Consider the following 59,225-nt stretch of genomic DNA (forward strand, 5'->3'; position numbering starts at 1 on the left):
ATGAGCACAAAAATGAGTGGAATGATGCAATGAAAGATGAGATGGAGTCTTTACATGCAAACCACCATTTTGAGCTTGTTAAGTTGCCCAAAGGAAAAACTGCATTGAAAAATAAGTGGGTTTACAAAATTAAACATGAAGAACATACCTCAAAGCCACGTTACAAAGCAAGATTGGTTGTCAAAGGGTTCAGTCAGAAGAAAGGTATCAACTTTGATGAAATTTTTGCTCAAGTTGTCAAGATGTCCTCCATACGTGTTGTTCTGGGTTTGACAGCTAGTCTTGACTTAGAGGTTGAGCAGATGGATGATGTTAAGACTGCATTTCTTCATGGGGATTTAAATAAAGAAATCTATATGGAACAACCAGAGGGTTTTGAGCAAAAAGGAAAAGAGCATCTGGTGTGTAAATTGAAGAAAAGTCTCTATGGGTTGAAACAGGCACTGAGACAGTGGTACAAGAAGTTTGAGTCAGTTATGGGGGAGCAAGGCTACAGAAAAACTACTTCTGATCAATGTGTTTTAGAAATTTTCTGATGATGATTTTGTTATACTATTACTCTATATTGATGATATTTTGATTGTTGGTAGGAATGTTTCGAGAATTGATAACTTGAAGAAATAGTTAAGCAAATCCTTTGCCTTGAAGGATTTGGGGCCAGCAAACAAAGTTCTTAGAATTTGAATAGTTCGAAACAGAGCATCCAAGAAGTTATACATGTCACAAGAGCAATACATAGAGAAAGTACTTGAACGTTTCAAGATGAGTCAAGCAAAATCAGTTAGTTCTCCTTTACCTAGTTACTTCAAACTAATTAGTAAAAAGAGCCCTTCTATAGATAAAGAGAAGGAGGATATGAGTAATGCCTCGTATGCTTCAGCAGTTGGAAGCCTAATGTATGTCATGATATGTACTAGACCTGATATTGCTCATGTTGTTGGAGTTGTTAGTCGTTTTATGTTTAATCCAGGAAAACAACATTGGGAGGCAGTCAAGTGCATCATGAGATATTTGAGAGATACTTCTAGTTTGAAGCTCACATTTGGGGATGGAAAGCCAGTACTTGCTGGGTATACTAATTCAGATATGTCAAGGGTCTTAGGCAGCAGAAAGTCTACTTCTGGTTACTTGATGACATTTGCAGGTGATGCAATGTCCTGGCAGTCAAGGTTGCAGAAATGTGTTGCCCTTTCTACAACTGAAGCAAAGTATATTGCAGGAGCAAAAGCATGTAAAGAGATGTTGTGGATGAAGCGCTTTGTTCAAGAGCTTGGCTTCAAGCAACAACGATATGTGATATAATTGGTATTTGAATTGGAAATTAATAATAATAATTATTATTTATTTTATTTTATAATTTTAATCATTATTCTTTGTATATATATATATCTCGTAAAGAAAAAATTAATGGCTTAAGTTATTTTTCTGGCCAAAAACCCTAATCCCTCTAAGCATTTCTTTCCCTTTTGATTCCATTCTTAACTACTACGTGCATTTCTTTCCCTTTTGATTTCATTCTTAACTATGACGAATACGTATGAGTTGGACTGTAACTATGATCGACCTTTGTTTTTTTGAACTATGTGAAAGCAAGATTTTAATCAATTTATTCTCCTTTTCCAAGCGTTCATCAATTCCCAAAATCACTGTCAATTCTCCAAATCACCGCTTGGTGAACCTAAAACCCACTCGCATTAGACGGTAACCCGCCCCTGCTCTCCGATTCACTCAATTTCCACCATCACGTTGATTTTCAATTTCACCCCTCTGATCATTCTCATATCGATAAGATCGATGGAGTTTGTGTCAATCCTCACGATTCACCAAACAGAAAATTTCAATTTCCATCTACATACAACACATTCTACATGGAGAAAAATATTGTTTTGAAGTTGGTGATTGAGAAAATGGATTATTACCGATTAATGAAGCCAAACGGGTAAGATTTTCTACTCATTCAATGAATTATGTAAACCATTCAATTGGGTTTAAATTGCTTTAATGAAGTCACATCAATTTGTTTTGATTTTCTCTGTTCTAACAAGAGAACTATAACAAAGGAGGATTATAATCCACCCACACTACAAGAAAAGTGGCCTATTATGACAGTTATGTATACATCTCAAATTGAAATGAGGGAAGAAAAAACTGTCATAAATGCCAAAATCCGCGTTTTTGGCTTTAAAAGACGAAACATTTTCGAATTTCAAGAATTTATAACTGTTTTTTTGTGTCATAAATATTTGATAACTTTTAACTGTCATGAAATATAAATATTAAAAAAATAATTATTTATTTTAAATTAAAAGAAAACGAGGAAAGAAAAGAGGGGAACTTTATTTTCCATTTCCCCAAATTTCACGAAGAAACCCCTTCTTTCTTTTTCTTCCTCTTCCAATCGCACGATTCCCCTTCTCCATCGCATGTCGTCAATTCCCCATAGTGCTCTCACACAGGTCGTCGATTCCCCTCCTCCACTAGGCTCCTCCGCTCGGTGATAACTCAAGATGGTTATTGCGGTGAAGGCTTCTCCGTGAAGTTCCACCCACAGTGAAGGCTTCTCTGTCTGATGCTTCTTTGCAACGTTCTTTTCTTCACAATCATCTCACTCATATCAAAACTCTCCTTCATCCGCCATCATCGTGCCCTCTCTCAGCCACTGCCCTCTCACTCTCCAAATCGCCGGCCATCTCCTACCTTTGTTGTCAATGGCGGTCTTTTAGGTATTTATGGATCTAATCTTTACTCTTTGTACTTTTCTCTGAGTAAGTCATCCCAAAAAAGATAGTTTTATGGTATTTGAGTAAAGCTTTAGGCTATTTGCTAAATTGCAAAGTGGTTTCTAGACACAAAATCTCATGGTCGAAATTTAATAAGAATCGAGTTCTTGCTCCTGCCGATTTTTTCAATTAAACTTGAAACTCAATTCTCAACATTGCATCTATGATATGTTCTTCACAAATTTTTGTATTTATTCCTTAATTTTTCTAGTTTTCTGGCTGCCACTAAGTAAATGAATATTCTTTCTTTTGTGTTGCCCACCAATTGTTTGATGAAATGTCCATAATTTGGCTCATGAAGTTTTCAGATTCAAAATATGTCATTCTCATCATTTTTTTGGTTGAGTAAAATGTTTGCTTCTAGAAAGGTATGAACTCTTTTTCTATGTTCAAAATAAACTTACTTTTTATATATATCTTCTTTATTTTCATGACATTATCTATTAATCATTCAAAATAAAGTTGCTCTTTATATTTAAGGGTATGAACTCTTTGAACAATATAATATGCCATGAAATTAAATTATTAAAGTTAATGCATTGAATTGATCTATGTTTCTATTCTTTCAGGTATTACGTTTTTTTTCAATGCATATGTGTTGTTTGCTTTATTGTCAACCATGCAAACATGCTTTAATTTCACATGTTGTTAAATGATCAAAGTTTTAATTAATTGGTATCCTATGAATTTGTTTGATTCATTGCACTGTTGAGTAAAACTTGATTATTGAAAGTACATGGGAGGAAATCATTTTAGAATGTTATTATAGTGAAATCCTGGTGAACTAGATTTTATTTTAATGGTTATAATTTTATTAGTTAACTTTCTTTTGATGTAGGGGATAAGACCCTTTGAATGAAATTTTGATTAGTTAAAACATAATCTTGATTGTTTATGATTAGTTAACATGTTTTTGCTTGGAGAAGGGAGAATTGAATATGAACTTGGTTTTATAAAATATTGACTTTTTGTTGATACTTAAGTCATGTTCTTAGTGATGGTGCCAGTTCCTTTCCATTTCCTTACTCCCTCTCTCTTGTGTATGTGTTTACTTTGATCAATTAATGTGGTACATATCTGGTGGTATTTTATTTAGGTTCGTAATTTTGGGCTTTCACGCTTGAAGTCGTACACATTTCTTTCATCAAAATCAGCTGCTAGGATTGTAAGTTATTGTGTATGTGGCAGGACTGTCTTGTATACATAAAAGATAGTTTGTATTGTAATTGTTCTTGAAATAATGAACGGAGGTCACTATTCTAATTACATTTCATACTATTACTATTTCTGTTTTTTTTTCTTTTTTCTCAGCTCCATAACATAACCTCACTCAAGTCTTGTGTGTAGTGAATGGACCTAATTAAAATTAGGTGCTTGTCTTGCAATCTTTTTAAATATGCAATATTTTCTAACAACACAAATTGGGCAGATTTTCATTCGATCCTACTGAGGGTTAAATGTTGCGTTGTGCATCTATACATGGTATGCTTTTCTCTTTCCTTTTGTCCTCCACACTTCTTTTTCAATTACACCATTTGAGATATATTTTTCTTTAACTGATTTCTAAGTTAAAAGGAATGTGTTTCTTGGTTATTCATTTCGCTGTGTTGTTGTAATCACATAACTCCAATTGGACAAGGTGATGAAGGAAAAGTAAAATTGTTCAAATATTGGGATACTTCATTTAATTTTATCTATATTTGATTATAAAAAAAAAATTGTAAAGGGTTCGACATAATTATACAGACTTTATAGTTATGCTAGTTGATTATGAATTCAAAATACTTACATCCTAGGGAAGTTGAGATGTCCAACCAGTCCATTCCATGTTGTATGACACACAATATTCACAGTTCCAATCTTTATGATATTCCATTTATTTTTGCTTCCGACTTGTTCACCATCAATCTGACTCATCTACATTATGTTACTTGGTCTTCACAAAGTTATTTTATTAGCTAGTTTATATTATTTTATGTTTTTGAAACATCAAGATGAACGAGGCTCAATTAGCTAGTTTATATTATTTTATGTATGTAATGTGAACGCTTAGTATATTTGTTTTTCATTCAATTATTTTAAATTAACGATTTTTGTCCAGGTATACACCTATATCAGATCCTGATGCAAGGGGATACTTTGATTTCCTAATTAAGGTATATTTTTCTTCACCATCTTTTAGAATTTTCAAATCAAGAGAAAAAATAATTAATTTGATCATGGCATTCGAGAAGGCTAAAGAGATTGTGGCTTCTAATCTCGTCACCATCTTCAGGTTTCTCTTTTGTTCTTTCTCTTATAAGTACATTTTTTCCTAATAATTTTTCCTGATTGCAAAAGTGGTTGGTGTTTTTGTGTTCTTTACAACAAGAGTTATCGTCCATTCTGCCGTCCAAGTGAAGAGATTGTTGACTAAACTAGGAGTCAGTTTGAAGGCTATTGAATTGGACACTGAGAGTATGTAATATATGTTTCTGTGTTCTATTGCTTGCGGATTTAGGTTACGTAACAATTTCATTGTTTTTCTTTTGTAGCCAATTGGTGAAATCCTGATTACTTTGTGGTTTTCAGATTTTGTAATTTAACTTGTTTGTGTTTGTTTACGAAAATATTTATTTTTCGATGCATGTTCTTGTTCTAATTCTTTAAGATAAATGAAAACTTTCAAAAGGAGAACTCTAAGCATTACTTTATGATCAATATTTGGAATTTCACGAGAGTAATTTATTCTAACATCTTTTACTATTTCGTTTCATTCATATGGTATGACCTGTAAGTTTTATCTAATTATGACATATGATTAACTAATAAAAAAGACTTGTTAACATATCCACGTCCTAATCTTCGCCCTCCCTCTCTCAACAAGTTTATATAGTGAGGTTTGTTTATATTGTTATTAACACCATTGTAGAATATGAGTTTTAGGCTAAACATTTAGTCATCAGAAAAAGGTTGGGCTTAGATATTTAACTCCTTACGCTAGTTTCCAAGTGTTTATTTTTTATGCAAGATATAACTACTTAGGATAAGTAATACATGATGAAGTCTGTTACTGCTATACTAAAGTCTGGTGCCTATTTTTGTAGAAAAGTTCAACACAAAAATGTTGTTCAATTCATTGGTGCTTGTACTAAACCTCCAAACCTCTGTATTGTAACAAGTAAGTTATGATAAGTGATAAGTAAATGACTTCATATGTAACGTTTCACTTCTAGAAACTTTGTTTCTTTCCTTCATAAAAAGTCCTCTATGATTTGAAATGTCCTCTCGTCGTGGTTAGAATGTTTGAGTTAAATCATATTGTGTAAGTATGTTACTGTTCTTTAGTCATATTCTAAAATAAGATTTTATTTTCTTACTAGGTTTGGAAGAATCTATTGGAGCAGTGAAGCTAACTTGGAGCAAGTGATTGATATAAGATTTTTTGTATGATTGGTAGCAAAATCTTGATTCCAATGTACTGATTTTAGGCTTGTTGGTAGATAAAGATGTCAATGTTTATTCTTTTTTATTGTAAACTACATTTTAACACAAAATGATTATTAGTCGATGGGTATATGAATATTACAAAGTGATTTTAGGTGTGTAATGGCGGAGCGACAAGAAGAACAGAGAAAAACTATAGTAATCAAAGAATTTGCAACAGAAAAAAATGTCATAATATATGAATTCGTGACATTCCTTAATTGTCGTTAATATTAAAACAACGACAATTTGGTTGAGAATAAATGCATCAAATTTTTGGAGCATTAAAGAGGTGTGACAAAAACTTATTCATTTCTTTTCTTTTCTCTAAAATTATTTCTTTTCCTCGCTAAACTTCAATAAAATAACACTCAATAAAATTAAAATCCTAAAAAATAAGGTAATTTGGTTGAGAATAAATGCATCAATTTTTAGAAGCGTTACGTATAATTTTTCATGTAATTACATTATATAAATTCTTGAATTTCATGTAGGTAGGATTTTGTTGAATCCCTAATTTTTCTTGTATCACTAATTAAATTCATTTCTCAGTTTCAATCTTTCTTGACAATTTAATTCTTGATTTTGATTTTGATTTCAATTTTTGCAAGATATATTAGGTATGAAAATTAATGCAAGATTAACTAGAAGATTAACTAGATTATGTTTGTCTCACAAAAACTCACTTTAATTTTTTATTGTTTCATATCAAATGTTGAAATTGATTAATTTCTTTCCATTTAATTGCATCATTCATTTTTGTAGTGCACAATTTCAATTAAATATTTGATGGTAAATTTGTGAAGAAAACTTTACTTTTTTTTAAGGAAGAAAACTTTACTTTTTTTTTAAGGAACAAGATTTGGATTTAATTAATATGGCAGGAATACAAACTAATTTGGGAAAATTTTCAAAATAGCAAAATAAATTAAAATATTTACAAGCTATAACAAAATTTTGGATTCTATCAATAGTCTTGTATTACTATAGCATATCAAAAATTATCAATGATAGAATTTGCTACAAGTTGTAAATATTTAGTAGAATCTACTATTTTTAAAAATTCTCTAGTTAATTTTGTATGGACATCATCTCTTTTCTTGAAATCTTGATCAAAAAAATTTCAAGATTAAGCAAGTTGATCTTGGAAAGAATCTTGTTTAATAACCCCTCTTAATTAAATAAAAATAATTTCTTAATCAAGACAAAATCATTTCTTAATCATCGTAAGGATTGATTAGTGCTCTAAGCCAATTCCCTCAATTTTCTCATTGAGTTTCAATCTTTACTTTTTTTTTTCTTTTTGCTTGTGAATTGACTTTGCAAGTTAAATTTTCCCTTAATTCTTTGGTTCCAATTGATTCCCCAAACTCTTTTCAATGCTTTTTTTTTTGTTACTAACATCACTTCTTTCAAGCTTTTATTCAAGAAAATTACTTAGCCTCGTTCTCTTCGGTTCTACGGTCGTACTTCCATCAACAACAGTAATGGTAAAATTAAATACAAATTACTTTTGTTGCGAATATAGGTAAGTACCCTTTTGCAACAAATTCATTTTCAAAATTCTTCACTTATTCAAATTTTCTTGCCACAAAATTAAATAAATTTTTGTCATATTTGCAATTTGAAAAAATGAGGTGACATTCGCTATTTTTTTGGAAATTTTCTTAAAAAATTTACACTCTGTAGAACAATTTTAGAAACGAAAAAAGACAACATATCCACAATGAAAAATATAAAAAATACCCTAGTCAATACGCAATTAATCGGCCACACACATGCGAGTAGTTTTCTTCTAAACAAGCGTGTACTACAGTCTAAAAGAATAACGTACGATCGTTTAGAACATGATACACGATCTTGTAATTCTTTTTTAACGATGAAAATAAAAGCTTCAAATTTAAACGATCGTGTTAACCATGACAGTGTTGATCATAGAACATGATCGAAATATGGTAAGCTATTTTGTAGTCCAATATAAACTATCGTTAAAAACTTCAAATCTAACAATCGTGTTGACCATAGCAAACGATCGTATTTACCATGCTGAACAATCATGCTGATTATGGTAAGCGGTCGTTTAGATCTGGATACACGACCATATACTTTCTTTTTAACGATGAAAAAATGTTTCAAATGTAAATGATTGGATTGATCATTTAAAATGAAATTTAAACAATCTTGATATTCTCGAATATGAGGAAGATGAAGAAAAATATTGAAACATTCATGAAATAATTCCAAAGAATGTCGCCGAAAATGATGAAGATGAAATAAGAGATTTAAACACAAGAATAAATCTTTGAAAAATATAGAAGAAAAAGAAATTAAAAGAGAGGATGAAGAGCAAAAGAAAAACAAAAAAAAAAAAGAATGTTCCAACATTAAAAGGTAAATCTTGAATTTATGAAAATACAATGATAACTTGACGAGCTATTATTTTTTGTTACATGAACCATAAATATTTTTCAATTTTGTTATAAGTAAATTATGCTTAAATTATTGTTATTATTTTGGAGAAAGATATTAATTGAAATTAGCCTTTGTTCAATATTTGTAACATATATGTATTTGAGTAATCTAGTGTTGCTTAAAAAGGAGGGGAATGCCCTCAGAATTACTCAAACAAAGTGTCACTTTTTGGAAAATTGCTTTGGGATCTCAACACCATTACACTTTTTTCTGCTTAAATTAAGCTGACTTATTTATTTAATGTTGAGTGTATCCACTTCTCAATCCAATGCAATCATTCATCATCTCAACGTGCCATCAACTTCTATCATCATTTTCTTAATATATTTTTTTCTTCCATTCCATTGGGTTTAATTAATTCAAAACTAAACTTCAAATGCATGGAAAATATTGTCAACTTAATTAATGAAACTTGGTATAATAAATGGATGGATATTATTATAATTACTTAATCAAACTTTGGTTATAATGTAATTGAACTATAAACTTTTTATTTTTAATTTAATCACCATTTACTTCAAATAATACAACATTTAAATATATATATATATATTGTAAATGTCACAACAAATGTCAATGCAAGAACATACATTTAAATCAGAAATAGAAAACAAGTACAAAAAACTATAAGTTTAGTATTTCTTTGAGATGATGAAAACATGTGAATATGGAGTTTTGAATGATAAATGAAAAATGCTCACAACATTTCAAAGATGTGAAACAGTGAAAGAACGAAGAGAAAATGTAACAAAAAAAAAAGTTTGAATGAGATTAAAGTTAAATATGAGTTTGGTTTTTCTTTCTTTCTTTTTTTTTTTCAAATTAAGTTTCATCATTGATGAAAATTCACAATTGAAAGTAAATTAAAAGTTAAGAAGAGATGGAAGGAAGAAAAGTGGCAAAGGGAATTTTTTTTTATTCATGGTCAATAATAACAATGACGTGTCAAATTATATATAATTGTGGACTAATTGAAAAAAAGTACCCAAATTTTTTAGATTTATCAAAATTTGATCGAAATAGGAAGAAAACATAATCAAAAGGGTTTCAAATCTCATCTTTGATTTGTATTTAAACTAAATTAAACTTTTTTTTCAAAAAAATCCAGAGAGCCTGATGGAAATTCTCAACACTCTTTTTCATTTCATTATTTAGTGCAAGATAAAATTTTATGGTTAAAAATGAAGACAATGGTTCGATTAAACTATGGTTTAATTGTAATGAAAATCAATAAAAAAGAAAATGAATGCTACTATCAATTACCAAAGAATTGCAAATTAAACGTAATTAAAAATGAAGTGCTATTAGTGTTTATCTTTCATAGGAAAAGAACATGAAATATAATAACTACGTGTACTTTTTATATTTCTAATTAATTAAAAGTAGTAATAAAATTACTATCATATTCATTGTTTTAGGAATTTGCAATGGCTGTGCTCTACATGTTTGAGAAGAAAACTTTTTTCAAAGTCTTACAAATCCTCTCAACCCCATCTATATGTTGGAGCCATCTACCTACACTAAAATCACAAAAGAAAAAAAAAAAATGGAAGACTGGAAGAAGGTGTACCTCTATATTTTCTTTATTGCATGGTATTGACAGTAAATGAATTAGTTTGCATTGATTTTTATGTAACCTAAATGTATAGACAATAATCTCATGAGTGATCTATGATCACCTCATCTAGATTTAACACAAAGGGTTAAATCTCAAGCGAGATGTTTACATTAACACTCTGAGATATATTCGTAAATCTCCCTGGGATTTTCACATTTTTATTGACTTTTTTAATATGTATTTAGCTTCTTTTTTTTTTTTTTTGCTTGTTTAGGATACCTCTGTGTATTTGTTTGTTTATGTGCTGTGAATAATGGAAGGAGAATGAGAAAGAATATGTTGGAAACCAACTGAAAGACTTGATTGTAGTAATAACGCAAGAAGTAACGTTCCGTCATTTTCAATTCCAATGACCCAAATTGTCCTCTCAGTTCCAATATCTTACCTTCATTTTATTTCTGAATACAATACAAGTGTGAATGATGTGCAACACCGTTGAGTCTTTTGAATGATAATGTAGTCTTAGTAGAATTGGGAGATGCATGTTTGATTCTATGCAATGAGTTTTGAGCTATCGGGATATTGAATTCTGGTTCTAATTGTGTGACAAGACTAGGCGACTAAGCTAGAGTCGTGCGATAAAAGGGGTTGGCGTGTACTTATGCATTGCTTACGTTTAAGGATCTGTCAATTGCGTACAATTTTTTCTCTTTTTTGTCCAAGTGTACGCAAAATGAAAGGTTTCTTGGATAATTCAGGGTAAAACACAAAGAGTCTATACTACTCATGGTTATAACACATACATTAATTTCACGTGGTAACTGTAGAGTACTATATTAATGTATTCATAGTATAAAGTATTCTAAGTATAACGTTGCACAACATGCAAGGAAAACAAGATGGATGTGGATGCGGCAGTTATACGTGATATGAAGTCAGTTCTATTTAGACGAGATAGAGGAAGGAATGTTTTTGCAATTTCGACGCGTTACAAAGTTAAAAAGTTGACTGAGGCGATAAAAATCATTTGTTAATAACTTTAAATTTAGTATAAGCCTCCTCTCGGCTCCTTCACCATATTTGCTCGGCTTTCAAGATGCAAATACTCGAAATTACCAAATGATTTACATACAATCTATTTGATCTTATTATCTACAACTCATCCTCTATTTAGGCGAGCAACCTTGGACCTTATCGCCACACATGCTCGGATGTTAAGTATGTGTGAACTTAGTTTGGCCACGTGTTTCCATATGGATATGGATCACGTGTGAGCTATTTCGGGTCGTGTATTTGGTACGCTATCATGGGTGGATTGGATGGAGGTTGTTACTGTGGTAGGTGCTAAGTATGCGTGAACTCCGTTTGACCGTATGTTTCCTTATGGATATAGATCACATGTGAGTTATTCTGGACTGTGTATTTAGTATGCTATCATGGTCAGATTGGATGGAGGTTACTTTCGTAGTGGGTACTAAATATGCGTGAGCTAGTTATGGTTGCATGATACTTTGATCACGTGCGAGCTATTCTTGACCGTATATTTAGGTACCTTATCATGGTCGGATTGGCTACAGGTTTGTTGGTATTACTTATGAATTATGGCAATATATGATTTTAACGTTTTAACTATCATTTCGTTATGGACGACACTTTTAGAGAGTTTGAAAGTATTGTTTTACGAGCTTTTACTTTTAAAAGCTTGTCACTCATTAAGTTTTTAGCTCACGTTTTTAAATGTTTCTCCTCCCAGGTAGCGGTCAAGGACCAAACTATAGTTGAACTCCCCGTCATATACTGATTGTGAACTCATTCCTTTTGAATGTATATACTAAGTTTATTATTACTTCATGAGATAGTTAGATGTAGCAAAAGTGACGTTAAAGAATTGTGTTTTGAGAGGTTCTTCGTTAGACTATGATTATCGTGTTATGTAATGTCTAGTTTGAATTTTAACTCTGCTTGAAATTTTGGGATAGTCTAGATGTGTGTGTGGTGAGACACATGTTTTGTGTTGTGGAGTTGAAGTCTGTTTAAATTTAAAATTGCCTTATTTTTTGACAATACAATTTTATAAAAATAAACAATTCAAATCTTAAATTAAATGTAACAAAAAGGAAAAGAGAAATAAGAAAATCCACCTTGAACTTGAATAATAACCACCCAAAAATTGAAAAAGAGAAAAACAAAAACCCTTAGTTTCTTTCCAACAACTTACAAATATTTATTAGAAAGGAAAAACTATATTATAATAAATCATTTGAAAAGTTACCGTTTTACTTCCAAAGAAAGGATTTATATATACACACATATTTTGAAAACTTTGTCACACCTCTTTAACAACAACAAAACGATAATAATACAACCTAAACCAGTTTTTTTACTTGAAGTCACAAAAGACATTGCATCATTTTTCTAGTCTCCTACGTGTATATCTTGATCAAGTAGTCTTTCTCTCAAATCATCAAGTATATTTAACATATAATAACACACCAAATAAATATTCCAATTGACTCCAGTAATAGTTAGAGAAAAATCCACTTATTTTTTAATATGTTGATCAATGTCCTAAACCTCTTTAGCTGTGTGCAGTTTCACCTACATAAAGAGATTGTGGATTTGTACCAACATTTCATATGTATTATTATATTGCTATGTAGACTCTGATAATAATAAAAGTATGGAATATAATAAAGAGTGAAGATATGTATATATATATATATATATAAAATAGCCATGCAATGCAAGATGAGGGTGGTCTCTCAAAACATGTAGTTAAGTATAGAAAAAAGAATAGGAATTGTGGAAGGGTGTACCATTTTTATTCCCCAAATAATTTGTATGCTAAATAGAAATTAAAAGGATTTTACAATGTAATTAATTGAGAAAAAGAGGATATAAAAACAGTCAATTGAGAATAATATTCAATTACACGTGTAGACTACATGTGAACTCCACTTCACATTTACACAACAACTACCAATATAATTAACATATTCTTTTTGCAAGATCTTAAAAAGATTTTCTCTTTTCTTTTTCTTCTTTCTCTATACTACAAGCAACTATTTCCACTTTTCATTATATATTTGTATCTAAAGCTTTGGTGAACTTTAAAAAGTTATATAATATATTTCTAAAAATCACTATGATAATTGGATTCATTTTCTAAACGGTAAAAGTAGCAACTTAAAAACCAATAACCCTCTAATAATTTTCTAATAGTCTTCTGATAGTCTTCTGATAGTCATTTGATATCATTAATTACTTGTCATATTCGCAATATGCAAAAAAGAGGTGTTATGAGCTGTTTTTTTCTAATGTTTTTGCCATCTGATTTAACTTTCCTACATATTATCCTTTCTTGTAGACTTGATGTTCTTTCTATTGGAATTTATGTCCTAAAACTCGTAGTTAATTTGTAGTTTAAATTATATTTTATTCAATAAAGTGGTTATTGAGAATTTATTAGTGAAAATTGAATACTATAATCTTGAATCCAATAAACTAAGGTTTCGAGGCTATCTTTTGTAGACTTGAACTTTATGTATAGACATAGACATGAATCAAGTTCGAGTATATAGCTCTAACGGTCTATAGTATATGAATAAGATTAGACGTCTTGTTCTGGAAACACTATGAATTCAACATGTTTTATAGTCAGTACAAACGATGTGATCCTAAATCATTCATGTAGAGACATGGAAGTGGAGACATCCTATGTAAAGAGTTTACATAAGACTAGAATCATGAAATATTCACTTTTAAGTTATAACACCGTTGACTATATAAAACTAACTATTTCGATTATTGTTGACGTAGGTAACTTAATCTTAGTCGTGAGCTAACTATATGAACTTCTGTTCAAACAAAATTACTCTTAAATTTGCATAAGTGAGAACAACTTAATAACGCTGGTCCAATAAACCTTTCATTTTGCGGGTAAGATCAAGTGGATGACTATGGACATAGGATGCAAGATGAAATTCACTCTTACGTTCCACTTTAGGGTTAGTAGATATGGTGTTTCCTTAAGGATTGAATCCAAGCCTTGAACAATAATAATTTGTGCATTGTTGAATGAGAAATTTTGTGCATTGAATTAAATTGTTCAATAATAATTTGACATTGTTGAATGAGAAATTTTAGATCAATCACAAATTATTATGTATATATCATCTCTCAAATTAACAATGAAATTACAAATCATCACATTTGAGACCAATTAAAGCTAAGGTTGACATGTGTTCCAAAATGAAATTCAAACATATTGATTAATTTTGATGATGTGAAGTGTTTTTAGAATGACTGCTAGATTGAATGAAATAATTTGGTCTAATATTTGATATTATATATTATTTGAAGTTGAATGGAGACAAAAAAAAAAGAAAAAAAAGACTTCATTTACTCCAAACACTAAATAAAGTTCAAATCCAATTAGTTAGGCCACTCAACATCACAACCCACAAAACCCACAAGAGAACTTTATAATTTGATTAGTCCTTCGTTTGAACAATTAGAAGGTTTATAATTAGGGGGTTTAGAGAGAGTTCTCCATGATTAGGAAGAATCCTTAATTTCGAAAGATTACCACACTCGAAAATTGAAGTTCCTTTGAGGTTTCAAACACTCTTCCAAAACTTCACCTTCAAGTTCTAAAGATCGAATAGTCTCACATCAAAATCAACATACATAAGCACAAATTCAACTTCATCAAACATGTTTCTAAAAAAATCTTGTGCTAACATATACATAATAATATACAAATCGTTTTGCTTATTTTTAGAAAACACATTTAACATATTACTTGTATTTATTATGAAAGTGAGATACACAAACACACATATGTATATTAGAATGCATTAGGTGTTAGGCTTCAATTTAAAGTTGAAAAAAGCTTAGGTGGTATGTAAGCTACACATATTTATTGTTTCTTTTTCTTTATTATTATTATTTACAATATGTACCGTTGATCAATTAAATTTTCGCTGCAACTTTTCTTAATCGAATAATTTATATTTTCTTTAACCATCTATTAAGGAGAGATAAATGAGATCTCTCGATCATATCTATCTTCAATCACAATTTCATGGTTTTGGTAAGTCACAAAGTTGAAATTCTTCCCACCTTTTTCAATAAAGTAGTGGAAAGAGAGAGAAGAAAGAAAAGCACAAAAGCTCATCAAAACCCCAAATGTGACCCATTATACATCCCATTATCATTTTTGTTCCAAAAATTTCCTTCTCTTTCCCAATTCATTGAAAGAAGAAAACATCATGGTTAAAGCTTTGCAACAATCAAAATCGCAATCAAGAACAACAAAAACAACCAATAATCTTGTTTCTCCAAAGCTTTTCCTCTATCTCCTCTCCATCTCAGCTCTCCTTTTCATCCTCTTCCACATCCACTCCCTCCACCACCATGTCCCTCCACCACCTTCCTCCATCGTTGCTGCGAAGCTCCGCCGTTCCGTTACGTTTCTTCCCCTCAAGGACTTGCGTTACTCCAACAAAGCCCTTGTAGGCCATACATGGTTCATGAGCTCCTTGTATGACATCCAGGAGGAAGGTGAGGTTCAATACCAGCAGTTTCCATCACCGGTGGTGGACGGCGACGAGCGGATGCTTTGCCTGAAAGGGCGTGACACTCACGACGGGTCTTGGAATTACTATGGGTTGGCGTGGCCTGAAGGTTTGCCGGAAAATGCGAGGGTCAAGAAAGGTGTGAGCTTTGTGTCTTACAATCATTATGATTATCAAAATATTTGGCATGGCTTGTCCGCTCTCATGCCTTTCGTTGCTTGGCATCAGATTCAAGGTAACGCCATTTGTTTTTTTTTTGGATTTATTCATCTCATTACTCATTTTTTTGCTTCATTTCTGGGCTTAGCGCTACTTGGAAATTGTGTCAAGTCTTAAAACCTTCATTTTATATATATATATAACTTGATTTGGAAGTAAAAGTAATTTATTATTAATTTAAGCATTTTTTTATATAGTTTTTGTTGTCTATAAAAATACTTGTTGTATCAATACTCTATTATATATTCATTTATTCAAAACGATATATTACTATAAATTATATCAATATCTTAATAAATAATTACATTGCCTAACACTCTAATTAGGAATAATAATTGAGAGGTTTACTAAACAAAACAAAATAATAATAATGATAGACGATACGGTAATTTTTAATTTAATTATCTTAGTTTAACGTTAACATTAAACTAAAATAATTAAATTAAATTATCTTAAAAATTATACATTTTGTAATTTTATACTATTTTGGTAATCAATATGAGAAAACAAAAAGTTGTATATTTTGCTTTAATTTTGATATGAATTTATGATACAACAAAGGAAAGTGTGAAGTACCAGAGAGATGGATATTATACCACTGGGGGGAACTGAGATTGAGAATGGGAAAATGGGTTTCCACATTAATGGAGGCCACATTCGGAGCCCCGCTTCAGTTCGAAGCTTTCGAAGATATCAGCGAAGGGCAGCCAGTTTGCTTCGAGAAGGCGGTGGTGATGAGACACAACGAGGGCGGAATGTCGAGGCAGCGCCGGATGGAGACCTACGACTTTATGAGGTGCAAGGCACGGTTGTTCTGCAACTTAACCTCGCCTGAGCCGTTGTCAGCGGCGGTGGGTATGACGATGTTAATGAGAACGGGGCCCAGGTCGTTCAGGAATGAGACGACGGTGGTGGAGATTTTTGGGAAGGAATGCGCAAAAGTCGCCGGCTGTCGCCTCACGGTGGCTTATTCCAATAATCTCACCTTCTGTGAACAGGTAACCCGTCCTTTAATCTACCTTCTCTTCTTTCTTTTTTATTTATTGAGATTTGGAATATTAAATTTTGTTGTTATTCTTTTTAAATTATTGGTAAATTGAAATTATCACTTTGAAAGTTTTACACCATCAAGGTTTTAGCCTACAAATTTTAAAATTTATATAACAATCACATCACATGTGCATATTATATAATGGGAGAGTATCCTATTTATCTGATTAAGATTATTATAAAATCTTTTATTTCTCCAATTTGATCTAGCAATACATATCAACAACTTTTCTATTATCTTTCTTAAAAAAAAAATGAAAAAAAACAACTTTTCTATTAATAAATTATATGATATAATCGTATTTAGAGAATATTTATATTTGAGAATTTTCGATAAATTTAAGTGTAAATTTGAGAATTTTGAAATATTAAAATCAAAATTTAGAAAACTCTAAAAGATTTAGGATCGTTATTTATATTTCTAAACTTTCATTAAAATTAATATATTAGGAAAAATCAACTTTTTTAAATATAGAAAAATAGGTTAAATTGTATGTAATAGAAATCAATACTTAATCTTAGACGTGAATAGAAACCTATTAATGTCTTTTAATAATAGAAATTGGTAAAAATCAATAATTGATCAAGCCCATAGATATATTATATATTATGATTAGAGATTTATATAAGTTTATCATTGTCTACAAGTTTTTTTTTCTATTTCTATAAATAGTTTAACGTTTTTCTACAAAAATTTATCCAAGAAAAAACTTAAATTTGATGGTGTCGAGAGGTTGCAAATTTTACATTAAAAAAACTAAACAAACTCATACGTCTGATAAGGTAGGTTAAGCATTAATTACTATTCTTATTACCAATGACGAGATCCATAGATTTTCGTTAATGTTTTTCTTCAAAGCTTTTAATATCATGGAAGATATGTATCTATTTATATTCTAAATGCAGGTTGGGAGGTGCATGTTATGACATTAAAATTTATTATTGGGAATAGTCCAAATGACTTTATTAAAGCATATCTTATAAAATACTTGAACAACAACCCACATTATATTGGATAATAAAGTGATGAATCCAGTACTCTGGTCACCCACTCAAATTTTCATAAACAAGTTTATTTGTGTTTGGTATTTCTTTTTTCTAAGTATGACGGCCTTGGTCATAAATCCAACCTTTGATCTTTATATAGAAAAAGTCTCTCTTTTAGTTATTATTAAGCTAAACTAACTTTGATGTACTTGTTTGGTATTCATATATTTTTTATTTTGCAACCTATAATATAGAAAATTAAAATTTTAGATTCTCACTAAAATAAAATTTGATTTTATATCAAAATATCACTAAATTAGCTTTAAATTTTTAAATACAATAAAGGTATAATCGAAACAATTTTAGTTAGTTTATGAGAGTAGTTGAAGAACTTGTAAGAGTTTCTAAAAATTGTTTAAAACAAATAAACATTATAATATAATATAGAACCTTAAGGGAAGTCTAGGAAGAAAATAGGCAAAACATTTCGGGAACATTTTAACCCTTTAGAACGTAGAATTAAGTTTTAAAGTCTAAAGTCAATATGTTGAAGTTAGGAAGTCTACGTTTTGGAGTATTGTTATTTAACGTGGAGCTAAGAAACTCTGAAAAGAAAAGAGAAAAAGATCAAATTTCTTGATAAATATGGTTTAATAGTAAAGAATGTTGAAGTTAATGAAATTAAGTTATTTATTATCTATTTTTAAATTGGATCAGTCAAACACACTTGTTGTTTATTTCCTTTCACAATATACAAAACATGTATATCAAAGTTTGTATTTTGATGATTAACTAATGAAAAATGTGAATTAATTAACAGGTGAGTTTGATGGGGAAGACGGACATATTGATATCCCCACATGGAGCACAACTGACAAACATGATTCTAATGAACAGAAACAGTAGCGTAATGGAATTCTTTCCCAAAGGGTGGTTGGAACTTGCGGGCATTGGCCAATATGTGTACCATTGGCTCGCTAGCTGGTCTGGAATGAGGCATCAAGGTGCTTGGAGAGACCCTAATAGCACTCTTCCCTGTCCTTATTCTCCCGGCGATCGTCGATGCATGTCCATTTACAAAGCTGGCACTATTGGGTAGTACATTTCATATCGTTCTATTTCTGTTTTAATTTGTTTTTTCAAAAATTATCTTGTTCTTGATTGAATTTTCGACTATAGTTTATTGGAAATTAACTTTTTTAGTCCATTAGTTTTTGTACCGATTTAAATGGTTTTTTGAAGTTAATTTTGTCATTTGATATCAAATACATCCTACTTAAAAAAAAGGTAGGAGCCATTTCAATTTGTTTCTCAAAATTTAGGAGACTTGTGAAGTCTATTTCAAAATTTACTTTTTTCATATTTTTCGAATTTGCTCCTTGAGTTTGCACAGCGATTTCAAGTTTGGGGTCTTTAAACTTTTAGAGTTGTTATGTTTGATGTATTCGTAAACTTTGAATATTGTGCTCATGGATTGTTGATAGATTTCTTGTAAACTTTTGATATGATACTTAATATTTATCAAAACTTTCGTCAGACCCTGTAGATAGCTCCACTTTCAATTTTCGATCCATGACCTTGTAGACCTATTTTTGACCCATTTTCAATTTTGAATACAAAAGAGTCCATTGTATTTTGTACAAACTTATATGATTTCTTGTTGGATAGTCTAGATATGCAGAAGTAGGCTTTTCCTAATTAAAATTGAAGTTCAGATGCGTTTGGTGTGTTAGATTTCTGTTGAATATAGTATTAGACACATCCCAACGGATAACATTTCCTACCCATGCATGATGAACTAAAAGAATTATTAATCCTAATTCATACTAATAATGTTACTATTTTTTTATTATGTGTTAACAGATACAACAGAACACACTTTTCTGAGTGGGCTAAGAGTGTTCTGAATGAGGTGAAGATGAGAAAGATGGAGGAAGCAACAAAGGTCACTACAAATCAAATTCATGAGTGTTCTTGTATCTAATTTTTCCCCATCTTCTAGGCACATTTCTTTAGTAATTTATATACCCCATTGACTCTTTTTTTTTCCGGAAAAAGAGAATAATAATCATTGTATAAAAATATACTGGAATTTATTGACTTTTTTGGTAAAATGATTTACACATCCATCCAAAAATTCTATTTGTTAGGAGTAATTTCGAACCAAAAACGTATAAACAACGTCAAGAGACAAAGCAAGGGGAAGGCAACGGGATTTTGATTAGGGGTTTTATCAGTGGTAGATCCATAAATTTTATATACGGACACTAGACACTATATAATAAATAAACTAAAAAATGTGTTTAAAAAATATCTTGACGTTTTGTTGATGGTTTTGTTGTGGAGGCAGAACCACTACACCAATACAAGAATTTAGCTAAAGTAAAACATTATTTAATATATATTGTAATCTGACACTTCAAAATTAATATTAAAATACAAAAAACGATGATGTGAAGGGAGGCACGTGTTCCCTGCCACTTAATAAATCCGCCCCTGAGTTTTAGTTACATGTTGAACCTAAGAATACAGTTTAAGGAATAGCAAAATAGAAGGTTTGCTTTGGATAAATAGAATTTTTTTATTTAAATTGATAAAATAGCAAAATCGAAATATATGAAAAAAAAATTGCTGAAACAATGTCTTAAATGACCTTACCTAAGTAAAAAACTTGAATCTTACACACAATTATTCAAGAAACCAAAAATACTCTATAATTATATCAAATTCCCAACACATAATTAGCACCTATCAAAATCCTAATTTCCTCTCAAAATCCGAAAATTAACCCCTATCACCATCAAAGCTCCAAATAATCTCAGCAGATGTTTCATATTAATTCAAATCGTGTCGACATTCAAACGTTATCAATCTCTTCACATCTTTCAAACATTTCAAACATCGGCATTCAAATGTTGAGGGAAAGAGGGTGATTACCGAACAATATTCTTGAAACGGAGAAGATTCCAAATAGATTCCAACTTCGCTATCTTTCGCTCTTTCAAACCTTCAAAGTCTTCCATCAGTTGTAGAAACGACTGGAGACTCAAGCTTCGTCCCTTTCAAACTCTTACTACAAACCTCGATGGCTCACGAAAAGGGAGAGGCAACGAGAGTGCACAAACCTCACGGCTTGCAAAGAAGAATTGACTATGATTTTGCTGGACAAGGAGAACTTAGTGCGCGCATGACTCATATCTGGCTTGGACGAAGGCAAAGCGACTTGGATTTGGGCGTGCAAAATGGATGGGCTCGATCGAAGAATGAAACACATAAGCTACACCGAACTGAGCGAGGAACGACTTGATGGTCGATGGGAAGCTTGCGACAAAGAAGTCAACGACGGTGCAGAACAACAAGATGCTACATCGTTCAACTTTGGTCAAGAACGTAACGACTGAGACAACGAGTGTAATGCTCCAAAAATTAAGATAATTGTTAGAGATAATTATCTTAGTTTGTTTAATTAGTTAATTCATTGGTCGTTATTTTGAAGATTAATTTGATTTTATGGACCTAATTAAATAAAATTATGTGTTTATTTAATTAAAATTGAAGAGAGAATTTTTGGAGATTTGGTAACTATACATACATATATATACACATATATAGGGACATTTCTAAAAATAGAAAAATAAATTAAAATATTTACAAATTATGGCACAATTTTAGATTCTATTACTGATAGTCTTCTATCACTGTAGTATATCAATGAATATCAGTAATAGAATTTGCTATAGATTGTAAATATTTTGTAAAATTTGTTATTTCTGAAAATTTTCCATACATATATATAATTATTATGAAAAAAGATAATTATATTTGAAATATATAATTATTTAAAAAAAAGATATTTTATTTTGGAAAGAAGAAGATAAAGATAAATAATTGTGAATGATAGGAAATTCAAGGAAAGATATTTTGAGAGAAAACAAAACAATTATGGGTAATTATAATTGATGACCATTTTATGAATAATAATTAAAGATATAACAACATTTAAAAAAAATTGCAAATATAGCAAAACTATTGCTGATAGACTTGCCGATAGATTTGTATGATCTATCAATGATAGACCAATATTTACAACATGGTCTATCAGTGATAGATTTCTATCGTTGATAGAATTTGACAAATTTTACTATATTTGCAGTTTTTTTAACTGTTACTAACATACTTAATTACTTTGCATCTAATGGCTAAATTTGCAATTATCCCAACAATTATATTAAGAAAAATATAATTATTTTGGGAAAAATAAATGAGATGATTTGATTTGGATTAATTAATAAGAAGAGAGAAGAAGCTCTTTGGGTTATTTGGAAAAGGAAAAGGAAAAGAAAGTATTTAGGTAAAAGGAAATAATAATAATAATAATAATAATAATGATGATGATTTATTATATATTTAAAATTGTTTTCTTGATCCTCATTCATCAATGACTTCATCTTCTTCTTCCTCTTCAAGAAATTCTAGCTACCGGGATACTTCGGTCTTCTTCTCCGTTCACAGTTGTCAGCCATATCCTTCAATAAGTCGGTTGTCGTCCATCTCTGTCTATTCTTCGGTCTCGGTTCTCTCCATTGGTTTGTCACCATGAAGTGGAAGCCAACTAAAGTGTCTCTATCCAATAAAGATCTATTCGTCGTACTGTCTTTCGATCTTTGTTCAATGTTCTCCATTCAGTTTGGTCTTTTTCAATCGTAGTCCGCCCCGCACACGATCCCCGATCAAGATCTCTACTTGAGCCACTTTCCTCTTACACCCGAGCCATCCCTTTTCTAGCTACCTGAGTCGTCCCCTCAATTGAGCCACACGTTGTCACTCTCTTCTAGTTGTGAGCCGAGCCATTTGAGCTCTTTTGTTAGCCAAACCATTAGATTGAGCCAATTTCTTTTTGGATAGTGTTTGATTGATTTTGATACTCCATCATATATCTATTTATCCTAAATAATTTAAATTATGGAGTTAAGTTGAAAATTTGTTTTGAAGGTCTTTAACATGAGGAAGGATAAATTTGTTGAAATTGTCCCCAGTTAAGGTTGTTTTAGTTTTAATCTTAGTCTCGGGTAAGTTGGAAACCTAAGTTAAGTACTTGGATGTTGGCCGACAAATTTATTAATTTAGTTTCGTTATGTTTAGGATTTGTCTGCTTGGAAAGCTTTGACTGTTGCTGATAGGAATAAATATTGTTTAAATTAGGCTCGAGGTAAGAGATTCTATTACTAGAATTTTGAAACAAAATCAAGAGCTTGCATCTATTTTTTTTCATATGCATTGAGGTATCTAAGATGCATAATGTGATTGATATGAATGACTATTACAGATGGCTACCATAGATGGACTGATATATGTTATGACTGATATGTTATGATTGTGTTAAGATATGACTGAGATGTTATGACTGATATATTATGATTGATATGACTATGTTACAATGCATGAAATATTAATCACATGATAAGGACGTTATGATTGATATTCATGTCATGCTATGATGTTTATGATATGCTACATGTTATAGATTGTGGTGTTCTGTTAATTTTGTTTGTTAGGGTCGTACTCATATGGGTGTCCCTCGGGATTACCACTCTAAGGTGTTCCTACGATTCACCGAAGACCAAATGTGTTCTTACGAGATCACTAGATATTTTGTGTTTAGGAGCATGATAGTTATGGGGTATTTCCTTACGGAACCCTAACAGGAAGTTAACAAACACATAGCAAGACTAGTAGTGGATCCCTCACTGAGTATATGTTTATACTCACTCTTTCTATATTTAATATTTGAGACAAACGTAAAGATAGAGGGAAGCTGACGAGCGACATGAAGGATCAGTGACATGCCATATGGGGATCCAATTTTGCTTCCACATTTCATTGTTTGATTTTAGTGTCTTGAGCTTAAACATTTTTATTTATTATCTTTAAATTTTATAAAACCCGTTGCAGCATGTTTTTATGGTATTTTATATGAAAATTTAGGTTTGATAATCTGTTTTTAAATTTGTTACTTTTTTAAATTTGAAAATGTAAGTGACATGAACTCTATGATCATAATATTTTTTTGCTATTTTTACAAATTCTCCATAATTATTATTCTCTTCCAAACTTTAAATTTACAAACACATATTATTAACCAAACTATCAAATCTCAAATAATTAACTATTCTTCCTTCAAAATATTTTTGAACATTTATGTAAAATAACACCCAATAATTTGAACCCAATAAATAAATCCAAGATAAATAAAATTAAAATTACCTTAAAATTTAAGGTAAAATCGTAAGAGGATGTGATGAAAGTAAGAAAACATACTCCAAGGATAGATATCACATATGCTTTACCTGAAAATGGCCAAGTCATGTTCCATATGTTCTCAAACATGAAGATGGGTCCTAATTTAGGAGTAAAGGACATAAACCACACTAAGAGATAAAGAAAGGTAAGGCAAATGAGGTTTGAGCTAAAGAGGAAGTCCAAGACAGGATAGGACCTAGAAGGGGAAGATATGGCATGACCTTAATTAGCCAATGCCACCATGCTCAACCTCCGCACCTGAAGAAACCAATAGAGAAATTGTGTCCCATATTTAAGGAGCCAACCCAAAGGATGAAGGGAGAGAAAAGCATAATTCAATACTCAAACTCCTTACTCTCGGAACAAACATTTCTATACTTACTTTAACATCAAAAGCTGTGTAGCATGTACTACATCAGTTTTTCTATCTTTTTTACCTCATACATCACATTCTTCCGTAGGCATTAACATTCACATGATCAATATTTACCCGTTCAAGTTTTGACATCACCACATACTATTGATAAAAAAATATGGAATTTCAAGAAGCATACACAATAATTAAAGTTGTGATTACAATCCAAGGTAGATTACAATTATTGAAATGGGATTACAGGTGCAAACGAAAGCGATCCAGTATAGATTTCTCTTGGAGTTGGCTAGATTGCATAATTTCCATATAATCTTTGTATTTGATGCTCTTAAACATAGGAGGGTTATTGGTGTCCTCATTTACCAATTGAGGTGCAGGACCAACCACTGTTTCATGTGATGGCCCAACCGCCATGCCTATTGAAATCCTTGTGGCCTTATCATTCACCTTTGCTCTGTGCAAAACGCTCTCGTACTTCCCATTGCTCAAGATCTACCACATTCCAAATGAAAAAACAAAAATTCAAACTTCTATTACGAAAGAATAGAATAATGAATTATGAAGATAAATGATTAACAGCATTTTGAATAATCTATATTCTAAAATGTAAACAAAAAGGAATATAATATACGATGCAAGCGGGGTGCGTACCTCAAGTTGATCACCAACATTAATAATAAATGAGTTGGGAATGGGATTGACATTGAACCACTTATCATGATGTAAGATTTGAAGGCCAGCAATTTGGTTTGTAAGAAGAATAGTGAGAAGGCACAAATCAGAATGAGATGGTAAACCCCTTGCAAGCTCTGGCTGTGGACATGGTGGATACAAATTTGCTGCAAATAATATTAAGCTTGACTCTAGATCTGTTGCTTTCTCCAAAAAACACCCTTCCAATCCCAAGCTCTCTGATATTCCTCTCAATAATTCTCTCGTCATCTCTCTAACACTTGTGCAATACTCTTCCAATATCCCTCTGCAAAAATAATAATAGATCAAAAAAAAGAAAAGGCTTTCGACTTTCAGAATGATGACAGTTCACCCGTCGTTGAGGTGTCGAGGTGCAATGACATCTCGAAATTTCAACAAAGATGTTATAATTCCCTCCTTAATTCTGTTTCTATAAAATTAAGTGCAGATTCGTTTCCACATATCTTATAATTAATTTACTTTTTGGTTTTTTAAACAAGAAGCTTATTTTTTAAATTAGGAAGGAATGTTGAAAATTAATAAAATTAAATAAACTTTAAAAAAATACATTTTATTTTTCAAAACAGAAAATAAATTTAGTTATCAAACATTTTTTGTTTTTAATAAAACAAAATTGAACAAAAATTGAAATTATTACCAACAAGCTTTAATTTTTCATCCTCCCCTACTTTTTCCTTTTGTAATTTTCTTATTCTCCCATTTCATTTAATTTTTCAATTCTCTATACATTTTTTTCTATCCCAAATTTTCATAATTTAATTTTTTTTATAGCTTACTTTTCAAATTTAAAAGTTTTGTAATTAAATATTTGAACACTTTTAAATACAGAAAAATAAAACATAATTGCATATTTATCCGTAATTTGGTATGTTGTATAATTATATTTAATAATTTTGTCCTTTACCATAATTCTGTAGTGCAAATTTAGTTATTATATTCTTTCTTCACAAAATATAAAATTTTCATCATAAGTTGCATAATATCACAAAGCTTACGGTATGAAAACAATTTTAAAAAATATTTTTTAAAAACATAAGCATTTTACAAATGTTGTACTTCTATCAACTTCAACTTTGTAAATCCTAAAACTAATTTTTTCAAGCTTGAAAATATGATAAATTTCTTGGAAATTCTTAAAATTGAAAAAAAAAATAATAATTTTTTTACACGGTGCAAATAGTTGTTTTCTTAATTATTCTTGAAAAAACCCAAATGCGAAACTAATTTTAATTTTTTATTTCTAAACATGAGAAAGACTATTTTAATATAAATTGAGGGTAAAAAATTTAATCCAAATAATACATACGGGTGTCAACTATTAGAAAGACTTTTACTAATAGGCTTTGGAAACCCTAACTTTGGAGTACATCTTTCCTTCCACGTCTTTCCATTACCAATCTTTTCATTCTCTTATCCATTCCCCTCTTCTCTCTCTCTTATATCCTCAAATCCATTAGTCATCTTTCCCCTTCTCCCAACTGTTTCTTTCGTTTGTCTTCTTTTTTTCTCTTTCGTCTTACCCTTTTCTTTTCCCTTACTTTCTTTTTGCTTTCCATCTTCTCTTTTAGGCAAACACTATGGCTTTCCAAGTCTGCCGTGACACCGAGGTTAACCGGTGAGAACGGACTTCCGATTTAAGCCCAAAACCGACCTCCGTCCACCCATAATCAGCCCTTTTTGCTACATCTGTTTGTCTTTTCTTGAATAAAGAATCTTTTTGAAACTATCTCAATTCCTTATCACGACAAAATAATCTGCCATGCCTTTTTTTTATATAAATCAAGAACATGTAACTTTACTTTTTTCTTCCTCGAAAAATTTCATCCACCATATGTATAGATCTCCAAGTAGCATTTGATGAATGATAATTATTAGTCTGGTCACAATTAATTACACCCTCTAATAAAAAACGATGCATAAATAGATTCATCTTAATCTTTTGGAGTAACCTACAAATCACTGTTTTGTTGTTTTCTTTTTGTTTTAATATTTATTTTATTAGTAGAACATTTTCATATTTCAAATTCCAAATGAGAGGAATATTAAAATTATATTAAATTTATGTTCACTCATTCATTTTTGGGTTAATAAGTGATTTAAACATTCCAACAAATAATAAAACTATTTAATGTTTATCCCATCATGTTTTGTTTTCTTCCTTCTTGTTCGTATTAGATTTAAATTTTCATTATGTTGGATCTTTCTATAAAACTTTATCCTACCAAGACTGATGTAAAAAAGACCTAGTTCATGACTTCCATCTTTCTTGTACCATAGTTGTATCTTTAGTCGAATTCCATATATAAAAACCTCTTTTCTCAGTTTTTAAAATTTGGCTTAATTAATTTGTTAAATCATTGTAAAAATAAATTACAAAGAAAAAAAAATTGGATGTAAAAGCAGTTTTTATAAACATAATTATTAGGGACCTAAATTTTTTTAATTTGACTCCCCAAAATATATGTGTGGACATACTCTTACCTTCTCAAATATGTGTCACACACGGTGAAATGATTTGGGAGTTGATGAATGCTTGTTTGCCATGGAAAAAACTTGGATGGAGATATACATCCATTTCATGTGTTTCAACTCCTTCCTCACCGTATAAAAATAAAATTACAAACAATATTTAAAATATATTTTTTAAAAGGAAGAAAAACTACGTGTGTGATGAAAAATGTGAAAACATAAAATAGATATCTAGAACATAGGATAGATGTATTCATTTTTGTGATGGAAAGATAGAAAGCACATGAAATAGGTCCAAACGACGATAAGATATTATTAAATAGGTCCAAAAATTGCATTTAGGTTTCTTGTTTTTTGTGTTTTTTATAAAAAGATAATATGTATGCATGTTATGTAATTCTACTTTTATATAAAGGTAAGTTTCTCACCCCAAATAGAAAGAGAAAGAAGAAAAAAATGGAAAGCATTAGGAAAGACCTGAATCTTGTTGGTTTAGTTGGGGCATGAAACTTGGGATGAACCATGATTTTCAAATAATCTCTCCAAAAGAAGGCCTTCTCCATCTTAGGATTGAAGCTGGTGCCATATCTGATTGGGTCAAGCACATGCTTTGTTTCATACTCTCTCTTCTCTTCCTCCTTTAGTTCAAAAAATTCTACGCAAATTTCCATTAAATCCTTCATCAACTTCTCCTCCACTCCATGATTCACCACCTATACACGACATCTCTTTAACACTTTCTTTTTCTTTATTAATTAAACTACGAAAAGGTATAACGAAAAAGGTATAACATAGTATTACGAAAAAAAGAAAAAAACTCTAAATTTGCACGCACGTACCATGAAGAACCCCCAATCCTCGCAGGCCTTCCCAAGCTCATTGACGACTTTGGCTCGTTGTTGCGGAGTACCATTGATGAGAAGAGATAAATCAATGATGGGAATCGAATCTTCCGCACCTTGCAGGGAAGCATCAGCAGCGACATCGTCAAAGCTGTCATCGGTAGCAAAGATAAAAGAAGAAGGAATAGAGGTTAAGTTGGGTGAATCAGCAATGGATTTAACGCTGGCCATCGCTAATATTGGAGTACACACAAGGTTCCTTTTGAATATATATATATATATATATCTATGTTAGATTTCAACAATATTATTTTTTTCTACTTGTTATTTCACGTGACGATCCTTTATAAATTTGAGGAGGTTATTCGTTTTAAATAATTTGTTTTTAAAATAATAATATTATTTTAATAAATAATGACATAAATAGGATTGAAGCAAAATAATTGACAAAATTAGGTTGCCCAATCCTAGACGTGGTTATGCTTTATGTAACCCACAAAATTAATGTAATTTTAAATTTAATTATTGTAATCTTATTTAATTATGTTTGAGTTTGTTTAGATTTTGAATTATTTTTTAATATAATGAGAATTATTTTATTTAGTTGAAATTGAAATTAATTAAATATTTGTTTGAATGAATATTTAATTAATTAGTAGGTTGGGTGTTGGTAGAATTATGGTTAATTATATATATTTATATATTATAGTTATTGTAGCTACCTATTTTTATCCTACATTTTTTTTCTTTCTTTTAAATAATAATAGTAATAATGGGTAGAGTTTTTCTAAAAAGTAAAATTTTTTAATAACAAAAAATCTCGTAATAATCAATTTTTTAGTCTTTTATATATATAAAAAAAATCTTAATGAGCATATCTATTATTTTAGGAAAAAACAATTTCTTTTATACAAAATCACATAATATCTTATTTGATTTATTGCTATTGTTTTTTTCTAATTTGTGGATGTCACATTCCGTACTAGGTTTTCCTTTCTAACCTAGATCGTGGTGTGAAAATCTACTCTTTAAAAGCATTACTTTTCAAATGTTAGATTAATAAAACACTTTTCAATAAATTCTATAAAAATTTCGGTAGAGTCTCCCCTGAAAAACAGACTAACCCCACTTGGAAAGTGGGAGAAAATCACACTTCTATGCTTTTTAAACTGAAACATCACCAAGTATGTCTCACCACACACTCATTCAAAATAATCCAAAGTCCCAACCAAAGTCTAAATACAATCTTAAAATATAGTTACACCCAAAGACAATTTCCTCAAAAGTGGGTTCCTTAACACAATCGTCATCGCTTCTACACTAACCTCGTAATGGACACAAAACATAAATGTACGAACATATAAAGCAAAAAGAAATCCACAATCAGTGACAAGACACTCAACAAAAGTTTGGAACTTGATCGTTACCTTGTGTGTGTAGGGGGGGAGGGGGGACATTCATCCGCTAAAACTCAGTTAGTGGCAAGTTTTCAGAAGTACAAAGCACGTAAAACATGCTAAGCAAAATGTGCAAATATGCATCCGATAGTGAAATCATGATTAAAACGTCATCATCACATAATATTATAAATCACAAATCAAATAAACAAACGTGTATCCAATCCAACCATGACAAAGCGCCTAAATATACGGCCAAGAATAGCTCGCACATGATCAAGGAATCATGCAGCCAAACCTAGCTCACACATATTTAGCATCTGTCATGATAGCAACCTCCATCCAATATATAAGTTCTTATTCCATTCTTCTTTTAATTATGGTAATGGTTCTTAACTTGTGAAAATTTAAGTCGAGTATCCATGTACGTTAAATGGTTGAATTGTTTTAACAAGGAAAGTAGAACCATTTAGTTGGGATAAAACTTGAATTTTCTTTAGGTGCTTTTTAATACCATTGAGTTTCGTTTTGATTTTCACAATACCCATTACACATTTGATGCTAGATTCAAATTTTAGAGGAATTGGAGTCGCTGTTCAGCCATTCGGGAACTTAAAATTGTGTGTTTTGACACAACTTTGGTAACTTTCTAAACTACTAGAGTTGATCTTGAATACCCGTTTAATTCTAGTGCTCTCTTGGAGTAACCCATGATGGTGAGGTGATTGATTTCGAACTTAGAAGGTAACGCTAAGATATTGCCCATTGAAGTTAAGAGTACCTTGCTAAGTTCTTGTTGAGGGTTGGAATGAGTTAAGTAAGTTTTCTTCAAGTTCTCTTCAAGTTCTCAAGTGCCGATTGAGTATAAGTGCTAAGAGTAAATTATTCATAATACTCGAATTCTAAAGTTGAATGTTAGGGGTTGAAAATGAGCTTTTCTTTAAACTTGGTGTTTATTTCTATAATGTTCAGAACATAAAATGAATTTGGGTGATTTTAGGAAGTGTTTGAGTTGTTGACTCATGTTAATATATTGGGTATAAATCTCAAGCATCGTTGATCATGGAAGTAAAAGTATATCTACATAAAAGATCTGTGGAATTTTGAACTAAGGTAGATACTCATCGGGTTAAGTATCTAAATTTAAGTCTAAGGGTTATAATGTGAAAGGCTTAGTCTAATCCTAGGCCTTTTGAAAATCCAAGGACCTTAGAAGCATAAAATAGATTTAGTGGCCTTATAAATATCTTGCAAATAGTTGTATTCTTATGTTATGTGAAGACAATAATGTGACCTTGATCGTTATTTCAAGTCCAATTGAAGTGGAAAGAGCATATAATTTCGAGGGATTGAATTATTGACTATGAGTGGTTCGTTTTGAATCTTTCTTTATAATTATATATGTTATTTTATGATATCGCTTGGAAACTACCTTTGCTTAAACTTTGACTATGTTTTCATTTAAACTAAAAGAATGTATTTACTCATGGCGAATTTAAAAATGTGTATGGCTTGAATGTTATAAAATGTATTTTAAGTTCTGATTGTATTTGTTTCTTAAAATGTGATTGAACGATGTTATTGACGAACGAGAAGGTGGTTTCCATAAGGCTACGTGAATGTGTTTCCGTAGCACCACCTATGGTTGTTAGTACTGGATTTCAGGGTTGAAAGTGGTTGTGACCGAAGATCCAAGAACCTGAGCCTAGGTGAGGATTTCGATGGAGGATTATGATATGGCTTCAGGCCTATTTAACCTAGGATGGGTTGCTCTATGTGCACATAGGAGCGAAGATGGAGGTGGATATTGTGGTAGGTGCTAAATTTGCAGGAGCTTCGTTTGGCCATGTGTTTCCTTGTTGATAGAGATCATGTGCGAGCTATTTTGGACCGTGTATTTAGTATGCTATCATAGTTGGACTAGATGGAGGTTATTACTGTGGTAGGTGCTAAGTATACGTGAGCTTCGTTTGGCCACATGTTTCTTTGAGGATACGGATCATGTGTGAGCTATTCCAGGCCGTTTATTTAGTATGCTATTATGGTCGAATTGGATGGAGGTTACTATCGTGGCGGGTACTAAATATACATGAGTTAGTTATGGCCGCATGATTCTTTGATTATGTGCGAGCTACTCTTGGTCGTATATTTAGACGTCTTGCCATGATCGAATTGGATACAAGTTTGTTGGTTAATTGGGGATTATGTGACAATAATGTTGTATTTAATATTTCATTATTGATGCATATTTACTCATCTTGTTGAGCATATTTTACGAAGTTTTACATTTAATTATTTGTCACTCACTGAGTTTTCTACTTACGTTTTTAATGTTTTCTCTCCCAAGGTAGAGATCTAGGACCAAGCATTGTTTGAATCCCCATCATTTTTGTATGTGTATAGTTTAAATTTTTGTAATGCATCATGGGGTGGTTAGTTGTATCAAGAGAGACGTTGATACTTGTGTTTTGAAGAATCCTCATTAGGGGAGGATTGGAACTCTACTTGAAGCTTGGAACTGTCTAGATGTGTGTGGTGAGACACACTTGTTGTGTTGTAGTATCTGAAGTCTGGTTATATGCCTATAGAAGTAAAATTATCTGAAACACGATATTTTAGGGGAGGTACTGTCGAAATTTTTATAGATTTTTATTGAAAAAGTGTTATATCAATCTTACATTGAAAAAAATGTTTTAACGAGTAGATTAATACTATGATCTAGTTTAGAGGGAAAGTGTAGAACAAAATGTGACACAATCCGACCATGGTAGAATACCAAATACACGACCATGAATAATTCACACGTGAGCCGTATCCACTAGGAAACACACAACCAAACTAACCTCTCACATACTTAGCACCTACCACAGTAACAACCTCCATCCAATCCAACCATAATAGCATACTAAATATATGACTGAGAGTAGCTCACACATGATCCACATCCAAAAGGAAACACACAGCCAAACTGAGCTCACGCATACTTAGCATCTACCATAGTAATAACCTCCATATCCTCTCCTGTGTACACATAGAGCCACCTACCATAGGTTAAGTTAGACTCGAAGTCATATCAGAATCCTTCATCCATATCCTCACCTAGGCTCAGGTTTTCGAATCTCTGGTCACAACATCTTTCAACTACAAAATCCCTTGACAATCATACGTGGAGCTACAAAAACAGATTCACGTAGCATTTAGGGAAATCACCAACTTCTTGCATAAAAATCACATATTTCATGCTTAAAAGCTAAACATGGTCAGGAACGTACATTTTCATAAAGTAGTTTTCAGTCTTTAGTCTTTAGTCATCAACACATACTTTTAGAATAACATTTTTATAAAAATTCAAACCATAAACATTCTTAAAATCATGGTGAGTAAACACATCGTTTAAGCATAAATGAAAACGTAGTTATAACAAGTTTAAATCATGCTAGTTTCCAAGCAATATCATAAAATAACATGTATAAGTACAAAAAAAGCTTGAAAGGAACCACTCACTATCAAAACTTGATCCCTTGGGATTATACACTTTTTTCACTCCAATTTGGCCTGAAACAATGATTAAGGCCTCTAAGTTATCTACACATATCAAGATGGCACGACTATCTTTAAAACACTTCATTATAACAACCCAAGCTATTTATGGTTCGATGAGTCAAATTTCCACTTTTCTTATTAAATTTATATTATTTTCGACATGCTTTAATTAAGGTTAGAAATCCACTTTTGGACCCTTAACTTCAAATCTTAACTCTTAGTACCTTAAGCAACGTAAATCCATCTTAATGGGTCTTTTAATCCTATACGCTTTAGATTTAGATCCATTACATCGATATGGGTCAATTAACCTTAAATACTTCATAAGATCCCCTAAATCATTTATGTTTCAAACATGTAAAAACAACACCCAACGACCTCCAAAGTTAGAAGAAAGTCCCTTCTTGACCTCTAACATTCGACTTGGAACCCGAGTAATATGAGTAATTTAATTTTAACATTTAGACTCAATGGGCATTTAAAAACGTGAAGAAAACTTGCTTAAATTACTCCAACACTTACCAAGCATTTAACAAAGTAGCATTAATCCCAATGGACAATCCTCGAACAACTTTCAATTTTGAATCCTAGCATTCAGAAACCATGAGTTGTTCAATATTAGCACTAAACTTAAATGGGTACTCGAGAGCCACTCCATAAAGCTTAGAATTTTACCCAAATTTGTGTCCACCACCCAATTTCGAGTCCTCAACCAGCTAAAAATGGCTAAAATCACCCAAGAATCCAAATCTTAGAGATTTAGATCCATTTACAATCTCAATATCAATCTAATGAGTCAATAACTTATGACTTTACTCAAACTTGTCTAAAACAACCTTAAACGTGTTGATCAATGATTCCAAGTTCTCCAAACCTTCAATTTCTCATACAAAAAAAAATATTGGTAATATTAAAGTTCACAATAAGACTAAATGGGTATTCAAGAACTATAAGGGTGCGTTTGGGGGAAGGGTTGGGTTATGATAAAACTAGTGTTATGATAAGTTGTTTTTGGGGGAAGGGTTTATGAAGGTAGTATATTATGATAAAATGTGTTTGGAAGAAGGGTTATGTGGATATGGTTTTGATGGTGTTATGATAAGATGTGTTTGGGAGAAGAATTATGTGACTGGTGTTGTGAAGGTTTTTTTCTTTTTTTTTTTTTAATTCATATTCTAGATTCAATATTTTATTTTATTTTCAACATTTAGCTTACAATTTTAAAGAACATTAATTTGGGGAGAAAAATAATTTCTAACAATGAACTTTTAATTAAGAAGTAATTTTAATAAATACATTCACAATAAAACTTATTAAACAATCAAACTCTCATATCAATTAAATATTTTAATTTATTTCAAATCCAACTTTAATGACTAATTCTCAAAACTTATTTATGTATTTAATTTTTTTGTAGGCAAAGTTTATTCAGTCAACTAAATTACAAAATAATTTTTATATATTTAATTAATCTAAGACATAAATAGAATGTGGAGTGTTCATAAAATTGCAAATTGGGTTTGGATTTCTCTCACTCACAAATGACAATTGAATCTTTCTATTTCTCACCGTGAAACAAAGAGGGATGAAAGAAGAAAAAAATGTAGATTTAGAGGGAGGGATGTGAGAAGAAAAAAGATAGATTTAGAGAGAGAGGGGATGAGAGAAGAAAAAAAGGGGAGATTTTGAGAGAGAAAGAAGGAGTACGATGAATGCAAAAAAAGAGAGGATTGAAAATGGAAGATGTTGAGTTTTGAAGATTAATTTTGACAGATAGAGAGTGAGTGAGATTCTATCTTTACCTTTATCTCTCTGTATATTTTCGTAGCTATAAAGAGAAAACGGTGAGATTTGGAAAAAAATGGAGCATTTGGAGGAGAAAACGGAAGATTTGAAAGGGAGAGTGAAGAAAAAAACGATGAGAGGGGAAGAAGACGAGGTTGGACGAAGAAGGGAAGGAGGAGGGATTACACAGTTTCAAGGGTGCATAGTGAAAAGTAGTGTGAAAATGATTTGAGAGGATTATGAAAACACTAAAACCAGGGTTTTCATAAATCGGACCCCAAACAAGGGTTAGAGTCATAATCAATTGTTTTAATATGAATAAAATTCACATTAAATTAATATTTGAACTCATTCAAATGTTTTATCTCTTATAAATTACTTTTGAATTATATTCAAAATTAAGTTTATACAATAAAGTTTGATTAACATAATGTATTACTATACATTATACTAATTCCCAAATGAAATTTGAACATGTCCAATTACAACCCATATAAATAAATCTCATTACCCTTTACGAGCTAGGAAAGGGATCTAATGGACCTAGAGATCAAAAGTTACAACGATATAAGATTAATTGGCTAAATTCATTAACCACATTAATCAATATTCGTTAGGAACATTTTTTAAAATAGCAAAATAAATTAAAATATTTACAAGCTATAGCAAAATTTTGGATTCTATCACTATAGCATATCAATGACTATCAATGATAGAATTTCCTATCGGTTATACATATTTTGTAAAATATACTATTTTCAAAAAGATTCCTATTAGTTAACTGTGTTTACACTCCACTAAATACTCATAGCTGAACTCTTCTCAGTGTAGATATATTTCTGTGTCCATGGATATGGACAAATAACAATAAGTTAGTCATTTCCGAGTGTTCATAACACCAGTTGGGTCAAATGATCGTTTTACTCCTAGGTTACCTCTAGTCCTTAAATACCAGTGTTCCTCTAATGAACGACCTATTTATGGTCCAACGAATAAACCAAAATCCCTCTCGTGCCATAGATAAGGTAGGGTGCTTTGCTCAAGTTCTAGAGACATCATTTAAGGGAAAACACTCATCTACTTACCCTAAAGTAGGGAAGAATTGAATTTCATCTTATGTAATTATGTTCCCAACTTCCCACATGGTCTTGTCCCCAAAATGATAAGCATATTGAGTTTACGATCTGACCACTCTTACCTATATAAATCAAAGGACAATTCCTCGCAAACAGAAGTACATAATACACTGAGGATTAAGACTAAGTTACCTAGGTCATCCTAGTGAAATAGAAACATAACTAGTTAACGGAGTTACATTTAGTAGTTACTATTTCGTGGTCCAGCCTTAAGCAAACTCATTGCATAACATACTCTCACTCGCATGTCAAGTAAACGAAAGTATTTGATCGTTGTGTTTGTATCAAATACAAAGTGAGTCGTATCTATAGTGTTACCAATATCTCAACTTTCATTCCATCTAAGTTTAAACTAAAAAGCATTGTAAAAAACAAAAACTACAAGCTACCATAAATGTAGGATAGCCACAGCAAATCAATAAAATTTGTATGACGTATTAAAACTATTTGAACAATTTAAAAATTTTCAATTTCAACAATTCAACAATTCAACAATTTTAGTACATTTAAATGTAATTTCAACTGGGCTACCTCTATAACAGTCACAATTGTCATACATCTTTCCAATTTATATATACAATTTCAATAATTTAAACCCCAACCTATTATAAATCTCAATATTCTATTTATACATACAATTTAATTTGTAAACAATTCACATACATTTTAAATTTTAAAATTCATAAACTTCCAACAATTTCAATATACAATCTATTCATACAATTTAATGGGACGACGATGATAGTGACCCTTTTAATATACAATCTACACATACAATATATATTTTATTCATGCAAACAAATTCAATATCAATCATACATTTATTTAGAAAAAAATGTATCTTTACAAGAATGTTGGACGATGGCGTAATGTGCAACGAACGGAGGATGGTGAGCGATGGAACACGACGATGACGGGCAAGGAGAAGACAACGGCAATGGCGACGAAAAAAAGTTTAATTTCACTTATCGAGTTGCCAACTTTTGTACGGCTTTGCCTATTTTTGTTTGTATTTCCTTGTTACATTTATTGTATGTGCTTCATGTTTAACATTCATGTTTGAGTAACCATCATCTCAATGTTTTTTAAAAAACACATTATTTAAATAAGATTCATTTGGAAAGAAAAGATTTTTAAAATAATGGTCTTATTTTATCCCATAAAATAATGGGAACAATTTCAATCAATTTAACTGTATTATAATTGAAGAAAACTCCTTTTGCCTCAAAGAATATAAGAAATCATTACAAATTTTCAAAATTCATCACAGTAATAGTCTTTCGTTTTCTTTTGAAAAGTCATAAAAATAGTCTATTAACATATGAAGTTTCTTTTAATAAAACAATAACTAACTTTGTTTTCTCTTGAAATCAAATATTGAATTTTTAACGATAGGATCCCAACCACAAAACTTACAAAATTGGACTGATCTTTAAATTTCTAGATTCTGCTGTATGACTTTTTAAGAAAAATGGTCTTTGAAAAACCAAATTATTAGAAGACTTTTCCAAATGATACATTTAGTTTTCTTGATATTCAAAAAGCACATAACTGATAACTATTAGAATTTATAAACAACACTAAAACAGATTTTTAAAGGAATTTTTTTAAAAAATAGTAGATTTTACCAAATATTTACGACCTATAGCACATTTTTAAAAGATATACTTAATAACATTAGAAAAAGTTAAAATTAAAAATCGAAATAAATACAATGTGAAGAATGTATAAGGAAAACATAATTTAAGCAACATAAAGATGAAATAAATAAATAAAAGCACATTGAAAATTTAATAAAATCATATTAGATATCGTTAGACATTCCAAGATTTGACTCCTAAACATCAACCTATTATATAAAATTGGACTCCTTGAAAATTTTGAAAAGGAGAATAATGAAATAAATGGAGAGTAGTAATTGTAGACTATAAAATAAGAGAAAGTATACATTACATTAACAAATGATTAGTATTTCAATAAACACATAACTAAAATATTAAAATAACAATAAATACAGTAAAAAATTGATTATACTGAATAAGATGGAAAAATAATAGCAAAATAAATTAAAATATATACGAGTTGTAACAAAATTTAATCTTAGATTCTATCACTGATAGTAGTTTTCTATCGCTATAGCATATTAATGATTATTCGATACAAAAAGAAGAAAGCAAAAAGCAAAAATTAGTTTGAACACTAGAGTTGATGGGAGGATAGAAATACAAAGGGGAAAAAGATAAAAATGAAAAGGTGAAAGGTATGGGTGTCTAGTGGCTTTCCCCTCAGCATCTCAATCACACATTGTGGAAAAGCAAATGCATAACATTAACAATGATAATAACAACAAGAAGAAGATAACAATACATGGAAAAGCAAATGCATAACATTAACAATGACAATAACAACAGGAAGAAGATAACAATGATAATATCAACAATAATAGAAACTGAGTAAATAATGTTGGATGCAAAGGGTTGTCACCAACCACACAAAATAGATTACTTTCTCTCGTTAATTGTATCACTTTTGCTGCACATATTTTAAATAAGAAGAACGTATTTACTCTTTCCTTCACAGGTTTTTCTCGTGAAAATTTCAGACAAATTAATGATATCTCTCGTTGTTTCGCATTTTAAAATGTATATTTTTATGTCTTATGAACAACAAAAATATATTTTAATTAGTTCATAAATTAATACAAATTATGAACTGCATCTAACGACAATAACATTTAGAAAAAAACAATTCATGTAACCATTTATTTTTACATATTGCGAATATGACAAAATTAGTGATATCAGACGGTAATTATAGGGCTATTAGAGAGTCATCACTTTTAAATTTAATACTTTTGCAAATTTAGAAAATATTGTGACATGGACTCTATTATCATCAATTTTGTTGTTATTTTTGCAAAAGTCTCTTAATTTATTTAAGGTTAGAATTACAAAAGTATAATAAAAGTGATAAAACCAATTACTTTTTTTTTTTTATAAATTTTGTATTTGTCCTTATTGGATTTTGATTACCGTGGGACGATTTTGTAGTTCTTTTTCTTTTTCTTCTTTGCGATTTATTCTTTTTTTTTTTTATATTATTAGTTTTTTCACATTATTGCGCCTCATTTTTCATATTTTCACTTATTGTTTGTAATTTTATCATTTCCTCTTTCAGAATTTCTTTCGGCTTCATCACTCTTCTTTTTTTTTTCTTCTTGGTAAAAGATTTAAATATGGTACATAATCTGATCGATCGTCTACTAATATCTAAATGATCAGTTGTCTATCCTAGATACACAGAGATAAACCAACATCACTAATAGATTGTTTAACTTCATTACAAGATATCGTTTAAATTGGGTACTAATATCGTTTTGATTTGGTAAAAGATTGTTTAGCCTGGATACAAAATTGTTTGGACTATGTACAAGGGTACAAGATTATTTAGGCCTTCAACGGTACAAGATGTTTAGACTAAGTACAAGAATACAAGGATTGTTTAACTTTAGTACAATATCATCTTGACTAGGTACAAATTCGATTTTTCATGTCTTTGTGACCAATTGATCGCAGAGTAGTATTTTTGTTATTTCACGTTGCGGGCTTGTTGACTTTTCCCTTTTTCAAAATTGTTCTATTTGGTGTAAATATTTTTGCGTTTTTTACTATTTTTTAAAATCCCCTTTAATTAGTTACTAAATATTAATATATTATTAGAGTTAATAATTTTCAAATAATATTTTTAGAGAAATTGTCAAAAATAGCAAATTTGACAAAATATTTATAAACTATAGCAAAATTTCAATAACAAATATTTGATAGTAAGTGATATTCTTCTATAAGTGACATTGATAGCCAGTGATAAAAGTCACTAATAGAATCTAAAAATTTTGCTATAGATTGTAAATAATTTAATTTACTTTGATATTTTAAAAATGCCCCGTATTTTTACCATTAATATTTATTGTAGCTATTTAAAATAAATTATTTTTGTTAATTAAAAATATTGTAATTAGTTTATAACAAGACATTTTTTAAAATAACAAAATAAAATAAAATATCTACAAACTATAACAAAATTTTGTATTATATCATTGATAGTTTTCTATCACTATACCATATGAATGACTATCAATAACAGAATTGGCTATAGGGTGTAAATATTTTATAAAATTTGCTAATTCTTTAAAAAAAAATTTATATTAATTCAATTATTTTTAGTAACTAATGTAATTATGTTTAGTTGGCATTATTTTATTTTTTGAACATAACACTAAATTAATTTATGTTAAGTTTAATTCATCTCTATCATTTAGTTAAGTATTTATTTGATTTTATTTCTTTTAGCAGTTTATTGAAATTAATAGAAATATTTAACTTCTAGATGTTAATTATCTTGAATATCCAAATACATGCATTACCTATCCTAGATATTTAATATCTGTATCCATAAAACAATATATGCTGAAAAAAAAAAGAACAATGAAAATAACAATAGTAAATCTCAGAGTGATGACAGTTAACAACAGAGGAAACAACAGTGAAAACAATAAGTAAAGATAGCAATGACATGCAACATTGTTAACTCAGTTCGATGATACATCATGTACATCTGGGGTCCTTGACCAGAGACCAGAGATCTTATTACTTTGATAATCATAAATCATAATCAACCTATGATCTTATTGCTTTGATAATCATAAATCATAATCAACCTATGATCTTATTACTTTGATAATCATAAATCATAATCAACCTATTATGATTCTTAGTACAGAGATTTACACTCACTTTCTGACTCAGTACTAAGAGTGATAAAGTTTATTGAATAAGAAATTTATCCCTACAATTTCAAAGTTTGATTTTGCTAAACAAAATCCTCCCCTTAATCATGCAACTCACTCATCATTAGATTACGGTGTTAATCAGAAGTGTCTCTCCCTGGACATCTTCTTTCATCATATATGGCGTAACTAGTATTTCTGTAATTCGTCTGCCAAGGAAGTTTTTAATCTCCAACATCAAAGAAAACTTATCAGTAACTAATCACATATATTATGAAAAGATAACTTACACACACTGTTGGTTCTACAAAATAACTTGACCAGCAAACCTTCAACCAAGACTTTTTCCACGCTTTGTACTTTAATGACTATAGCTGCGGAAAACCCTTCTTTTCTTTTTCGCATGCTTCTGAAAAAGAACTGAACAACCATACAAAGAAGAGCAGTCTGAAAAACAAGTCTTCACCAGCAAGGAAAGAATAATAAGAAAAATGGAAACAAAATAAATTCTCGGTTTCAATAGAATTTTTTCTTTAAAACATTCTTTAAACAATCGCTTTTTGTCACGCTACTCCACCGAAGAGAGAGCTAAACAAAGCAACTTTTTTGGGCCTACAAATCTTCTAACATGTGCGATCCAAACGACCCCTAAGACAAAGAGAGGAGATTCAAACGAAGATATAAAGAAGGGAGAAGATGAACATGAAAATAAAGAACATCATTTATAATAGTTCACTATCATAAATTTGTTCTACTTTTACGCACGAAAATTTTAATTTCTTCGTAGTTGTAGCAAAAGATCATCAAGAAAATTCTTCTTCTTGATACAATATTTATCTTGACTGTCATGTACATCAAGAAAAGTGTCCTTATTTTGTTGAAGAAATATGAAAAAACGTAAAAAATTGTAGATTTTTTATTTTCTCGATGGACAAAGTTTTCTTAGTTTTGTTGATGGTCCACAAACGTCAAAAAAACTATTTCTCGATGACAATAAACATCAAGGATAATATAATATTAGTTGACTAACAATGTCCATCAAGTTAGTTAGGTTTTTTTTTTTTATGGACAAGGCCTATCAAAGGATGAATTTTCTTATTTGCAATGGTTATCATCGAAAAAAAATTAATATATTTGTTTTGGATTTCTGGATGAGTTTACAATTCCTTGATTGATCTAGGATTTCTTGATGGAACAAAGATAAAAAAAAAAAAAAAAAAAAAAAAGATCATGGGCAAGGTCCATTAAGAAAAAAGATATCTTGATAGGTATTGTCTATCAAGAAAAAAAATTATGTCATTTGGGTTAAGGATAAGATCATGGGCAAGGCCCATCAAGAAAAATGATATCTTGATGGGGATTGTCCATTAAGAAAAAACTAATTTCCACGAATCATGAAATTCAGACCCTGGTTAACGAGCTTAGAAAATACAATATTCATTAATAATATTTTTAAATCTTTATTTTTTTTTCAATTATTACTTTCTATTCATCAATAATACAATATTGGTCTTTTAAACCTTAATTGTTGTAATTATAGTTAGATTGAAATAAGTGACTTTATCAAAATTAAATTAGTTATTGTGTTTAACTTTAATGAGTTGATTTGAAAGTTTGTAATTTAGGGTTTTTAAAATTTGCAGAAGCTGTAGAAGTTGGTCAACGCGAGGTTAACTCAATTGGCACCTGTATGTACCTCTCAACAAGAGGTCTTAGGTTCAAATTTCCACCCCTATTTATAAATTTGGATTTCAATTTTACAATTTTTAGTACAAGAATCATTGAAGAGGGAATCAAGATCATAAAGATGCCAATTAGTACGGAGTTAAGGTGGGGTGAAAGGAAAGAAAAAAGAATAGGTTTTTGTTTTTTGCCATCAAGGAAACAATTTTCTCCTTTCTAGATGGTCAATACCATCAAGAAAGTGTTTTTGACAACATGTGTTGACAATCAAGAAAACTAGTTTGGTTGGACTTTCTTTCTGCCTACTTGATGGACAAAGACCATCAAGGTAGATACTTTTTGACGTGCAGGCACCTCAAAGAAGGTCAAATTTGTAGCGGTGGTGCTATAATCATATTTTGTTTAAAATAAATCATTATTTAGTATGGGTATGTGTCTTGCTGCCCCTACATAAATCCATTGGTGTCTATTATCTTAAGTTATTTTGAAAAGGGCGTAGGAGGTGAAAAGGGCCTAAAAGAGAATGTGAAGTTATATAGGTGAGGGTTAATAATATTAAAAAGGAAAGTTAAATGTAGTTAATTTGAATTAAAAAAACGAATTAAAAATATATGCATATAACTTAATTGGAATGCAGAGGACCTAAGGCTAAATTAATTAAAGTCATGTAATGGCAACAAAAACTAACATTTATTCTATATTTGGTATCTTTGCTGAGATCATAAGCTAAGTTAGAGTGTGACACCTCCATTAATGCTTTCCACTCGTGCAACACACATCCACACATATTAATAATAATATATAGTTTATTTTCCTTTTTTTTTTATCAACCACTCTTCGTTTCCATTAACTTATTTTAAGTCTTTCAATCTTTATATTAATTAAGTTAATAATCGTAAATCCGCGGAAAGGATTAGGTGTTAAAATCTTTTATGGTTAAATATAAGTTTTGCGATCAAGAAGTTAATTCGCCAGAAAGTTTTGAGAAAAGAAGAGTTTGCAGTAGAAACTATAAGTCTAAATGCTCTCAAAAGAAATAAATTGTGAAGTTTTGGCTAAAACGACTAGGTGTTTGGGTAGTCTTCGCGATAAGAACTAAGGGTTTCGCGATGAATAAGTCTGCGAGGAAACCTTGAAGTTTAAATTCGTGATAAGTGTTCTAAACGAGTAAAAGTTTGTTAGTTCGCAAGGAAGGTTTCTTGTAGTAAAAATATAACCACGCGATACGGTTACTTGCAAGAAGTTGTTAAGTCGTTGAAGTTCTTTGCGTTATGGAGTTAGGCGATAAGTAAGGTGTAATGAAGAAAATGTCATATCTGATTTAATAGGGGTTAACGTGTATGATTAAGAAGTTAAGCATGATTGAGCTATGAGTATTAAATTTACAGGTGTAAAGTTTTAAGCAAGAGCTAGCAAACTGAGAAGGATTTAAGCATGACTAAGATAGTTTAAGGACTCTAGAAGACTTGGTCATTAAGTAAGCAAAAAATATTTTATTAAAAAATATAGAGTTAAAATGCTGATGTTTTTCTTTGGCAGGAAGAAGAAAAATAAAGTGTTAAAAGTACGACGATTTGTTCGTGAGAAGGCTCCACGAGAAGAGAAGAAATATGAGGATTTTTATTAAAGTGCGGTGAGTGGTTTTCTTTTTAAAAGTTTTGTGGTTTCGCTTTACTATTTTGAAAGATTATTTTAAATAATAAAGTGTTTAAGAAAGAGATTTCTATGAAAAATTTATATGTGTTCAAGCATGATTTATAATGTTAAAATTTGATTTGATGATTACAATTTCAATGCTATGAAATAGTTTTCAAATCATTAGTTGATTTCGTGAGATGCTGCTAATGTTTATGTGCACATAAAGTAAGGCCACCATGGAGTGTACGGAGTACATGGTACGTTGAAAGGAGCGTACATAGCTTAGCGGCCTGAGCAAAAAGAAAAAACCCGTATGTTTTCGGATGTTGTTGATACAATAGTCAAACGCGAGGTAATGAGATCAAGCATAGAGAATGATTTGAGATCCTTGGCGAAAGAAATAACTATTAACTAATGTGTGTTTGTGAAAAATGGTTATGTTATAAATGTGTCTGTTAAGCATAAAGAAATGTTTATGCAAGATGAAATGATTTTATGTTATTCATGTGAAGTGATGTTTATGAAAGGTATTGTGAAAAGGATTTTATAAAACCTCACTAAGTCTTTTAGACTTACGTTTTAAAAATCTCATCTTCTAGTATCAGGTGTTTATGCCAAGTAAAGAATAAGGTTTAAGGATTTACGGCGAAATGACTCCAAACATTTTGGAAATTATTAAACATTGTTATTTGGTCAAAGTGTTGTGATTATGTATCAAACGTCTGTTAATAATAAAGTATACATTTTGCTAGATATTTATTATACTTGGTGTTTAGGTTGATCACCGTTGCGTTTTGAGTTTTGTTGATAGTATAAAAGGAGTTGAGAATAAGATTTTGCGATAAGAAAATTTCAAGGTTGTAACAAACTTGCATCTTATTCCTACTACTTCAGCATTATTGTCGCAGTACGGTTTGGGGTGTGACATAAATATAATAAAGAAAATTAGTTTTTCTTAATCAAATTAATCATTGGTTATTTGGTCAAAGAGATGTTGTTAATGAAAAGGAAATCACAGTAGTCTATGACTGGGAATGGCTCATGTTCTTGGAATAAAGGAATATGAAAGACTGATGTGTGATTTTTGTTTTATTGAAAAGAAGCAATAAAAGTCATGTTTATGAAATGCTTTCATATATTGTATGCCCAAAAAGGTTTTAAACAACTATCACTTACTAAGTTTTGAGTTTAGGTTTTAAGTTTTCTCTCCCCCATGTCACCAGTTTTTAAGGCTAAGTTGAGATTAGAAAGGCGAGCTACCAAACGTTAAAGTTATGCAAGGTGTTTAAGGCTTTATGTTATAGTTCACGTCTTTAAAGAAGCATGTCAAATGTATTTGGATTGCATATTATTAAGTTAATAAAATAGATTATTTATTAATATTTCCGGTGCGTTATATGATTTTCTTATTGCTTAGTAATTAAAGGAGCTAAATGGAACTATACGATGAAAACAAGATTCAAGGACTTAAGTAAGCGTTTTGACGTTTTCATCTTGAGGTGTCAAGGATGCTCAAGTTGCGCCGTAGTGCCATATAATGAGGTTAATACATGTACGGAGATCGAGTGTGACAATGAACATGCAATTTTGCATGGGATTTCATTATAAATATGAGCCTTCATTTACATGACGAGAACTTTTGGTTTTTAAATAAATCAAGGTTTCCAAACTTAAAACACCTAAAATAATTTCTCTCGAACCCTAAATTCCAATCTCATAAGAAAATCCACTTTTATTATTTTCCATCTCTCTCTTTACCTGTTACTTCATTCATCGAGTCTCAGAACCTGGCTCCTTCGTCAAGACTAGTTAAATGTTTTCTTCTACGTATTTATAACTCCCCTTCCTTGAGAGACTAGGAGAGAATCATGAGATTTTATTAATTTTAAAAATATTAAATTAATAAAAATTTCAATTCTACTAATTAATTAATTAATCAATTAAGATTTTTTTTTCAAAAATAGCAAATTTTAAAAAATATTTATAATCTATAACAAAAATTTTAAATTCTATAACTGATAGTCACTTATACACTACATTGATAGAATCCAGAATTTTGCTATAGTTTGTAAATATTTTAATTTATTTTGCTATTTTTAAAAACGTCTCTTATTAATATTTCATTTAAATCATATTTAATGAATATCTCTATCTTACAATTTTAAATTAATTTAATTAAACAAAACTATTAATTAATTCACTCAACTAATAGCTCAATTAAATTTTTTAAATTTAACTTAAATTAAATTAGCTAAATAACTTTTCACTATTCAAAATATGATGATGGGTAATCGTAGCGTCACTATGTCACTAAACATGATATTTTTTTTTGTAACTGTTGTAAATTAGCAAAAATCATTTTAGTTGAACTTAGTACTTAAGTACTACTTGATCAATCCATGAAAGATTGTAGTTATGAAACTGTGGAAAAGTAACCAACTGGCCCTCTTAAATAATGGTCATTTCTTTTGAAGAACCATTATTCTGGCTGAAAAAGTAGAAATTTATGGAAGTTAAAATTAGCTAAAAAAAAATCATACTAATTCTTTATTTTTCTCATATTATTTCATTGGAAACTGATTTTGTAGGTATAATTGAAACTGATTTTGTAGGTATAATTGATGTGTATCTTTTCAGTCTAGTTGATGAAAATGCTAAAAGTATAAAACCAGTGAGCTTTGAGAGGCATTGGAGAATACCTTTTCAGCCTGATCGATGAAAATGCTAAAAATATAAATTGATGTCTATCTATGCTTGTGGTTTATTAGTTTTTTTTCTTCACTATTAATTGAAAACATCATTTTGTTACATAACTTAGGTTCAGTTGAGAGGGCTTAATATCAAGCTGGTGGATGGATACTTGTCGAAAGGAGATTTAAAGGTATAGTTCTAAGGTTTTTTTCTCTCTTTTTCATTGATGAGGTTAATTCTCTGCTTTCAGATTATGTCTAGATGTTGTGTAACTAAAAGCTGAGATTTTCAAGCTACTTTTACCCACCATATGGTTCAAAACTAATTTTACTTCATGTTTTTTTATTGTTTATTTGTCATGAGATTACGGTGTTCTATTCTTCAATGTTGCTCCGTTTTGTAGATTTAATCATGCTCTAAGGTCAGTTACCAATATTATACAAACTTCACATATATGACTCTATTTTGTTGTTTGCTCTTCTTTTATAGACAAGATATCTTCATTTTCGAATGGGGTGGGGTCGGGATCTCCAGTCTTTTATATTTGTATTTAAGAGACGTAAAAGGTGCATTTGGTATCATTTGCATGTTTGTGAACTGATTACTGAGATATTGATGGTGCTGCATTTGAGTGCAGAATAGTGATGACACGTTTCTGTTTGGGTTTAAATCATGAGAATAGGACAATTTCTAGAAGACTAAAAAACTGTTCAATTGTTTTTCTCCCTTCTTTTGTTTACTGCTTTATATCATAGTAAAAATTCAATAGTATGAGAACCCTAAATTTTTTGGGAGATGTAAGAATTAGAGAGATATCCCGAAAAGAAAGAGAGTGATGCATCTATATGAGAATTGAGTGAAATGGAATTAGGAGAAGACAAATGTGAAGTGTAGGTGTCATTTAATGATGCACATTAAAGGAAACTTCCTCGTAAACTTCTCGTGCATTGCTTGCAACTTTGCCATGCATTTTTTCAAGAGCAGACCTTTGATTTAGTGCATCGTTTCATTTTTGAAGAGCAGGCTTTGGTTATTCTCCTATAATCTCACTATTGTTCTTTTCAATCTTACATCAATCAAAGTATTAACTTCTGATCTATTGGTTAAGGACATGTTTTGTGTGTCATTTTTACTATTTTTGATTAAGGGTTGAAATTCTAAAATGAGATTTTGTTTTCTTACTAGGTTGGAAATAATCCATTGGAGTAGTGAAGTCAACTTAGAGCAATTGATTGATATAACACATTTTGTATTGTTGGTAGCAAAATCTTGGTTCCAATGTACTAATTTTAAGCTTCTTGGTAGCTAAAGATGTCAATGTCTATTTTTTTTTTTTATGTAAATTACCTTTTAACAACAAAAAAATGGTTATTAGTCGAGAAGTGTGTTATTAGTCAATGGATGTATGAATATTACAAAGTGTATTATTACGTATATATATTAAAGTGTTGACTCTTTATTTTCATGTGTGCGATGTATTACAATATTGTTTCTTTAAATTGGTTAGTGTAATGGCAGAGCGATAAAAAGAATAGAAATTGAGGTATATACAATAGGAAAAAAATGTAGCAAATGAGGAATATATAATAGGGAAAAAATGTCATAATAAACGAATTCGTGACATATTGTAACTGTCGTCAATAGCGATATAATGACATTTGCTTTTATAAAAAACCGTCACAATTGGCACATCCTTGATAGGAAAAATATGTCATAATATACGAATTCGTAACATTTTTGTAACTGTCGTCAATATCGAAAAGATGACATTTATTTTTATAAAACTGTCATAATTGACATATCTTTAACAAATAAAAAATGTCATAATAAATGAATTCACGACATTTTGTAACTGTCATTAATATGCAAATGATGAAATTTATTTGTTGTCATAAAAGAAAATATAACAGATATAATTAATAACATTTATTTTCTGTCAAGAAAAAACTTATTGTGACAGTTTTTAGAAAAGGAAAACTTTCGACAACAGGCAATACTATAACTGTAAATAACTGTTATGAATTTTGTTTGCGGACAGAAAATGACTTATTTTCTACTGAAGACAAAATGCAGTTGCCTCTTGTAGTCAACAAAAAAACCTTCTAGTTGAAGAAGTCTGCAAAATTTGTGGGGTGGTCAGTACTATTCTTCTTTGCTAGACTTTTAAAGGCGTCTTCAGTCTCAATATAGACGTTGGTTATTTAGTTATTATTTGACGTCCGATTCTACTATGTTTTCTTTATTAGATTCTTTTTTCAGAAAAAGGAATTATATTTACACCTTCTCACTCTTTTCCATCCATCAGGAAAACTCTGAAATTGACAAATCAGTTATCTTGAATTGGATCCAGGTATTGCTTTCAGTCTCATCCTCTTTCGTCTATCATTAAATGACAACTACAACAAGAATCACCATGGTGCATTTAGTCTCCTTAATGCAAACGGAAGCCACGTTCTACTGTTTTGCGGGGACATATGTAATGATTTTCCTCATTTACCCATATCAACTATTGGAATTTATAAGCATTTTTTCTATTCTATTCATTCCAATTTTCAAGATAACTTCATGTGTCTGTCTCGCGAAAGGTATTTAGCAATTAGTAAAGTTGTGAAAGCAGACATATAGGGCGTATTTAACAATATATGAATTTATGAAAACGTTCTATTTAAAAGGTTGTTATTGGGTTGAGGAAGCCTTATCCTCTATGGTCGTTTTCAACCTGTTTCAATTTCACAAAGATTTAGTGTATGGGAAAGCATCGATTCTTTCTCATTGCATGGAGTTGATCGAACTAGTTCTTATCCTGGACTGCTTTATTAACTATTTCAAATTTTACAATTCAGAAACCTATACCTCTTGATTTAAATGTGGAAAGTCTATTACTTCAGGTGTGCGTACTTGATTACTACGTCCGTAAAGATCTTCAATGTTCTATCTCTTCAAAGATTGTGTTATTCATCTAGTTACAAAATTCTACTTAGATAGGTGTCGAACTCATTCCATTATTTTATGGATTGCGTTGTTTGTGCCTTGCCTTAATTTATTCATCTGAATGTAGGATGCTCAGAAAACGAATGGTGAGGAATTGATCATGTCTGTCACTCATTGTTCAGACGCAGCTCACAATTTCATATTATTGCAAAAATTGGCATCATTGTTGGGAGATTTTCCTGAGGTTAGTGTTTTTACAAATCTATTCAACTTTTTTTTCAAGGTGAATCAAAGTAAGGTACAATAGAATCTAGGAAATAAGCCCAAGGAGCAAAAACAGTGTTTTGTGAAGCATGAGACAATGGAAAGCTTAATAGAAAGGCCTTTTTTCAAGAGATTGTTTAAAGATATAGACATTCTAAGCAACGTCCTATTAGATGTTTCTATATTCATGATGGATAAAACGATGCTGAAAATGAAAAATGGCTTGAGATTCTGATACATGGGACTCATGTGTGTGCGCATTTGTAAATTAAAAGTTGAGATATAATGCGGTATTGTGTTGTGTGATGTAGTCGAAATAATCAGTTGCTAAGGCTTTATTGGGACTTGTTGATTTCATTGTCGATGCCTATGTATTTTGGATTTTTGTCAATTAACTTAGTTTGGAGAAACTTCATTTTAGCTTTGATTAGTTAGTTCTTTTTATGCGAATTTAGCTCCTTGATGATGCTCAACTTGTTAGTTTTGTTTGTGGATGCTTGGATTGTTTTCTTTTTTCTTTTTTTTTTCTTTTTTCTTTTTATCTTTTTTGGTTTTGATGAAGCCTTATAGAATGTTATTGAAATTTTTGGATTCTGTTTAGTGTTTTAGAAGAACCGATTAATTAATTGCACTTTGAAGAAAATGTTAAACAATTTGATCAAGATAAGATTGTTCTCCATATCGCAAAAATTGATCCAAACTTCACTATTATTGTAGGATGTTAACTTATGATGGAAGCTCTTTGAAGACTTCCATCTTCGTAAAATTACAACATGTCATTTATCTTGTTTGTTAATTTTCAATTTCTTTTCTTGGGGTTTGTAGGCTACTTTGGTTGATTATTTTCTAGTTGAACTCTTTGATCAAGACAGGTTTTTTTTAGGTTTGTAGAGGCTTTTTACTTCTCCGTGTAAATGAAGTAATAATTATGTTGGTTGTTATGTAAGGGGAGTCTTTAATTTGTTTGGTGTATTAAGGTGTTGTAATGTTTATAAGATTTGACCTTAAGCTTAGTTTTGTAGCTATATTTATAAGTTCTTAACATAGCAAATAACTTTCTTATCTTAAAGTTTTGAGGAGACAAAAGAACATGCCAAAAAACGGGAGAGGTATGTTATTTTTATTAGCTACTTAAGACTTTGAGGTTGATGCTTTCCTCTTTCTGAAACACACATCAAATTAGCAGTTGCATTAGTTTAAGGCTCCTGTTTCTACTGAACTTAGAAGTGCTACATCAGTTATTGCAGATCAAGATCAGGATCAGCAGAAAACATTGAAATTTGTACTTTTTCTTATTCATGGTAGTTCTAGTTCATTTTCCTATTCATGGTAGCTTAGTTTTATTTGCAGCAACCATTTGAAAGCCTTATATCAATTTTCATATTCTATGGTCATATATATTCTTTCACGGTTATTGTTAAGAGATGCTCCCTCCCAATGTCATGACAGTCGCATGGGTCTCTTTACAAGCAATTTTTTCCTAATATGATGAATCCCTGTTAGGCACAATTTAACTGACGAAGAACTTGGTGTTGATGAGTTGAATGCAACATTAGGAATTGAGGATGATGAACATCTTGGTACTGAAAATGAAACCCCAAAGCAGATATATAGACCACGAGGACCAACTATTATGTTCGATGTAACTCGCATTAGAAGTTTGGGAGAGAAGAAGGTGGTTCTGTGAAACTTTACATTGGTGGCCTGTATGACGTAAGTCAATTTCATTTGTTTAGATCTAAATATATGTATCTCGTTTACGAGTTTATAATATTTTGTAGGTACTAGTATTCTACCTTGACTCACTAAGGACAACATCGAAGTCAACTACAAGATATATAACCAACACGTAAGTTAATCTTCTATATCATTTAGTGAAGATTCTTATATGCATTTACAATATTTAAAAATTTGTTCAATCTTATCTTGTCAAAACAGAGCAATAGGGATGTTTCAGTCACAAAAAAACATTAAAAAAAGCATAAAACAAACTTTATGGTGAATAATAAAGGTAAGTACAAACATTTAAAGTCATTATATTTTGTAGACTATTAGCAATTATGATTATTTCGTTATTCACGTTTGTTGATTTTATATAGTGTCCTCTACAAGTCGGGAGTACTGAGTGTAGATACTACGTCATGAAGTATATGAGAGAAATTGTGACTACGGGAAGCATTATCATATCCGATGCAGTATGTTATTATGTCAAATAATTTCTTGTGTGTTAATTAGTTTATTTGTATAGTGAGTTAATTCATTTAATTTATTTTGCATGTTTATAGATTGATACACGAAGATCATACTCACAGGCAGAACTAGACGAGATGCAAGTTGAGTTAGCTGACTTTCTGGGTTCGTACATATGATTGTGCCCAATAATTTGTGATTCTGAAGTAGGAAATTTTTTATTGTGGCGATGCTTAGGAAATTTATTATAGCTATCCTCTTTTGTGACTTTCTAAGTTGAGTTAGATTCATGACAATCTAATGGAATATTCATATCTATGTAAAATCATGAAATATTCATATCTATGTAAAGTCTTTGAATTGATTGTATATGATATATGGAGAATGGTATATATTTATATATGTTCGAGTTTTGAAACTATATTCGATGAATACCGTTGATCATATATATATAATATTTATGAAATTGTTGTTGGACAATTGTACAGGACTATTAGATCAGCACAATACACGAACAAAAATATAATTCAATTACATTTTTTTAAAAAAAAATTGAAACATGCTTGATGGTTTTAAAATGTCATAAACAATTGCATTCTTGACGGTTTTAAAATGTCATAAACAAATACATTCTTGACCATTTTAAAACGTCATGAATATGTATATTCTTGACGGTTTTAAAATGTCATAAATAAGGGCATTCTTGACGGGTTTAAAATGTCATAAACAAGTCCCTGCTTGACGGTTTTAAAATGTCATGAAAATGAGTATAAACGTCAACGTTCTCCATTCTTGACGTTTTATCAACCGTCAAGAACTTTGACTTTCTTGACACTGGCTTCAACGACGTTTTTAAAACCGTCAAGAATAGGGTTTTTTGACAGTTTAAAACCGTCAAAAGAGCCTGTTTTTGTAGTAGTGTGAGGGCACTACCGGAGGCTACGTGTTTGGTATGTCATCCTCCCTCTTTCATAATACGACAATATGTTGACTTGATTTCTTATTTTATTGAGTTTTCTAGTTTTTTTGAATAAGGGATCAGTTTTTAGTTTTGGATATTGTGTAATATTTCCTTATCTGAGTTTACTTTTACTTTATTTTCGGTAAATTTCTCATTTTAGTTGTTTTCTAATGGAGATAGCAAATGGGTTGTGTTTGTTTGTTTACTTTGAGTCCTCTTTGTATCTAACTTTTCAGATTTCGTTTCGTCTTAGAAAGAGGGGAAAAATATGAGGAACAACAAAATGGCTGCTGGAGGGTCTAGTTCTGGGCAGCCACAATTCAGTTTCTGTTGGAGGATTTTACATGTTTTGATTGTGTGTGAAATTTGATTGTTTATTCAATGGATTATATGCTTCGTTTTTATAGGTGTGTTATATTGGACGATTGTTGCTTATTATGGTTAACTACATGTTAAATTCCAACAAATCAAACAAAAAAATAGTTGGTGAAAGTGTAGTGAATCAGAGAAGTAGAGAGGGATGTTTGTAAGGAAGATGAGTTAGAAGAGATTGAATGTAGGTAGAGAGGGAATTACATGTGAAAATTAGTAATGGAGTGAGAAGAAGAGAAGTGAGATGTTGATATATGGAAACATAACTAGTTGACTATGTCTAACCGTGAGTTTGTTTACTGTCTCAAGGATATATTGGTTGCATTCGGCAAGAAGTTGAGAGAATTGCAGATTCCAGAATGGCGAGAATATGTCTAATTAAGCTCAACTAACTATATTCACGAATTTTAATAATTGTTAATTACATATGTATCTCAACTTCATGCGGTGCATGCTTTGATTTACTCTGAGATTGGGTTGATTTGATTTTGATTGCAGTTTTGTTAGAATTAAGCAGAAGCACTTTCACTACAGACTTACATGCCCTTCTAACTACTAAGTATATTTTGATAAATTTTTCTGAAGACTCAACTTATAGTTGATTTTACCACTCATTAACTCAGTACTGATGGTCTTGTGCATTTAAAACTTGTGTGCTCATGTAACTGACGCAATTTACAAGCTACACGTTTCGATGAAAAAAATCTCAAAATTGTTTTTGTCCGCGACTCAAATTAAGACCGTCAACCTTTTCTGCCTTTTTTGATATCCTTTATCGTACATACATACATGCGTGCATGCCATCTATGTACTTTATCAATGTTTAGTTTATGACTGCTAGAATGGGTTAGAATCATCTTGTGCAGTGAAAATTCTCTATTTTTGCACATATTACCCAGATCATCATATGAATAAAAGTGCAAATACATATTCATTATTCTTATGATAGGCACTAAATCAATTATCAGTTAATCAAGAAGAAAGTTAATAGATATACTCAGCAAATAGAGATTGGAACACATAAAATGACTATTATGTTCTCAGGGACTTCTCATGATTATTAGATATTCAGGTAAAAATGTAAATGCATAAACGATGGTATTGGCAGTGCCTTTACGTCTAGGACTTCACTTCTCAAGATTATTAGATATTCAGGTAAAAATGTAAATGCATAAACGATGGTATTGGCAGTGCTTTTACGTCTAGGACTTTTATTAGACCACCAACTGCAATACAATATAGCAGAAGAAAGACAAATGGAATGGCAGTGCACACCTGATGGAAGTGGAGGAAGTGGAAACCCACCTTAGTGGAGACCACAGTATGGGAGGTGTGGTTAATCAGTTTCTGAAGTGGAAGGGCTGTATTTTCTGGATAGCATAATTACAGAAGTTGTTTTGTTACTTTAATCTTAGAAAGTGTTTTCCATTATCGTAAATTACTTTTCATGTTTGAATGTTTTATTTTGAACTTGGTTATTGTCTGTAATAGTACTTGTTTGTTATGTGTTTTCAAGACTGGTTTGAGTATTGTATTTTGTAATAGTTTGGTTGCTTAATGAACAAATAAGAACCATTTTCTATCATATTTTCATCTCTAAAGGAACAAAAATGTGAAAAGGAGTACGGTCAGCATCACAAATTTACTATAGCCAACGACACACATAAATATACATTCTGCCAATACAACTTTTACTAATAGGTCAAAGATGGAACGAAATGTTTTTCAGTTTGTGTTATATATTAAGTTATTGGCTAAATATTATTTGCATTTTTCAGTAAATACGTTTCAAATTTCTTGCTTTTCATCTTCTTTTCAATGCACTTGTAGATATCTATACACACTTATTGACGAAGCTAAAACTTTGAATCTATACAATTTATTGGACGCTGGGTCTATCAGTTATTCTAGTTACAAAGAATCACATGCTCAATGGTTGAATGCCCAATAACTTGCCACAGATTATAATCAACTCGTACTCATTCCTTACAATTTTGGGTACGTGGATAACCTAAAATAAAGGATTCAAATCTTGATTGCACTAATTTAATATGTAGTCCTATTGTTCCACACGTATATTTAGGAATCGCTATACTTTGATTGTAATAAATCACATGGAGGGTGCTACCTTTTGGATAGACCCTTTGAAAAATCGTATTGACCAAGACATATCCAAAGTAGTTGAAATGTATGTGATACCTTACTTATATAGTTATTTTCTTTTTTCTATATGTCACTACTTTAGGTAATATATATTTCAAAGTATTCTTACAACTCTAGTTTCTTAAAGTTAGTGGATTTGATTAGTTTGTGTGTGTTGAAATGCTATGACTATCCTGTAGTTATGGTAGTCATTTTCTTAATTTTATTTTATGTGTACTTTAATGATAATTTATTCCTAATTGTGTTTTGGTAAGGATTTGGTTAACTTATTGTCTCTCTCTCTTGATTAACTTTGTATGGTAACTTTTATACTTATTAGCTCTTGAAGTGTTGCTTTTGACTTAGACATGTCCCCTCCTCCCCTCCCTGCCTCCAGATTGTGGTTTCTACTGTAGTTTAAAACTCTCAATGCAAATTTTTATTATTTTTTTTGTCATTTTTTATATGCTGTTGTAGTTCAAAACTCTCTATTCTAGTTTAAAAGTGATTTTGACAAGAAAGTGAGTTTCAACAATACCATCTTGTCAAGTTCTATGTTTCATTCATTGTCGATGTCAAAATCTTTTTGTAATTATTCTTAATGTCATAATTTGTTTGTTTGGAGTCTCTTTCTTTGATGGGATTCCTTTTCATGGGCTTGACCTTTTGGATGCTCTTTCTTTAGCGTTGCTTCATTGTATTCTTCACCCCATGTAAAAGAAATACAAATTAGAAGAGGCTTCAAAATGCACTAGATTGTTCATGTGATCATGTCTTTGAATGTTTTTGGCTTATTAGTTTACATATTGTTGGAAATTCCACTTACGGTTTCTTGGGTTATTTGTGTTTGCTACATAGCCAGAATGCTCATTTTTCAATTCTTAAACAACTTCATTCAAGCTATGAAGTCATATTGAAGCAACTTATTGATCTATAGAACATTTTGTAGAGTTGGTAGCAAAATTTTTGTTGCAATGTACTTATTTTACACTTATTGTAACCAAAAGATGTTTGTTTATTTTATCACTGTTAACCATTTACCAACAACTGTACAAATATTGCAAAGTGTATAATAATGTGTATATATTAAAGTGTTGACTGTTTGTTTCCATATGGGTGTGTTGTAGAGTACTTTGTGATTGAATTGATTTGTGTAATGTCAGGGCAGCAAGAAAAATAGGAATTGTCTAGAAAAATAGACCAATAAAAATATGTACTAATAGAGGAGTATATGTCATTTTATCTTTTCTAAAACTATCAACGTAAATGTATTCTTGCTAGCCAATTATAGTCATGCTAGGTGTTTTCTTGATATTTAATAGTCATGATTGATATATTCTTGACAGGAAAAAAATGTCAAAATATAAGATTTTGTGACAATTTATAACTGTTGTCAATATGCAAATAATGACAGATAATTACTCTAATATGTGTGAACTGATGACAGTTAGTTATTGTCATAAAATATAAAATAATGACATTTATTATTTGTCAATAATATTGGATATGTGACATTTATTTTCTGTTATGAAAACACTTACTGTGACAGTTTTTGTGAACTGTTGTGATAGACTTTCCATGTTGCATCAATTACTGAAAAAAACTGTAATTTTTTTTAACATGACAAATTTTAACTGTCGTCGTAGGTCACTTTTCTTGCAGTGAAATCTCATAAAGACTAGAGTTTCAGTCCAAGTGGGAGTTTGTTGGGTTTTATGTCCTAAAACTCGTAGATAGTAAATATAATCTAGTGAGCATTATTAATAAAATGTTATTATTATAATTTCATGAAGTGTTATTGATTATATTATTAGTTTTGTCTTAATAACCTAAATTCAATAAACTAACTAGTTCATTTAGTTTGAGCTTAATGGTTTCGCATGTGTATACAACAACTGTAATACGTCACTAAGTAGGTTCATTACACGCAATGTGCTCACCATATCTTTCTGCATTGCATGCTTAATTCTAGGCGATAAGGTACGGGCCATGATCATAACATGCGAAATGCTCACTATGTACCTCTTCATTGCACAAGACATAAGTCCTCGTTGAGTACAAGTTTTTCTATTGCTTGTCCTAGTACAAGCGAAACGGTAGGTTTACCTGGGCGTGATCTAGGGTCAAACACAAGGAATTGTTTCAAGACATTAGTTTCTAGAGAATCACTCATCAATTAGGCGAATTGAAAAAATTAAACAATAACAAATGTAGGAATTGCTAACGGCACAACGAGAGTCTGTAAAGCAAGGTTAAGAAAAAGGTATGGTAATGCAAACTAACTTGTATTAAGAGAATGAAAGCAGAAATGCCCATGTATTATCACGCGAATAAGTAAGGGGGTAACCTTAATATGATTTAACTCAATAACACTTACTTATGATTAAGACATGCTTCTCTTGATGTCGTTATATACCACAAATGGTTGTTTTTCGGCAATCCATATGACCAAATATGTCTTGGCGATTGATATGTATAAGGGACTACTTATGAACCATATAGTATTTCACGATTAAGGACTGTTACCTCTCGGTACTCGCTGTCCACACTTGTTCTCCTTTTGGATACAAATGTTAGAAATGATCTCGCAAAGAGATGAGATCCCCATTTGCAAGGATTAATTAGCTACTTTTCCTTTCGGATAGTTCGCAACTTACGCTAGTCAAGCGAGGACAATAGCACAATTAACGCGATAAGATTTATAAGCAACCCTTCTTATCAATACTTATCATGTATCTAAGTTAAGAATAACACGTTGACTGGTGGAAAGTATAAGCATGATGGATTGAAAAGTTATACGTGTATAAAAATACAAAGAATGTAAGTCGTAGGCCATTATACAATATGTGCAATGTAAAATATAAAGAATACAAATAAATGGGAGACAAGGAAATGAAT

At 30.7% G+C, this 59,225-nt stretch overlaps 2 protein-coding genes and 2 long non-coding RNA genes across 6 annotated transcripts; 3 read left to right on the forward strand and 1 right to left on the reverse strand.

The window, feature by feature from the left end:
• Positions 1 to 2,320: 2,320 nt before the first annotated feature.
• LOC101212776 lies at positions 2,321 to 6,369 on the forward strand. 3 transcript variants are annotated; one of them, XR_004216193.1, is made up of 6 exons: positions 2,321 to 2,723; positions 4,210 to 4,262; positions 4,882 to 4,936; positions 5,015 to 5,237; positions 5,867 to 5,940; positions 6,143 to 6,369. It is a non-coding gene; the product is annotated as an uncharacterized LOC101212776 (long non-coding RNA). The 3 variants fall into 3 exon arrangements; XR_969219.2 differs by having other exon boundaries at positions 5,152 to 5,237; XR_004216192.1 differs by having other exon boundaries at positions 4,882 to 5,237.
• Positions 6,370 to 15,427: 9,058 nt separating this feature from the next.
• On the forward strand, positions 15,428 to 20,239 carry LOC101219216. The gene is made up of 4 exons (XM_011655088.2): positions 15,428 to 16,089; positions 16,635 to 17,071; positions 18,931 to 19,205; positions 19,974 to 20,239. The coding sequence occupies exons 1-4, from the start codon at positions 15,549 to 15,551 to the stop codon at positions 20,092 to 20,094; spliced, it is 1,374 nt and encodes a 457-aa protein (XP_011653390.1). The 5' UTR covers positions 15,428 to 15,548; the 3' UTR covers positions 20,095 to 20,239.
• A 4,510-nt stretch (positions 20,240 to 24,749) lies between these two features.
• Positions 24,750 to 29,101, reverse strand: LOC101221281 (protein DMR6-LIKE OXYGENASE 2). Its single transcript, XM_004137223.3, has 4 exons — positions 28,806 to 29,101; positions 28,444 to 28,679; positions 25,435 to 25,762; positions 24,750 to 25,275 (listed from the first exon to the last, which is right to left on the reverse strand). Exons 1-4 carry the CDS (start codon positions 29,037 to 29,039, stop codon positions 25,021 to 25,023), a joined length of 1,053 nt encoding a protein of 350 aa, XP_004137271.1. The 5' UTR covers positions 29,040 to 29,101; the 3' UTR covers positions 24,750 to 25,020.
• A 22,648-nt stretch (positions 29,102 to 51,749) lies between these two features.
• LOC116403549 lies at positions 51,750 to 52,673 on the forward strand. The gene is made up of 3 exons (XR_004216341.1): positions 51,750 to 52,375; positions 52,444 to 52,511; positions 52,601 to 52,673. It is a non-coding gene; the product is annotated as an uncharacterized LOC116403549 (long non-coding RNA).
• Positions 52,674 to 59,225: the final 6,552 nt, after the last annotated feature.

The sequence above is a fragment of the Cucumis sativus genome, chromosome 4 (assembly GCF_000004075.3).
Source record: "Cucumis sativus cultivar 9930 chromosome 4, Cucumber_9930_V3, whole genome shotgun sequence".
Taxonomy (NCBI): domain Eukaryota; kingdom Viridiplantae; phylum Streptophyta; class Magnoliopsida; order Cucurbitales; family Cucurbitaceae; genus Cucumis; species Cucumis sativus.

What these genes read in the sequence shown, in the direction of transcription:
- LOC101221281 (XM_004137223.3), bottom strand. Translation starts at nt 29,039, where the DNA reads ATGGCCAGCGTTAAATCCATTGCTGATTCACCCAACTTAACCTCTATT. An exon ending in AGGATTGGGGGTTCTTCATG is followed by an intron (nt 28,680 to 28,805) that starts GTACGTGCGTGC and finishes TGTCGTGTATAG; the next exon opens with GTGGTGAATCATGGAGTGGA. An exon ending in ATGTTGGTGATCAACTTGAG is followed by an intron (nt 25,276 to 25,434) that starts GTACGCACCCCG and finishes GGAATGTGGTAG; the next exon opens with ATCTTGAGCAATGGGAAGTA.
- LOC101219216 (XM_011655088.2), top strand. Translation starts at nt 15,549, where the DNA reads ATGGTTAAAGCTTTGCAACAATCAAAATCGCAATCAAGAACAACAAAA. An exon ending in TGCTTGGCATCAGATTCAAG is followed by an intron (nt 16,090 to 16,634) that starts GTAACGCCATTT and finishes GATACAACAAAG; the next exon opens with GAAAGTGTGAAGTACCAGAG. An exon ending in ATCTCACCTTCTGTGAACAG is followed by an intron (nt 17,072 to 18,930) that starts GTAACCCGTCCT and finishes ATTAATTAACAG; the next exon opens with GTGAGTTTGATGGGGAAGAC.